The sequence below is a fragment of the Oreochromis niloticus genome, unplaced genomic scaffold (genome assembly GCF_001858045.2).
Source record: "Oreochromis niloticus isolate F11D_XX unplaced genomic scaffold, O_niloticus_UMD_NMBU tig00001146_pilon, whole genome shotgun sequence".
NCBI lineage: Eukaryota > Metazoa > Chordata > Actinopteri > Cichliformes > Cichlidae > Oreochromis > Oreochromis niloticus.
This window is the reverse complement of record NW_020327324.1, coordinates 7,626-61,585: the sequence shown is the minus strand read 5'-3', so window position 1 is coordinate 61,585 and position 53,960 is coordinate 7,626. Positions and strand designations below refer to the sequence as shown.

The 53,960-nt window shown below is 40.8% G+C and overlaps 1 protein-coding gene, 2 long non-coding RNA genes and 1 other non-coding gene across 4 annotated transcripts; 2 read left to right on the top strand and 2 right to left on the bottom strand.

The window, feature by feature from the left end:
* Positions 1–9,064: 9,064 nt before the first annotated feature.
* LOC109201598 (endochitinase A) lies at positions 9,065–11,610 on the top strand. Its single transcript, XM_019357359.2, has 3 exons — positions 9,065–9,421; positions 10,102–10,415; positions 11,227–11,610. Exons 1-3 carry the CDS (start codon positions 9,340–9,342, stop codon positions 11,263–11,265), a joined length of 435 nt encoding a protein of 144 aa, XP_019212904.1. The 5' UTR covers positions 9,065–9,339; the 3' UTR covers positions 11,266–11,610.
* Positions 11,611–19,787: 8,177 nt separating this feature from the next.
* Positions 19,788–20,087, bottom strand: LOC102079547 (uncharacterized). The gene is made up of 2 exons (XR_003217495.1): positions 20,027–20,087; positions 19,788–19,892 (listed from the first exon to the last, which is right to left on the bottom strand). It is a non-coding gene; the product is annotated as an uncharacterized LOC102079547 (transcript).
* Positions 20,088–24,776: 4,689 nt separating this feature from the next.
* Positions 24,777–26,165, bottom strand: LOC109201644 (uncharacterized). Its single transcript, XR_002061707.2, has 3 exons — positions 25,888–26,165; positions 25,479–25,511; positions 24,777–24,835 (listed from the first exon to the last, which is right to left on the bottom strand). It is a non-coding gene; the product is annotated as an uncharacterized LOC109201644 (long non-coding RNA).
* A 12,693-nt stretch (positions 26,166–38,858) lies between these two features.
* Positions 38,859–42,789, top strand: LOC102080749 (uncharacterized). The gene is made up of 6 exons (XR_003217490.1): positions 38,859–38,878; positions 39,021–39,281; positions 41,772–41,834; positions 41,933–41,992; positions 42,322–42,384; positions 42,589–42,789. It is a non-coding gene; the product is annotated as an uncharacterized LOC102080749 (long non-coding RNA).
* Positions 42,790–53,960: the final 11,171 nt, after the last annotated feature.

Here is a 53,960-nt window from a genome sequence, read left to right as displayed (position 1 = left end):
TGCTGGCCGGGCTGACCAGAGCCGCCAGCGGAGACGAGGAGCGGCTGGAGAGGTTCTCCTGAACCCCCAGCGGAGACGAGGAGGTGCTGGCCGGGCTGACCAGAGCCGCCAGCGGAGACTAGGAGGTGCTGGCCGGGCTGACCAGAGCCACCAGCGGAGACTAGGGACGGCTGGAGAGGTTCTCCTGAACCTCCAGCAGAGACGAGGAGGTGCTGGCCGGGCTGATCAGAGCCGCCAGCGGAGACGAGGAGCGGCTGGAGAGGTTCTCCTGAACCCCCAGCGGAGACGAGGAGGTGCTGGCCGGGCTGACCAGAGCCGCCAGCGGAGACTAGGGACGGCTGGAGAGGTTCTCCTGAACCTCCAGCAGAGACGAGGAGGTGCCGGCCGGGCTGATCAGAGCCGCCAGCGGAGACGAGGGACGGCTGGAGAGGTTCTCCTGAACCCCCAGCGGAGACGAGGAGGTGCTGGCCGGGCTGACCAGAGCCGCCAGCGGAGACGAGGGACGGCTGGAGAGGTTCTCCTGAACCCCCAGCGGAGACGAGGAGGTGCTGGCCGGGCTGACCAGAGCCGCCAGCGGAGACGAGAAGCGGCTGGAGCGGTTCTCCTGAACCCCCAGCAGAGACCAGGGATGGCTGGAGCGGTTCTCCTGAACCGCCAGCGAGAAGAGATGCAGAGCCAGCAGGTGCGGAGACCTCTGGCTCAGTGGACGCTAACTGTAGCTGCACAGGGCACGCAGTCGGCTTAGGATGCAGCGGCTGGGGCTGTGCAGTGCAAACAGTCTGTCCAAGCTTTGTCAGCACCACGCAGTCCTCAGCTGGCTGAGTGGGCTCACAAAAGCTTCTAGCAGAGGGTGGCAGTAACTGAACGGGTTGCAGAGCCACTAACTGAGCTGGTGACAAAACAGGAAACTGTGCTAATAACTGAGCTAACGACTGCGCTATGGACAAAAGTGCCAGTTGTAGTGGTGGTTGTAACAATGGCTGTAATGTTGGTGGATCAGCAGGTAGTTGAACTGGTGACTGAGCAGGTGTCTGACTCCTGGCTGCTCTCCTCCGGGGAACAGGAATGGGTACAGGGCCTGGCCGAACACCAGCCATCCCCACCCGAGGAACAGATACGGGTGCAGGGACGAACTGGGCTCTTGCAGCCTTAACCCTGGGAGCCGGCGTAGGTGCAGGACCTAGCTGGACCTCTGCTGCTCCCACCCGAGGAACTGAGACGGGTGCAGGAGTCGGCAGGGTCACAGCTGACCTCACCCGGGGAGCCGGAACAGGTGCTGGCAATGGCTGGGTGTCCATCAACCCCACCCGAGGAGCAAGTACGGGTGCCGGGATGAATGGAGCCTCTGCCAGGCTGGAGACAGAAGCAGGGACCAGCTGGACCTCAGCCACCCTCACCCGAGGAACTGATACGGGTGCAAGGGGAAGCTGGGCCCGAGCTGCCCTGGGTATAGGAACTGGAGGTGGAGAGCGAAGCACAGAAACAGTAACAGTCACTGGGTAAACTAGGTTAATGGTGCCAAACACAGTTTCAGCAAACCACGACTTATGGTGGGCTGGTTCAAGCAACTCTGCTGTACTTAAGTTGTCCATGTCATAATTAGCAGTCTTAGGAAGAGTGAGTTTAGGAGCAGTCACAGGTACTGGGGAATTCACACAAGTAGTGTCTGGATAACCTGGGTGTGAAGCAACACTACACACAGTTGTACAGGATGTAGCTCGAGACGTAGTACACACAGAGTCCATGAAACTTGGCCGAAAAGCATGGTGCACAGAGTTAAACTGACATGACCGGGGAACAGAAAAGTTAACCTGTGCAACCAGCTCTGCAGTGCTCAAACTAAATTCTTTTGCCAGTCTATGTATAGCAGATGACACCTTGCGGCTCTTAACCTTAGCGGGCATTGAATACACAGTTGCAAGGAGTCCACGAGGAAAAACAGAAATAGTCTCCTGCTTAGCAGGCACGGGAGAAGGTGAGGTATCACATGTAGGGTCCGAGTTAGCCCTTTCAAGTTGTGGCACAGAAAAACTCACAGCCTGAGAAACTGACGGAGCAACACTGGGAGTCACAGATACAAGAGCTGGTTTAAAGATTAAACTGTTCATAGCAGAGGAATGGCTAATAGTCTCTGTGTCACCTGGCCCAGGCAGAACGCTAGGAGTACACGGTAAATTGGCTTGCTCAGCAACACAGGCCTCATTCACAGTAACTCTTTGGGGAGCTGAGAGAGCAGTGACTGGTTGAGAAGTTGGCTGAGAAATATCAGAAATGTCTAAAGACAAAACGGGCTGGAACATGAAACAGTCATTTGAAGGAGCATCAGCTATAGAACACTCAGTCTCGGATGGTTTGTGCTCCACAGCATGCACTGTTACATCTAGAGCTGATGGTGGTGGTGGTGGTGGTGGTGTGTGGCTGCGCTCAGACTGGGAAACCTCAGAACATACAGGCTGATTAAAACAGTTCTGCGGGGCTACAATGCTAGTAGCAGTATGTAGGTGAGTCTGGTGTAGGACAACAGTCTTTGGTTCAGTTAACTCCACAGGTGAAACATTCATACTGGCTAACTCAGAGGAAACACGACGAGCATTGCAAGAATCTGATGGCTCAAAAACACAAAGATTACTAGCGCAAGCACCTGGTGAATAATCTGACACTGAGGTGCCTCGCTGTATAGTGTCTCTAGAGTTCAAACACAAAGTGGCGGAGTTATCCGATTCAGGTAACACAATGGCGGGCAAACAGAGTTACTCACAGTAGTGCATAAGTCATGAAGTCCGGGATCAGAAAACTTGGGCTGAGTGTGCGACGCACAGTCACTCTCACCCACGGGTGAAGCCTGCTCAGCAGTACTGGAGCGACGGCGGCGCGAACGCCGTTTTCGCCGAGAAGGGGGAGGAGACGAGCCGGGCCGTGAGTCCTCCAGTGGACCGGGCTGAACATCCTCCGACTCTTCATATTGGAGCGGCAGCTCCGGGCGGATGCGTACGGTGGAGATAAGGAAGTCCTGGATGTGGGGGTGTAGCGCGCCGAATAGCCATGGGAGTCCGGACACCATCCTCTGTAAACGGATGTCTACGGTCTCCCGATATTCTTCTCCTGGCAGCGCTGCCCACTCCTGACAGTGATACTCCACTGTGTAAATTAAATCCTCGCGGAGTTCAGCGGAGGGATTGTGAGCTGCTGGGTCCATGTCGTGGTCGCGTTCTTCTGTCATGAACACCGGCTGTGTGGCAGGCAGGAAGTGGACCCAAACGCAAGCTCACGGAAGCAGGAATAAACTCAAAACACAGCTTTATTGCTGGACAGAAAAACGGTGAAGCAAACTGATAAGGAACTACACTGGGAAATAATACACTAATGCACAGAGAAACACACGGCCATGAATGAGGGAGAACGCGACAACGAACTGAAAGAGACGCAGACATAAATACACAGAGGGTTAACGAGGGAAGTGGGAGCACACGAGGAACACAGGTGACACTGATAATCATAACAAGACAAGGCAGGAGAAAACGCAACACTGACGGGAGACAGGAAGTACAGAGGTTCAGACAGGAGGAGAGAGCACAGACATAACGGGCTGGGGAAAACATGGAATAAAACACAAGGAGGGGAGACGAGGGCTCACAGATACACAGAGGAGCACACAGAGGGTAACCAAAATAAGGGACATCTTAACAGAACCTAGGAATCATGGCATAATGAAAGAACAAAGTACAAAAACACAGAATACTGGGCCAACGTGGCCCAGGACCATGACATCACCCCCCCTCAAGGGCTGGCCCCCGACAGCCCAAACCCAAGAACCAAAAGACAAGAAAAAACAGAAAACAACCCACCCAGGGCGGGAGGCGGGGGACCAGGACGGCGGGACCGAAACCAAACGAAACACAAGGAGCAAGATACCAAAAACCAAGTCCACAAATACACAAAACAGGTCAAAACAAGGAAGCAAAGTCCAAAAAGGGCAGAAGGTCAACTCAGGGGGGCGACAGCAGAAAAGTTCAGCGTGGCTGTTCCGGGGGCCGGCCACATGAAAAGTGGCAGTGGCGGCAGAACAGATCCGGAGGCCGACCGCGTGGAAGACGGCGGCGGCTACAGAGCGGGTCCGGAGGCCGACCGCGTGGAAGACGGCGGCGGCTACAGAGCGGGTCCGGAGGCCGACCGCGTGGAAGACGGCGGCTCTCAAGCGTCGGGCGTACCGGTCGAGGCTTGGTGGGCACAGGACCAGACGAGGTGGGACCAGACAACAGAGTCGGACCAGGCGACGGCGTAGGCGGAGCAGAAGCAGAAGCCGGAGCCGGACTAGGCGTGGGCGGAGCAGAAGCCGGAGCCGGACCAGGCGCGGGCGGAGCCGATGCAGGGGCCGGACCAGGCGCGGGCGGAGCCGATGCAGAGGCAGATGCAGAGGCTGATGCAGAGGCTGATGCAGAGGCTGGACCAGGCGACGGCGAATTGGACCTTCCAGCGGAAACGAGGAGCGGCTGGAGAGGTTCGCCTGAACCCCCAGCGGAGACGAGGAGGTGCTGGCCGGGCTGACCAGAGCCGCCAGCGGAGACGAGGAGCGGCTGGAGAGGTTCTCCTGAACCCCCAGCGGAGACGAGGAGGTGCTGGCCGGGCTGACCAGAGCCGCCAGCGGAGACGAGGAGGTGCTGGCCGGGCTGATCAGAGCCGCCAGCGGAGACGAGGAGCGGCTGGAGAGGTTCTCCTGAACCCCCAGCGGAGACGAGGAGGTGCTGGCCGGGCTGACCAGAGCCGCCAGCGGAGACTAGGGACGGCTGGAGAGGTTCTCCTGAACCTCCAGCAGAGACGAGGAGGTGCCGGCCGGGCTGATCAGAGCCGCCAGCGGAGACGAGGGACGGCTGGAGAGGTTCTCCTGAACCCCCAGCGGAGACGAGGAGGTGCTGGCCGGGCTGACCAGAGCCGCCAGCGGAGACGAGGACGGCTGGAGAGGTTCTCCTGAACCCCAGCGGAGACGAGGAGTGCTGGCGGGCTGACCAGAGCCGCCAGCGGAGACGAGAAGCGGCTGGAGCGGTTCTCCTGAACCCCCAGCAGAGACCAGGGATGGCTGGAGCGGTTCTCCTGAACCGCCAGCGAGAAGAGATGCAGAGCCAGCAGGTGCGGAGACCTCTGGCTCAGTGGACGCTAACTGTAGCTGCACAGGGCACGCAGTCGGCTTAGGATGCAGCGGCTGGGGCTGTGCAGTGCAAACAGTCTGTCCAAGCTTTGTCAGCACCACGCAGTCCTCAGCTGGCTGAGTGGGCTCACAAAAGCTTCTAGCAGAGGGTGGCAGTAACTGAACGGGTTGCAGAGCCACTAACTGAGCTGGTGACAAAACAGGAAACTGTGCTAATAACTGAGCTAACGACTGCGCTATGGACAAAAGTGCCAGTTGTAGTGGTGGTTGTAACAATGGCTGTAATGTTGGTGGATCAGCAGGTAGTTGAACTGGTGACTGAGCAGGTGTCTGACTCCTGGCTGCTCTCCTCCGGGGAACAGGAATGGGTACAGGGCCTGGCCGAACACCAGCCATCCCCACCCGAGGAACAGATACGGGTGCAGGGACGAACTGGGCTCTTGCAGCCTTAACCCTGGGAGCCGGCGTAGGTGCAGGACCTAGCTGGACCTCTGCTGCTCCCACCCGAGGAACTGAGACGGGTGCAGGAGTCGGCAGGGTCACAGCTGACCTCACCCGGGGAGCCGGAACAGGTGCTGGCAATGGCTGGGTGTCCATCAACCCCACCCGAGGAGCAAGTACGGGTGCCGGGATGAATGGAGCCTCTGCCAGGCTGGAGACAGAAGCAGGGACCAGCTGGACCTCAGCCACCCTCACCCGAGGAACTGATACGGGTGCAAGGGGAAGCTGGGCCCGAGCTGCCCTGGGTATAGGAACTGGAGGTGGAGAGCGAAGCACAGAAACAGTAACAGTCACTGGGTAAACTAGGTTAATGGTGCCAAACACAGTTTCAGCAAACCACGACTTATGGTGGGCTGGTTCAAGCAACTCTGCTGTACTTAAGTTGTCCATGTCATAATTAGCAGTCTTAGGAAGAGTGAGTTTAGGAGCAGTCACAGGTACTGGGGAATTCACACAAGTAGTGTCTGGATAACCTGGGTGTGAAGCAACACTACACACAGTTGTACAGGATGTAGCTCGAGACGTAGTACACACAGAGTCCATGAAACTTGGCCGAAAAGCATGGCGCACAGAGTTAAACTGACATGACCGGGGAACAGAAAAGTTAACCTGTGCAACCAGCTCTGCAGTGCTCAAACTAAATTCTTTTGCCAGTCTATGTATAGCAGATGACACCTTGCGGCTCTTAACCTTAGCGGGCATTGAATACACAGTTGCAAGGAGTCCACGAGGAAAAACAGAAATAGTCTCCTGCTTAGCAGGCACGGGAGAAGGTGAGGTATCACATGTAGGGTCCGAGTTAGCCCTTTCAAGTTGTGGCACAGAAAAACTCACAGCCTGAGAAACTGACGGAGCAACACTGGGAGTCACAGATACAAGAGCTGGTTTAAAGATTAAACTGTTCATAGCAGAGGAATGGCTAATAGTCTCTGTGTCACCTGGCCCAGGCAGAACGCTAGGAGTACACGGTAAATTGGCTTGCTCAGCAACACAGGCCTCATTCACAGTAACTCTTTGGGGAGCTGAGAGAGCAGTGACTGGTTGAGAAGTTGGCTGAGAAATATCAGAAATGTCTAAAGACAAAACGGGCTGGAACATGAAACAGTCATTTGAAGGAGCATCAGCTATAGAACACTCAGTCTCGGATGGTTTGTGCTCCACAGCATGCACTGTTACATCTAGAGCTGATGGTGGTGGTGGTGGTGGTGGTGTGTGGCTGCGCTCAGACTGGGAAACCTCAGAACATACAGGCTGATTAAAACAGTTCTGCGGGGCTACAATGCTAGTAGCAGTATGTAGGTGAGTCTGGTGTAGGACAACAGTCTTTGGTTCAGTTAACTCCACAGGTGAAACATTCATACTGGCTAACTCAGAGGAAACACGACGAGCATTGCAAGAATCTGATGGCTCAAAAACACAAAGATTACTAGCGCAAGCACCTGGTGAATAATCTGACACTGAGGTGCCTCGCTGTATAGTGTCTCTAGAGTTCAAACACAAAGTGGCGGAGTTATCCGATTCAGGTAACACAATGGCGGGCAAAACAGAGTTACTCACAGTAGTGCATAAGTCATGAAGTCCGGGATCAGAAAACTTGGGCTGAGTGTGCGACGCACAGTCACTCTCACCCACGGGTGAAGCCTGCTCAGCAGTACTGGAGCGACGGCGGCGCGAACGCCGTTTTCGCCGAGAAGGGGGAGGAGACGAGCCGGGCCGTGAGTCCTCCAGTGGACCGGGCTGAACATCCTCCGACTCTTCATATTGGAGCGGCAGCTCCGGGGCGGGTGGAGATAAGGAAGTCCTGGATGTGGGGGTGTAGCGCGCCGAATAGCCATGGGAGTCCGGACACCATCCTCTGTAAACGGATGGCTACGGTCTCCCGATATTCTTCTCCTGGCAGCGCTGCCCACTCCTGACAGTGATACTCCACTGTGTAAATTAAATCCTCGCGGAGTTCAGCGGAGGGATTGTGAGCTGCTGGGTCCATGTCGTGGTCGCGTTCTTCTGTCATGAACACCGGCTGTGTGGCAGGCAGGAAGTGGACCCAAACGCAAGCTCACGGAAGCAGGAATAAACTCAAAACACAGCTTTATTGCTGGACAGAAAAACGGTGAAGCAAACTGATAAGGAACTACACTGGGAAATAATACACTAATGCACAGAGAAACACACGGCCATGAATGAGGGAGAACGCGACAACGAACTGAAAGAGACGCAGACATAAATACACAGAGGGTTAACGAGGGAAGTGGGAGCACACGAGGAACACAGGTGACACTGATAATCATAACAAGACAAGGCAGGAGAAAACGCAACACTGACGGGAGACAGGAAGTACAGAGGTTCAGACAGGAGGAGAGAGCACAGACATAACGGGCTGGGGAAAACATGGAATAAAACACAAGGAGGGGAGACGAGGGCTCACAGATACACAGAGGAGCACACAGAGGAGCACACAGAGGGTAACCAAAATAAGGGACATCTTAACAGAACCTAGGAATCATGGCATAATGAAAGAACAAAAGTACAAAAACACAGAATACTGGGCCAACGTGGCCCAGGACCATGACAACATGCACAAAAGATCAGAAACAAACAGGATTTTACAACCTGATTGTTTCTTTAACTCGACTGAAAGAATCCACAAATGTTATTGTTTCATATCAGAACAACACAAACAGTAACACCATGATGGGTTCATGCTCTGAAAATATCTGATAGTCCTGGATTTGACTTAAACACAACTAATAAAAATCTTTCTTTGACTGATGACATTAAAATCAAACTCTGACTCTGGTTTCTTTTCATGAAGGTGATGCTAACCTCTATGAATCCATCACACAAGAGGAAGACACTGGAACTGGTACAGTTTATATTTAGAAAAGCTCAGAGCAGCTAGAGATGCAAGAAGCTTCTGATTTAAGGAGACTAACTGCAAGTGATGTGTTTACAAACATTTTTATATTTCAGGTGCAGATGAACCCCGAGACGTCACATACTCTGTTATTACACTTCAAAACTTTGGAAAGAAGAGTGAGTACACACAACACTCAGTGTAGAAAAAAGCCTGGGAAGTTTTTACAATATTTAAAATGTTCTAATTATTTTCATTTATCTGATCATCTTCACAGGGAAGCATCATAAACCAGAGCAGAGTGCTGTTTACTCTGGGGTGAAGACGGGAGCTGCAGGTACAGTCACAACAGTCTCATTCAGTGTTTGTACTTGAATGTGTCATCACATCATTATATTGCAGGTAATTATAGGTCAACATGGAGTTTAGTTATTCACTTACCAAGCTTAGCTACTACATACGACCACTGCACATCAGCAGAGTTGAATCTTATACACATCGAGGGCCGTTCAGAGTTTAGTGTAAGTTTGTCTGCTTCATATACAGAATGATATTGTTATCAGGGCCGGCCCGTGGCATAGGCCGTATAGGCAAATGCTAAGGGCGCCGTCCATCAGGGGGCGCCACGCCAGTGCCACAAATGTTGAAAAAAAAAAAAAAAAGTTGGTACTATTATTTCTAAATACAAAAAATAATCCCACGTTAATTAAAATGCAAAGTAAAGCTTATTTAATAGAAATATTATTTGTTACAACATTACGCCCCCCCCGCACGGTGCGCCCCCTCCCTTCCCGTATCATGGTTCCTTTTGGACGTCACCACATCAAAAAATCAACACAAGATGTCAAAACGGCCAAAACTGTCAGGTGCCCAGGGAAGAAAAAAGAGAAAAGAAGAGGAGGAGAAACGAGAAAAAGACAGAGGTAGGTAACGTTAGCCTACATGAAATTATTTGTCTGAATGTGATAGTAACCTAAATTTTTAGCATTAAGCTAATGTTACATGATTCGCTAATTGCTAATCAATAAATAGCTAGTTAACTGTTTTAACGTCAGTTAATATTGTGGAGGGGGCTAAATTGTTATGGAAAATAATAATGTAACGTTAGGTAATTACAGTACTCCCACCTTTCCCACCATTCCTCATTTGTATTCATCTTTTAAGCAGGTGTTTTTTGTTTACATTGTTATTGCCTTCTGGTTAGCTAACGTTTACCCTGCAGGTAATAGTCACTTTTCCACCCCTGTATATATTATAGTTGTAAGCCTAGTTGTTAAAGTGCACATCATTAATGTTAATTAAGCAATATCACATGAGAGGGAATGCTGTTTTTTAATATGAGCACTGCTGTGATTCAGTCAAAGATAATCATAACATAACATTCTCATATGATATTATACTGTTACTTTGCATTCTGCTATTCAGCATTTCACTGTAATGATGACAATAAATTGAATCTAATCTAATTTGCATATCAGTTAACATCATACATATATCTCTTTGGTTTTTCATTTATATTATATCATTTCATTTTATTCCTGGAATCATATGTTTTTATTATTAGACTTTAATACTCAGTGGTGTCACATACTCCTCTCTTCAGATGCACTGTTGAAGTTTCTAAATCCCACCCCTGGGCCATCTACCACATCTACCGCTGCTGCCTCCACTTCAGCAGCACAACCCACCAGTGATGCAGCATCAGCAGCACAACCCAGCCATGATGCAGCAGCATCAAGCGGTCTTCCTGTTGCCTCCACCTCAGCAGCACAACCCACCAGTTTTGCAGCAGCATCAAGCGATCTTCCTGTTGCCTCCACCTCAGCAGCACAACCCAGCAGTGATGCAGCAGCATCAAGCGGTCTTCCTGCTGCACCAATAGACCCTGCTGACTGGCCTTCTGCTTTAACTGAAAAGGTACGAACAGAGTTAGTTCACAGAGGTCCATTTGTAATTGATAGTGACTTCACATTCCCGAAACAGAAAGACGGGCGAAGGTGTCAGCATGATTATTTTAACAGACTCTTAATCAATGGGGAAAAGGTGAGAAGAACCTGGCTTATGTATTCGAAAAAAGAGGATAGCTTGCACTGCTTCTGCTGCAAAATGTTTTCCAAGAGAGATTACAAACTGAGTAGGGAAGGTCTGAAGGACTGGAAAAATGCAAGCCACTTGCTCAAGGTCCATGAGGATAGCCAGGAGCATAATGCTCACATGGCAACATGGAAGGACTTGGAGGTCCGTTTTGCGAAAGGACTCACAATAGATAAACAAGAGATGGCACTTGCTGAGGCTGAGAGAAAAAGGTGGCGTGAAGTTCTACATCGTTTGGTGGCAATAATTCAGTCCTTAGCTGAAAGAAACATGGCTTTCAGGGGGTCCACAGACACATTAAATAAACCAGACAATGGCAATTTTCTGAAAGAAGTGGAGCTTATGGCCAAATTTGATCCAGTGATGAAGCAGCATGTCAGTAGAGTAGAAAGTGGAGCTGGCAGTCACATACATTATCTGGGAAAAACAATCCAAAATGAACTGATTGACACCATCAGTTCAAGAATAATAAAACGCATTGTGGAAGATATCAAAACATCAAAGTATTTCTCCATCATTTTAGATTGCACACCTGATCTGAGTCATAAGGAACAGCTCTCTGTCATAGTCAGGATAGTGTCACAAGAAGACATACCACAAGTTAAAGAGCATTTCCTGGGCTTTCTTGTTGCAGAGGAATCAACAGGAGATCATTTGTCAACTCTCATCCTAAAACGGATAGAGGAGCTTAACATTCCTTTTGAAGACTGCAGAGGACAGTCCTATGACAATGGGGCCAACATGAAGGGAAAAAATAAAGGTGTTCAGGCAAGGTTGCTTCAGCTAAACTCAAGAGCTTTTTTGGTCCCATGTGATGCCCACACTTTAAATCTGGTAGTAGCTGATGCTGCAAAAAGCTCACCAGATGCCCTTGGCTACTTTGGGCATTTAGCAAAATTATTCAAGCTCTTCTCAGCCTCCACCCATAGGTGGGGTGTTCTCCTGAAACATGTGAAAACCACCTTGAAATCATGGGCTGAGACCAGATGGGAAAGCAGGATAAAAAGCATTGAGGCAGTCAGATATCCGGCTCGGCAAGTCAGAGAGGCTCTTCTGGAGGTGAGGGAAACAGCTACAGACCCTGTGGTCAGAGTTGAAGCCCAGTCTTTGGCTGAGGAGATTGGATCCTATCGTTTTTGCATTTGTACAGCCATCTGGTATGACATTCTCAGCAAGATCCAGTATGTGAGTAAACTCATGCAGTCGCCCTCCATGCAGCTAGATGTGGCTGTCGACTTGCTGAAGAAAACCAAAGATTCCCTCACCAGCTACAGAAACACTGGATTTTCTGATGCACAGACAACGGCAAAGGAGATGTGTGAAGAAATGAATGTGGAGGCTGAACTCAAACAAAAGCGATTGAGAACCACCAAAAGGCACTTCGGTTATGAGTCTCCAGATGAGCCCATACAAGATGCACTTAAAAAAATGGAAACCACATTTTTTAATGTGGTAGTGGATACAGCCATCTCTTCACTTGATGAGAGATTTCAGAACCTTGGAGAGGTGAATGACAAGTTTGGAGTACTCCTCAATTTCCACAACTTACAAAAAGAAGAGCTGCTACAGCAGTGCCAAACACTGAGTACTACTCTGACCCATGACAGCCAGCCGGACATTAATGGCACAGAACTTGCAATGGAAATGCAGAATTTCCCACCATTGCCATCAAAGAACATGACAAACATGGAACTCTTGACCTTCCTGCATGAGAAGAAGCTGGCAGAAATTTACCCCAACATGTGGGTTGCTCTGAGAATCTTTGCCACTCTTCCTGTTACAGTGGCTGCTGCTGAAAGAAGCTTCTCTAAGCTCAAACTCATTAAAACCTACCTGAGATCTACTATGATGCAAGAACGTCTCAGTGGACTTTCCATCATAAGCATAAATCATGTGGTCTCAAATCAGTTGTCATATGATGATGTTGTAGATGACTTTGCTGCAAGAAAGACTAGGAGAGTAAGGCTGTAGCAGGTGATGTGAGGTTGATGAGGGGGTGGTGTACAGTAATTTGTAAGTCATTCTAGTTAATGCAGTATTAAAAAGCACAACTAGAGAACTCTGTAGGATCCCCTTTTTTGTAATATAGTTGTTAAAGTCATACTGGTTTATTTAATATCTTGTTTTGTGCAGTGCCTTATTTATATTGTATTTTTAATTTATTTTATCCAACTTGTTGACACGTTTTATTGTGTTTATGTATGTAAAATTTATTGTATTTCATATATTCATTTTTTATTTTTTGTATTCATTTATTTATTCATATATTTTTTTATCTTGTTAATTATTCTGATTGTGAATTTGCTTTCTTTAAGTAAAAAAAAAAGGTCAAAGACAAAGCTATTCGGTTTCTTGTGAGTACATACACTACACTGCCGATGTAGGGGGGCACCACCTAAAATCTTGCCTAGGGCACCAGATTGGTTAGGGCCGGGCCTGCTGCGAACAATGCGAGAACAGAATCTTACTAACAACAAAGGTTAAGTCTGATCTACAAAGATGGAACTACTTACCGCTGTCCCGAGCTGGTAGGATGCAAAGTATAAAAAGTGAACGTATTACCAAGATATCTAAATGTTTTTCAGTGTTTGCCCATTTATCTTCCTAAATCATTTTTTACAGCTATAAATGAAGCTATTTCATTTTTCATTTGAGTCGGCAAACGTCCAAGGGCTAGTCGCTCGCTTCTCTATAGGGATAGAGCAGGATTAGTGCTGCCCAATCTAATTAGTTATTATTGGGCATCCAACATGCATAAAATATTATCGTGGTGGACGTCCTCTCAAACCAATTGGTGCCAGAGCGAAGTGGCCTCCTGATCCTCGTTGTTACGTGCTTTAGCGCGCGATGCCTTACAGTCACCCTCATTAAGCTTATCTTCCAACCCAGTTGTTGCTGGAACTTTAAAAATTTGGTCACAAATAACAAGTTTTGATCAATTTGTTTCTCGCTTTAATCTGATTCTCTTCGCTATTTCCAGCTGCGACATTTTGCAAAAAAAACACTCAACTTCATTCCCACATATTCCAACTCCCACCAGAATAGACTTGGTTCTTAAAGCTAATACCCTGTTAAAGGTCCACATCGCTTACCTTTACAAACTAGTTTCTCCACCCAGTGAATCTTTTTCCATAGTGCTGAGATGAAATGGGAATCAGAACTCCACATGAGCTTCTCTGAGTCGTTCTCCTAAAAGTGGAGAAGATAAAATTTTCCCTCAGAGGCTCGTCTGATAGAGTCTTTGTTCACTGGAAACCATTGCTTAAATACTTAGAAAAACTACCAGCTAGAGAAATCTCTTTGTAGTCTATTATACGACTGTGCACAAACTCTTCTGTTTCTACCGGCAGTTGCTGTCACATCTCAAAAGATTACTTCATTTAAGATACTCTAGTATTTACTCGGAATGAGGAGCAAGTAGCCATTAATATTAATATTAATTTACAAGGATTAGCACTAGCACCTTGCTGGTTTTTAATTAATTTTTTTTTTTTTTTTAAGTGTGTGGGTTAACACATCGTTCTGTAGTATATTTACTTTCCAATTACCAGGAGATGGGGAGAGTTGGGGGGAGATCATCCTTTCTGTATGTACCTTTGTATTTTATAACTGTCTGGTATTTGATAAATAAAAGTTACAACATATCGCTCCCATTGTTGCATTCATAATTGATTAAATACATCATAAAACATGCTGTTACTTTTGCATTTACCACTTAATTAAATCAACAGGAACACAGGACTGCATTCAGACCATATAACATCAGAACATGATTAAAAATGAGATTTTATTGGAAACTAAAATAACTGAAAGTCAACAAATTAGTTACAAATGGTGACAGGACAAAATAAAAAGTCACCAGTGTGCTTGTTGCTCTCCCACTTTATAAGACAAGGTCATGATTGATAGTGAAGAGGGAAACCCATCTACAGCACATACAGTTGAGTTATTAGAGCACATGATCAGCAGTGTTTATGGTGATTTTGCAGAGGAAAATGCCAAGCTAGCTCGACCCAGCTGGTTAAGTGTACACCTGAGTGAGCAGGACCCTGACCTGTGCCCTCCTCCTGACAGGATCCCACCTTACTGTGACTAAAGAATGAGACTCTGCAGGGTCAAAGAGATGTTTTGTTTCTGTATTGTTCTCTGTTGAACCTGTCTGGATTTTTAGCTCTGATATTTGTGTCATATTAATAAATTCTTGTGTGAACAGTTAATGCTCAAAAGTGAGTGTTATGGAAAATTATAATACTGCGACTTCTCTGAGTCGTGCTGATTTACCACATGTACAAGTTCTCTTTTCCTTTAACTGCATCCTGTGACAGCAGCACACAGAGAGCTTCTCTCTGTAAATGTTCTACTTCACAGTCCTCTGTGTCAGATACATGCAGACTGCTGTCATCTCTGTACTGTTAGTGACCACTGTGCAAATCATACTCACATCTGTTTATTTCAGGTTTCCATGACAACGCTGATGCAAACTGTTTACATGTTTGTGTTGTTAGTTTGTGGATAATCTCATACAGGAAAAAAAAATCAAACATAAACATTAAAAGTTTAACTTTAAAAAGATTTTACTTTTTCCCTTCTAATAGATGAATAAAAAGATCAGAGACAAAATAGATACATAAAACACATGTATTCATATATTCAAATGTATTCACTGCCTATCATATATTTCTTATTTATATAACGTACGAGATCTTTAGACAAACACAGTTAAAGTATTTGTTGGTCCCAGATCAGTATTTACTTGTGAAACACTGCAAACACTGACTTTAAGTTGTGCTGTCAGATACTAAAGATCACATATTTCACACTTTGTTCTCACTGCTGTTGGAACATGTTAGATACATTCAAGGTTTATTACAAAGTCTTTATGAAATATAACTGAATGTACAGAGCATGAATATTAAATATGAATACACCTCCATTTGTTTTATGCTATAAGAGAGTAATATGTCTGATATTATGATGTAATATTGTAACTGTACATAAAGCTGAGCATGTCTGATATTTGGGGAGCAGAGGAGCAAGAGTGGCTTCATAAAAAGCTTCTTCTTGGCTTTGCTGCTACAGCTCTCCTCACTGACCTGTAAGACAAGCACAAAAAGACAAAGTGATTTCCAACATGTAAAGATATTATGAGCTGAAGACATTTAATAATGTGAAGAATAAATCAGCCTGCATGGCAGCAGAATTACTGAGAGAGCTTCCTGATGTGACTTCAGAATAAACTGCTGCATCAGCTGCAGGACTTGATTTTCCTGTGAATGAAGAGAAGATCATTGAAAACAATAATATCATTAACCAGGAGGATACTGGATGTCTCCACTAATGCAAAGATAAAAGAGTATGATAGATTTTATTAACCAACTAATGAATACATAAATATAAATATTAATATAAACAGATTTACATTTTAAGAGCAGATAAACATGTTGAACAATATTCAGTGGAGATGATGGCAGACTTTGCTCACCTTTGTTTTTCTTGGCTTTTCTTTTTGGGCTGTTTGACCTCAGCATACATCAGACTGTCCTCTAAAAGAGACGTCAGAGCTCAGGACACATTTGTTCAGCACAGATATGATGACAAGAACATTACTACAGAGTAAAAACATGAGAGAAACTATTTAGTTTGGGGACATATAGATGGACAATACCATACTGTACAATAACAATATCATTCTGTATATGAAGCAGACAAACTTACACTAAACTCTGAACGGCCCTCGATGTGTATAAGATTCAACTCTGCTGATGTGTAGTGGTCGTATGTAGTAGCTAAGCTTGGTAAGTGAATAACTAAACTCCATGTTGACCTATAATTACCTGCAATATAATGATGTGATGACACATTCAAGTACAAACACTGAATGAGACTGTTGTGACTGTACCTGCAGCTCCCGTCTTCACCTCAGAGTAAACAGCACTCTGCTCTGGTTTATGATGCTTCCCTGTTAAGATGATCAGATACATGAAAATAATTAAAACATCTTAAGCACTTTAAAAACTTTCCAGATTTTTTTTCCACACTGAGTGTTTTGTGTACTCACTCTTCTTTCCAAAGTTTTGAAGTGTAATAACAGAGTATGTGACGTCTCGGGGTTCATCTGCACCTGAAACATAAACATGTTTGTAAACACATCAAATGCAGTTAGTCTCCTCAAATCAAAAGCTTCTTGCATCTCTAGCTGCTCTGAGCTTTTCCAAATATGAACTGTACCAGTTCCAGTGTCTTCCTCTTGTGTGATGGATTCATAGAGGTTAGCATCACCTTTATGAAAAGAAACCAGAGTCAGAGTTTGATTTTAATGTCATCAGTCAAAGAAACAGTTTTATTAGTTGTGTTTAAGTCAAATCCAGGAATATCAGATATTTTCAGAGCATGAACCCATCATGGTGTTACTGTTTGTGTTGTTCTGATATGAAACAATAACATTTGTGGATTCTTTCAGTCGAGTTAAAGAAACAATCAGGTTGTAAAATCCTGTTTGTTTCTGATCTTTTGTGCATGTAGTCAGTTGGTTATTTAGATGTTTGTCCAACTGGATTTTGATAAATGTTCTTTGAAAAACTGCTGAGCACAAACTGAACCTAAGAAATGTTCCTGTTAATGGAGACTGAATGAAAAGTCAATATTAATAATGATAATAAAGATCGGTTTAAGTGCTGACCAGGATGAAGAGAGTTGAATTCATGAGTTTCATTCTGGTTGACTCCATGATTTGTGGAGGAGCCCGGACTGTGACTCTCAGACTGGATCGACCTGAAACATGAAATAAACACAATAAACTCAAAAGTAACTGATGTTTGTTTAAAATAATAATAAAAAGTATTTTACCAACCTGGTGAAGCAGGAATCTGTGAAAGAGACAAATGTTATTACACATGTTTGTGATGTGAATTGTTATTGTTTGTCATGAGATCAGAATACATGTATATGTGTGAATAATTAAAGTGTGTGTAGTAAATAAACTCTAATACAGCATGAAAAGAAGAGGCTCTTACACTTGGACTGTCTGCAGCGATACAACAAGAGCAGGAGAATAATAATGAGAGAGACTCCACAAACCAGTCCAACCATCAACCACACAGGAGATGAAAATCCTGCCATAACAGCAACAACAATAAATAAATAAATAAACAATAAACCTTAATTATATTTTAAATTTCATAACATCATTTTATAAAAATTCTCTTGAAAAAGATCCAGTTCATCTTTTTCCCTCGACTAGAAATCACTTTGAATCAACTCCTGCTGTGTTTAGATGACTTGACTCCCCACAATGAACACAAAATGTTGACTTCAGTAAATCTGCTTTATAAACTTTTACTATATAAACATGTCAAATCTTAATATAAAAAACACAAAAACTGATGTTTACATTGAGATTTTCTGTTTCCTGTCAGAAACTGTCAGCATGACTCTGCTCTGTGGTTTGATGTTGTGACTCCTGTTCTATACTACTTGCAGTGTTACTTGTAGAATTGCTACAGAACTAATTGTGAATTTATTTATTTGATTTGGAGATTTGCTGAAAATGATTGTTTCACATTCATAATCCCACCTAGTCTCCCCTCCTTGGATCACATTCCTGACACTGATTCTCTAGACTCCACATTTTACATGACTATTCATGTTCAACCATTTCCAATAAGAGCATTATTACAATGCCAAAGAGGTTACCATGAAATGTAATGCTGTTTGGCCTTCATGGTAATCCGCAATCCTCAATCTATTCAACATTGTTGCTGAATCCAAACTCACCAGTTGTGTTAATCTGAATTTCTTGGCTGTCCTCTGTGTAGTAAACTGGATCTCCTCTCCCTCCTCTGCAGTGGTACAGACCTCCTTGTGAGACACTAATAACTCTGTTTGCTTCATTTCCTCTCATGAGCTGAGCTTTAGAAGAGACTGAATCACGTCTGAACCAGTCAAACTTCCAGCCAGCAGAGCCCTCCACAGAGCAGCTCAGTGTCACACTGCCCCCTGCTGGTATGACTGAACTTTGTGCTGTCAGTGTGGCTCTGGGTTTACTTGCTGTTGAAGAAACAAAATAAGAAAACATTCAAACATAATAAAGAATGAACTTGTTACAGTACTGATCACACTTTAAACACTGATTAATTTATCTACAAACACTGTTGGGTTTATATTTTATTATTGTCATTTGTATTAAGAAACATGTAATCATTTGTGTTTAGAAGTATATAGTTGATGGCATATTGAAAGAATGTCTCATCCCAGGAGGTCTGTAACAACGCTGTGTAGCATGAAGAGGGGAGTGTGTTCACTCCTCTTCAGAGTGTTCTGGCATAGATCACACACCTCCTAGGAGAGGTCGTTATCTTCTCTTGCTGATATATGGTATAGCAAACATACGTATATCTGTTTGAGTGTAAGAGCCTTTTGTTCAGATGTACCGCTAGACTCCTGGCACCAGCTTTGGGGAGTCTTCACGGGGTCACATTTTGACCCCACACATATACACACACACACACACACACACACACACACACACACACACACACAAGGTATTCTTTGTTCACATGTATACCTATGTAAGCCGTTATATGTTAATGAACCTATGCATATTCATGTAACCGCAATAAAAGGAGTGCTATGGGGAACCTAGCTGAGAGTCTGGCGGAGGTCAAGTGGGTGGAACGACACTTGGCTCCAGGCAGGCCTCCCTCATGCATGAGTACTACAAAGAACTTTGCCTACTTGTGTCTTGTTTCTGCTGTGTAGCAAATTGTCCTGAACGTTCCAGCGAATAGGTTTATGCTACAAACCTATCAAACACAAACAGTAATTAGTAATCCTGCATGTAGGGATGGGAGTAGAGAACTGGTTCCCAGTAGTCAAAGTCCTGGGAATCATTAGTCTCTGCCTGCTTATCGATCCCACTTATCGGTTCTTGAACTCTCGCTTTCAGTTTGCAGTAACAGTTTTCCTGTTAAGACAGATGTAAACATGAAAACATTAAATGTCAGCATGAATCATGGTCCAACTTACATGAAACTGTCAGTGTGAAGGCATCACTCCATCCTGTTAAGAGATAGTCACTGCTACCCCGACATCTGTAGTCTCCACTGTGGGACACTGAAACTCTGCTGATCCTGTATTCACTGGATGTTGGAGGGCTGTTTGTGTTGGGGGTGTTTCTGCGAGGTAACTTCCATTCATATTTCATCTCCCTGTTTTCACCTTCCTTTATTTCACATTTTAAGGTTATTGTCTCACCAGTGAACATTTGAGACCAACTCTGCTGCACTTTCACAACAGCCTGAACTGTTCCCCAACAAACAAACAAACAAAAAAAGATAATAAAAGAATATCAGGAAACAAAACTTTCATTTTTATCAGGTACTACTTTTACATTAATCATGAATTTGTTTCATTTCAGAACAAAACTTAACATTCACCAATCATAACTGGAGCACTGTCCTCTGTGTAGTAAACTGGATCTCCTCTCCCTCCTCTGCAGTGGTACAGACCTCCTTGTGAGACACTAATAACTCTGTTTGCTTCATTTCCTCTCATGAGCTGAGCTTTAGAAGAGACTGAATCACGTCTGAACCAGTCAAACTTCCAGCCAGCAGAGCCCTCCACAGAGCAGCTCAGTGTCACACTGCCCCCTGCTGGTAGGACTGAACTTTGTGCTGTCAGTGTGGCTCTGGGTTTACTTGCTGTGGAGTTTACAGGAAAAAGTTGATCAGATTGTCACTTTCTTAAGGAAGAACTTTGTGATAGAAATGATCACACTTTACACATTCACTCAGTCATTTAGCTTCTAGCACCAAACACAAAATATTTACCTGCATGTGACACATTAGACTGTCTTCATACAAACTACACTACAGATTCTCTTTGATTTATTCTTCATCTATTCAAAGACAAATGTTGGACATACAAATTACTTTTAGATGTTTTTTTTCCTCTCTACATTTCCCTTTAATACTCTAAAGTGACACTACACTGAATGGTGTCTGTTATTCCTGTGGGAATTCAAGGGAGTTGCATCATATTTACACCGAGCCTATTCACCCACATCAGTGTTCATTAAATGTCAATCTTTATCTTTGGGATTTGGCTACAACATTAAAATAAGATAAATGAAATGAGGCCATGTTGGAGGATTTGGTTTAGCTTATATGAGGTGAAAAAGCTGAATAAAGCTGAATAAAGGTGCAGCATATGATGCTCATGAGCTGCAAATTCTGCTGGGTTTCCCAGAATGCAACACTGGTCTACTTTTATAAAGAGATGTTTAATTCATGCAGGGAAACACAAAGCCTTAATGCAAGAAACATGATGAAAATCTAAACATGAGTGATAAAAGCTTTTCTTTAGTAAAAACATTTGTCAGCAGAGTTTTTAAAAACGAATCTGCATCCACAGTAAAATTAAACGGCTTCTTTCTTTGGCTCCACCAAATTTCATAAACTGTGTCTTGGTATTTGTATCCTCACTGAAAGACAGACTGAAGAACTGCTGGTATCACTGCTGTGTTTGTCCTCTCTGCTCTCACTGTGGCTCTGTGACACAGGTGATCTGTCTTACTTGAAAACTACACTACAGATGCACCTGATTTATTATTTATTCATTAAAACTGTCATCTCGTTTCATTCCCCTTTAAATGAGTTATTTCAGAGTCACAGTGCACTCAGCTGTTTGTCTGTTTGCACAGTGAGTTTCTTGGAGGGTCTGAATTGTTTCTTGATGTTGAGTTTAAACAGACGTAGAAATGAAAACAGAAAACTTCAGTTTGAATTGTAGAGCAGCTTACATGAAACTGTCAGTGTGACACTCCATCCTGTTAAGAGATAGTCACTGCTACCCCGACATCTGTAGTCTCCACTGTGGGACACTGAAACTCTGCTGATCCTGTATTCACTGGATGTTGGAGGGCTGTTTGTGTTGGGTGCTGTCCATTCATATTTCCACACCTTTCCTTCACCTCCCTGAATCTCACATCTGAGAGTGATTGTCTCACCAGTGAATATCTGAGACCAGCTGTGCTGCAGTGTCACATCGATCCTGTTGGAAACTTTCCACAGCAAAATTTCTCAGTTAGGACACAAAGGGAATGAACATTTTGATCATCCCTGTAGCTGAATCTGAAATGAATGTTTTATGTTCACCTTTCTGTTCAGATCAATAACTTTAAAACAGCTGAACTCATTTCAAGCATTTATCCACTGATTCAAATATATAAAAGAGGATGAAGTGGTTTCCAGTAACAAGGAAAGGTGAGCAAACACTGCATTAATGAAAACATTCACTATTATTTCCATATTTATTTTCAGAATGGAGCTCAAGGTGATGATCATTTATATGAAAAAGTCATTTATGGCCCCACCTGTCAGGTCATTTATGGGGGATAATAAAAGTAACATAATTTTATACCAAATCACAATCATGCAGTGGTGAAGGCTGGGAGCCTGATACCCAGAACGGAGATGTCGGAGTGGGAAACTGGATGTTTTCACCTGACTGACTCTAAATCTACTGACAGGAAAGGCCAAGCCCTGACCTGGTGCCCCTCCCCTGAAACATAGCTGTGTTTATCACCTTATGATGACATTGTTCAGGTGGAGGGATGCGGTAAATAAATATGAATTATTTTCAGAAAGAAAGTTAAAGTAAAACTTTCATTACCTTGGCTAAGATTGGTGATTTATACATGTGAATTTCACACATTATTTGCACCATTATTGTATCAATGAAATGTTTAAAGAATTCATTGCTTCACAGGTTGTGACCATGTCTTAGCTTATCAGGAGCTTTGCCATGTCCGAGTGTCTGTGTGCAGTCAGTGAAACCTGTGACCAGTTTTCTACCAGGACTGAGTCACTAACACCAGTACAGAGGTCTGATCACCCAGTAACTGCAAAATATACAGAAAACACACGTGCTGCTCACATCTGTAGTACATACCTGAAAATAGCAAACCACACACCTGTCAGTCATTATTATTACTATTATTATTATTATTATTATTATCATTATTATTACTATTATTATTATTATTATTATTATTATTATTATTATTATTATTATTATTGTCATTATTATTATTATTATTCGGCCGTCACAGATAAAAATGTCTGCCTTCAGGATATGAAAGTCTTTACACACCTGGCTGTATTTAGTTACTAATCCCTGGTTGGGCCCGTTAATAATTACGTGATCATCATGGGCCCCGGGGCCTCTTTGTGGTCCTTCTGTGAGTTTTGTCCTTTTCTGCTGATACAGTTTGCTGGACCCCTCCTGCTCTGTCGGCTCAGGTTGACTGACAGTGTGGGTCATAACATCTGACACTTAACTCTTCATGGTCGTCTTCAGGTGTGGTCATGCTACCCTAATCCCTCTTTTTGCAAAGTGGGCAACAAATCTGAATAACTTTAAGAAAACTGGTACTAACCCACAACCGTAGATTGCCGGTACCCCCATAAATAGTGTTTGTGCCTCGTCATGAGGAATAAATATTGTAATAGCTAATATCCTGTTTGCTTGTTGGCTCTATAATTAAAAGCAGATCCCTAGAAACCTCCTGATTGTTGGGCCAGCTGCTCCTCCAGGGGATGGGAGGTGTTTGGACGCTGCATTAATGCATCACCCGTTTCTTTGGTCCTGCCTCAGCTTGTAATGTGTGTCTGGCTGATCAGTGTTGGCTGATTAACCACAGTAATGTTTGTTTTTAACATATTTTCTCAGATATTTTTCTTTCTTATAGAATCTCATATATATTTATTGTATCCCTCTGCCTGAACAATGTCATTATTAGCTGATTAATCCAGCTGTTTCCCATTGGTCAGCTACAGCTCATGCCATCAGTTTATCACAGGATTTTTGATGAATCTAAAGAGGATATAAGTCTGGAGTGTGTCGTGATCCTGGTTCTGACTTTGTGTTTCTGAGTTTTTTGAGGTTGAATTCTTTGTTTGTTCATGTTTGCAGTTTTTTTTAAAGATCTCTATTTATTTTTGAGCATTTTTAGAGCCTTTAGTTCTTCTTGTAATTTAGTCTCAGAGTTTCATTTGTTCCATCAGTGTTTCCTGTCTCATCCTCCTGTGTCAGTTCCCATTTGTTAACTTTATTACTGTGTCTGTTTCCCTGTTTAGTTATTAATCTACACTTCCTGTTTTATTGTGGTAATTTTAATGTAACATTTTATTTAGGTGGTCATTTGTTTCTTGTGTCTTATGTTGAGTTTTACTTCCCTCTCGCTGGTGTTTTAACATATTCAGGACTATTCATGGTGCCATAGATTCGCCTCATCCTAAGAGCATCATTCTGACTTGTGGTAGTTTAAACATCCTCCTTTAATTTTATTTCACCACAGATCTTCTCCATCGTTATGAATCTGTTGTATTCAGAGTAACTTTGTTGAAATTCTTCCTCCACACCTTTAGCTGAAATATTATCACACAGTTCTACAGTGAAAATGTTTTTGATGGCATATCAAAGAAAAACACTAACACTCGTCTGAAGACAGGTTTATAATCTCACTCAATATTTAAAACAAACAGATTACAGACGAAGCTGAAACACAAATCACAAATAAAGCAGAACACTAGATGCTACAGTGTGTGTGTGTGTGTGTGTGTGTGTGTTTCTGTCTCAGAGTGCATTTAGTTCCTCATCTTTCATCACATTACAGGATGAAGAAGTTTGATGTTTTCTTTTCTGCACAGTTCAGATCAATAACTTTAATCAGCTGTATTAGGTTCAATGATTTATCCACTAATTAAATACAAAACGAACAAAATTTTCTGAGACAATTTAAAGGTCACAAACGCTGCATTAAGAGATTTCACATATTTAAAAATAATTATTCGTTGTAGAGAAAAGATGAGGTCACATCATTCATGTTTTACATTACCAGTTTTTTAGAGTGAGTTTTCTCAAACTTTGAAGAACCCAAACTGGTTTAATCCAGATTAAAATTTTAAACTCACCAGTTTCCTGAATGATGACATCATCACTTTCTTCTGTGATTGCATTTGTCCGTTTTATACGTCCTCTGCAGGTGTAGATGCCGCTGTCAGAGGTCACGAGTTCTCTGTTTGATTCATCAGCTACTGTGGTCTTCTCAGAGTTTAAAGGGTTTTTTTTGAACCAGTCATATTCAAAGTCAGCAGAGTGTTTTACATCACAGGTCAGTGTCACACTGCCCCCTGCTGGTATGGTTAATCTGTCTGCTGTCAGAGTGGCCTTCACCCAAAGTTCTGTCATTTAGAAAAAGATCAAAAGTATAAAATTGATGCTCTGAATGTTTGATGCAAATTTTAAATAATCTGAATCATCTGTTGGAGTTTTTGCAGCCACACAATTCAACACACTGAACATCTACACAGACCTTTGGAGTGACGTGTTAGACAGCTTCTAATCAAAACACCAAATGAGGGATGAAGGTAACAAACTCTATGCTGAGCTCAGAGCAGCATTTGGTTACCATGTTTGATATTGGATTTTCCTTTAATTTGTCATCAGTGTTTTATAACTCCAAGAGCTAATCAAAAAAAAATCCCACTATATAATCCAGCAAACAGTCCAACAACATAACTCAGTGAGATAATCTGCACTACACACACTGTTGATATTTTCAGATCAGATAAACATGAAAAGAAAATCCACATGTATGAAGCCACAGCTCTTCAGTAAATATACAGTTTGTATCGTGGGTGTGTGCTTGAGTGCTCACACACTTAACATGGTTATATTAACATTTTAACCAATAATCTCAATGAAATGTTTGGTTTATGATACAAAATATAACACAGAGGACGTCATTTAGAGAAACACAGGAGAAGCTAAATACTAGTTAAGATCAACACGTATGATATAAATGGAAGAAAAAACATTTCTCACCTTCAGTGTTTCCATGGATGACTGTACTGAGCACTAAAATAATGAATGAAGCATCATCAGACATTATACAACTGACAAAATCACAATAAATATATAAACTGAGGCTTTTTTTAAGGTAAATCTTCAGATTGCACAGTTATTACTCATCACCTAATTTATGTGTTTTTATTAGCTGTCAAACAGGCTGGAAACATGAAGAAATCTTTAAAAAAACATTAAAAGTCAAACAATGTTTAAATAGTGTGAACAGTAAATGTAATGTATGCAACAGTTTAAACAGTCACTAGTCTGCTGTGCTGAAGCTGTCAGGTAAACAGGTTAAAGCAGTGATACACTGTAATTGTCACCAGTGAGAAACATTCTCCTTCATCGCTGCCATTCAAACAGTAAAGGTGTGTATTGTACTCACAGAATAACCCCAGCAAACAGAGCAAAGAGTGCCCCATCCTCACGTCCAGCCCTGCACGCTGATCTGCATCTAATCTCAAAGTGTTCGACTTTGCATTGATAATAAATGCAGAACAAAGAGAAGCTGCACTTAATGTAGATAAGACCAGAGTTTATATTCAGCTCCTCCTTCTATCACCTCTCTGTGCTTCCTTCCTTTTACACCAACCTCAAACAGCTCCTGTAGCTTTGACCACAGCAGTTGTGTGACGTGTTCACATTTCCTGTCCACTGCAAACATTTAAGCTTCTTCCTGTTTTGTTTTCCCACCTTTCTCTGTGATATACAAAGGTGCTCTGTTGCTTAGTGACTGAAACATTGCAGGTCATAGTTTTGTCTTTGTTGTTGTGTCCTGTGGATCTTGATCCTGCTGGAGTTTTCTTCTTCTGCAGACTGAGAGTCATCTTCTCAGTCAGCATTTTGATATATTCATGGTGTCATAGATTCGCCTCATCTTAAGAGCACCGTTCTGACTTGTGGTTGTAAAAGTTGTTCTGTACCTCCAGATATAATTGTTACAAAAAGGAGCTTTAAGTTTGGAAAACACACACGCACGCACACACACACACACACACACACACACACACACACACACACACACACACACACACACACACACACAGCTGGTACAGGCAGCTCAGAGTGACACACTTGTTCTCCATCCTCATTTACCTGCACATAAAAGGACCGACTCGTCGTCCTTTTTCATTTCTTTTTCACATTAATAACTATAAACAGTAAATTAGCAATCAAAGCACAATTTACACACCAAGGTGTTGTTTATAGTGAAATGAAGGGCTTCAATGAAAAAATTGGTCAGTAAATATTTTCTCATGTTTTAAGAAGCGTTGAGAACAACAAACCAGAACGCTGATCTTTTAAAACTCTGAGCTCTGTATTCTGCCTGTTTAACGTCTCACAGTCTCCTCATCATCTGCCTGTGCTGTCAGCTATCAGGGCTAAAGCATGTGATCTGGAAGGCAGCTCATATCTAGCTTTAATTGTTCTTCCTCAGTTTAGTTCTGCAGGCAGATGGAAAAAATGAAGTCACTGTTTTTTCTAAGTGCAGAGATGGTAGAGAAAAGCCTGCAGCTATGTCATCACTAACAGTTATACCACACACAAATATTAACACAGTATTTCCCACAGTGTGTGGAACATAAAACCTTTCTTAAACACTGAGCAAAAATATGAAGAAATGTAATTTTGTTTTCAGTTATTAGCTTTGAATAAATTAACATTGGTGCAAATAATGGTTTCATTTACAGATTTTTTGCCAGTGAAGAACGATGATGTTGAATTTACTAAATAATCTCTTTCTTTAGCGAGAGACTATTTTATATAGATAAATGAATATTTACAGCATGTTCATGCAGAGACTCTTTTCTGCTTTTCAGCATGAGAACAACTTTTCACAGCTTCTCTTGATGCCCACATACTCTGTCATCACCACAGTGATGCTACTTTTGTCTGTTTTCACACAGTGTTGAGATACTTAATGTAGCATTGATAATTATCACTGTTATTCCAGTACAGGCATATCATATAAACATGTGTCATGCAGACAGGTCAAATTTCCACTGTGCTCCATTGTGTGTGTGTGTGTGTGTGTGTGTGTGTGTGTATTTTTACATGTGCTTGCATGCACATGTCTATATTTATAGATACTTATAGATATCTATCACTTATATAGTAATAGTAGCAGCAGAATAGTTGAAATGTATTACTTGCATATTTCCACAACCCTCTATCCATAACACATACTGTGCATGTGTGTATATAAAACCTCAGCTACCGTTGTATATAGTGTATCATCTTAGTTATTTTGTATTTCCTGACTTTATATGTTTTATAATCTTTATATTCTTATATTCTATCCTTTGTATTCTTCTGCTATCTGTACCTGAGCTTTGGTAGCACACAAATTTCTCTGCCGTGGGATCAATAAAGTCTTATCTTAACTCTCTACTGTGAGCTGATAACATGAAACACGACATCTGCTACACTGAAGACTTCAGGCTGAAACCACAGGCTGCATTTCCTCTGTTCATGGTGGCTCAACCAGAAACCATGAGGCCTGTCAGTGGATAAAAATAAGCCTGCATGTGGGAGAATAGATGGTGACCACCAACAGTCTTTCACACACATGTAGGCCAGTCAGAAGAGTAAAGACATTATTGTTTGCAGTTTAATTTTGTAATACTCTCTGATATTGCCTCTTGAATAAAACATAATGAATGCATTTCTTTGCAGATCTGAATTTATTAGATTTTCCTTTCAGTGCTTTTCAGTCTCGGTCGTTGTGTCCTTGGGCAAGACACTTCACCTACCGCCTACTGGTGTTGGCCAGAAGGGCCAATGGCGCAATATGGCAGCCTCGTTTCTGTCAGTCTGCCCCAGGGCAGCTGTGGCTACAACTGTAGCTTGCCTCCACCAGTGTGTGAATGTGTGGATGACTGGGTGTGTAAAGCGCTTTGGTGTCCCTAGGCGGGACTAGTAAAAGCGCTATACAAATACAGGCCATTTACCATTAAAAGTTTTACATCACAAATAAATGACATTTTCCATTTGCAAAGAATTTCAAGAGTTTTATTCAAAAATGCAAACAGGTCAAAAACAGCCTGCCCTGCTGATCAACGACATTAAATGTTATCAGATCTTTCACTGAGGTTATTACATGTGACTGTGCACAGTGTATTCAGACACATGATGGCAGTGCTGAGAAGTAAAACAGAAATGGGGCTGTAACAGCAGCACAATAATCACACTCAGGGTCAACAAACAAAACCTTTCAACTGTGATTCAGTCATTCAGCTAATTTCAAACACTTTAATGAACTGAATTATTGCTGATCAAATAACACAAATACACTAATGTAGTGATCAAAAACACACAGACACTAAGGCCGTGATCCTATAGGTTCATATTTTAACTGGCAGGATGTTTGTATGAGTGTAGTCATACAAACTTTCAGTTAGTTATAAGTCCAGGATAATCGAGACAGCAGGTCTGTATCAGCAAATCTTTGTACAGTTTTATTATTAAAAGCATTTGCAATAAAATCACAGTGGAAGGCCACCAATGACCCCTCAGTACCTTTAATGGTGCAACATGCCAGCAATGTCACCTGATAACTCACCAGCAGGAAGCTCACAGGTTCTTTTTTTAACTATAGTGTTTCCCAAAGGGAATAATTGGGAACACTGCAAACAAATTAGAACAAAATACTAGACACAGCAAATCAGTGCATCATCAACACTTACGCAAGGCCGATTCCTATGATCTGTTAGTCCCCACTCAGGGATTGCATATTACTTGGCTAATATTGCACCTGGCCCAGGTGACATAAAGACAAACCGAATAAAGAAAGAATCGGTTTTAAAATAAAATACGACCCTTACTCTAAAACAAACTAGAGAGTGAGACAACAAAACAGTGATACAATCACATGTGCAGCCTAGCATACCTGACAGTGTGAAACACTACAGCCAAATACCTTCAGCTAACTGCTTGCTTGCTGTGCAACATCATTCATGTCCTCTTAATCATTACTGAAAAACAACAACAACAACAACAACAGAATGCAATAAACATCAAATACATTTCAAAGCTAATTAAATATATAACTTAAAAAACATTCAGTGTAGACCTTGAATCTCTGCTGAAGGACAGTATGATCACTTAAATGCAACCAGAGCTTCTCAGCATAATATGTTCACACTCCAAATATTTGTAAATCCAAATCTTCAAAACCACAACCAGAGTCCACATTCTCACATCAGAACAAAGGAGAGAAGAAGAAGAGCACCTGCCTCTACTTCCTTTTTGATCCCTTGTCTTTCAGCCTCAGAGTCGCTGCAGAATTTCTGTTTCCTTTAAAAACTCTAAAGTCCTCTCACGCCACCATTATTGACCCCCTGCAAAAAAACGTTTAACTGTCCATTTTTCTAATGTTTTTTTCTTCTTTCAGTTCATTTAATACCCACATGTGCTGGTATGGAGATGAATCTAATGTCCTTTTTCTCCAGCAGGTGACGATGCAGCAAGAGTGCTTCATAGAGTAAATCTGTTTGAAGTGTAACTATTGTTAAGGGTTCAGATATTGAGGAGGAAGACCAAAAATAATAACCACTGATCCGGCCTGGTGCAATTAGACGAAGATTTTAATGCACACATGTGGAGTCCAACACTTGTGCAGATTTCCGTGTTGAACTGTCTTACAATAGTCAGAACAAAGACTTTATAGGGTTGGGGGTGATACTGCTCCCCCCCCTTCTGTTGCCAGGCAGACTCAATACAGCATACGTCAATCCAAAACCACAAATGTTCTGTTGACAACTTTTAACATAGTTTAAAAAAGAACATTGTCTTCGGCTCGAACCCAGGTGCTTCCCCTCAGCTCGTCTTCGCTGTCGCTTATCTCTGGGACATCTGGTGTACTTCCTGGAACAGACTAACACGTACGCACCCCAACTTTGCAGTTATAGCAAAACATGATTAAACTCTTACCTATATAAATGAGTCTACCTAATATGTGTGTGTATGTGTATATGTCTGTACATGTGTGATCCTCACGCTGCACCTTAATTGACCTCAGCTTAATCAACCAGGCTAAGACTATCCTGTGTGTGCCGATCTTGACTTACATGTAAAATGTATAAAACAAATGTTTCAATCTAATACAACTACTTAAAGCTTAATCAAAGCTTAATCAAAAATATAAATGCATAATAAAATGACAAACCAACTCAGACTGCTTTCAGTTTCACTTCAGCAAGCCTTGCAGAAGTGTTTCCTGTCTCATTTTAGCACAGAGTATATTTCCTGTCCCTGCAGCTCAGTTTCTCACCCACTGAAGACTTCAGTGTAAGAATATAAAAACATTCAAAAGCCTTTAAAATTATAGATTCAACTCAACAGTTTAAAGTGGTTCTTGCTGGACTTGTAATAAAAGCTTAATTGGGTGCCAATATGTTTAAACATCTAAATGCAATATCAATATTAATAATTAATGGAATAGTAATAATAATCATAAAAATATCCACAAAAATATCTTTCTCCTCCCAATACTATATAAGCTAGGAGCACTTAAACTGCATCTGAATAAATCAAAACAAACTGTTCTTCAGGCCATTATGTAAATGGCGTCATGACAAGCATGCATATCCTGACCTTTGACCTCTACCCCGAGGGTGTAGTTGGGCTGTGGGACTTTGATGCCATATTAGGGTCCATTTATATCAGGGAAAAGTCACTGTGAGTCAGTAAAAGTGGCTTTTTTCTAAAGTAATGATGTTCATCCCTAGATCAGAATTTCAGATACTTTTACGATCAATGCAAAGAAACACTGAAGCTGTTCTGGAGGCACATGATGCACACACACCTCACTGACACACTTTTCCTTTAATTTGTCATCTGTTTATGATGGCACTTTCAGAATAAAGGTGTTGTGTCAGCAGCCTAAGATTTTATGTCTGACACAATGATGAAATGATGAAATCAACCATGTGAGACAATGTTTTGCTTTTTTATACATTACATTTATTAACACTCATCACTTGTATATTTGTGAAGGTCCTTTGGAGTATTGGGAGTCAGATTTAAGTAAAAATCTGTAAGTAATCTGGAACTCCACATATGTGTTCCTGTATATTGTTAAAACATATCACTCCCATTGAACCCATTGGGACCCATTGAACTGCACATCCTATTGACCAATATCACTCCTCCCAGTGGATGTAAAAATTCTCGCAAACATATTAGCTGGGCGACTAGAATCGATCATGCCTTCAATTATTTCAGAGGATCAGACGGGATTTATACGGTGAAGACGCTCACATTCCAACATAAGAAGACTTCTCGGTGTCATCCTCTCTTCAACATCTTCTAACATTCCAGAAGCCATAATATCTCTTGACTCCGAGAAGGCCTTCGATAGGCCCACTCTACCCTATCTCCTCTTTTCCCTAAGACAGTTTGGTTTTAATAATAATTTTGTCTCATGGGTCAAACTCCTCTGCTCCTCTCCGTGTGCCTCTGTCTGCACAAATAATCAAAGCTTCACTCCATTCTCACTCTTTCAGGGAACAACACAGGGGTGCCCATTATCCCCGTTACTATTTGCATCAGCGATTGAACCACTCTCAGCAGCTTTAAAGATGGTGGAAGGATTCGAGGGATTGATAGTTGGGGTATAAAACATTAGGTGTCCCTTTATGTAGATGATTTGCTTCTCTATGTTAATGATCCTTTATCAAATATCCCTCGCATTTGGCAGTATTAGACTCCTTTGGACGCCTATCTGGATACAAGCTTAACAAACTCCACGTCTCTCTGGACATCCTCCATAATTGTTTATCTAAGTATCAAAAGTCTGTTAAAGCTGCCAAATCTGCCTTTTTGTCTAGTATTATTATGACTAATAGCCACAACCCCCGAGCCCTTTTTAATACTTTTAACTCTGTGATAAACCCTTGCACTGTCACTTTTAGGGATGCCTCCCCTGCTCTTTGTGATAAATTCTTAAAGTATTTCTCTGATAAAATCTCAGCTCTAAGGGCTTCTCATCCATCTCATTTTTCATCAGTATTAGACCCAGTTCCAGCCGCTGAATGCTTGACTGTCTTTCAACAGTTTCAGCCAGTGTCTTATTCTGCTTTAAAAGATATAATTGATCATCTCAAAATCTCTGGTTCCCCGCACGATATTCTTCCTTCTCGTTTCTTTAAGGAAGCTTTATATATTATTGGTCCTTGTATCTTATCTCTGCTGAATGCATCATTGTCATCAGGTTGTGTACCGTCTGTCTTTAAGCATGCTGTTGTGCAACCTATTATGAAAAAGAAAAATCTTGACCCTAATTGTCTGGCTAACTACAGGCCGATCTCCAAACTCCCTTTTATTTCCAAAATATTGGAAAAGGTCGTTCTAAAACAACTTCAGGCATTTTTAGATGCAAATGGTATAAATGAAAAGTTTCAGTCTGGTTTTAAACCTCGCCACAGCACAGAGACAGCCTTACTTAGAGTTTTTAATGATCTTCTCTTAACTGTTGACTCTGGTTATTCCGTGGTTTTAGTTTTACTTGACTTGACTGCTGCTTTTGATATGGTTAACCACAACATTCTTCTATCAAGATTGGAACATGTTGTTGGTCTCAAAGGTACGGTTTTATCTTGGTTTAAATCCTACCTCTCAGAGAGGTCATTCTCTGTTGCTATGGGGCAACACTCCTCGGCTTCTGCCCCTATTCATTGTGGTGTGCCTCAAGGGTCCGTGCTCGGTCCTGCTCTTTTTTCTTTGTACATGTTGCCGTTGGGATTAATTTTTAGAAAATACAACATCTCCTTTCACTGTTATGCCGATGATATCCAGATTTATTCACCTTTGAAATCCGATGTGTCTGCTTCTTTGCAACCTCTGTTCAACTGTTTGCATGAAGTAAAAATTTGGTTATCACATAATTTTCTTACATTAAACGAGAATAAGACCGAAATCATAGTCTTTGGTAGTCACACCCCGCTAGACCAGTTGACTGATGCCCTAGGCCCTCTCGCTAGCCATCTCTCGCCCACTGTAAGAAACCTCGGAGTATTCCTGGATGGCTCTTTTAAACTTGAGAAACAGGTGTCCACTGTGGTGAAAAACAGCTTTTACCAGTTGCGTCAGATTTCCAAAGCAAAGTCGTTCCTTCCTTTAAAGGAACTTGAAAAGCTTGTTCACGCATTTATCACATCCAGATTGGACTACTGTAACTCCCTCTACTCGGGCCTCCAACACTCTTCTCTTTATCGGCTTCAGTTAATTCAAAATGCAGCTGCGCGTCTTTTAACAGGTACAAGAATCCATGAACACATAACTCCTATTTTAGCCAAACTACATTGGCTCCCTGTTAAATATCGCATAGATTTTAAAATTCTTTTGTTCACTTTTCAAATTCTGAATAATTTAGCGCCCACCTATCTCTCTGACCTACTTCACCTATATAATCCCAACAGAGCGCTTAGATCATCCAATCACTTGCTCCTTGCACAACCTAGGTCTCGAATGAAGTCGAGAGGAGACCGGGCCTTTGCGATCATGGCACCTAGACTGTGGAATAACCTCCCTGTACATATTCGTATGGCCGAGTCTATCCAGTCTTTTAGATCTCGTCTTAAAACTTATCTGTTTACTTTGGCCTTTGATTCTAACTAGTTGGCTGATTTTAGCTTATTGTGTTGTTACCTATTGTTTGTTGTCCTATTTTATTGTTTGTTTTAATTGTCTTGTGTTTTGACTGACTGTGAAGCACTATGGTCAACACTGTTGTTTTAATATGTGCTATATAAATAAACTTTGATTTGATTTGATTTGATTTGAACATTTCCAAAAGTGAATACTTCCTTATTAACCAAATGGCTGCAGACATACCTACATCAACTACACCCTTTAAAATAGCCAACTCAGAGTTCAAATGTCTCGGCATTGCAATTACACCATCTCTGCGAACAATGCGAGAACAGAACCTTACTAACAACAAAGGTTAAGTCTGATCTACAAAGATGGAACTACTTACCGCTGTCCCGAGCTGGTAGGATTCAAATTATAAAAATGAACGTATTACCAAGATATCTAAATGTTTTTCAGTGTTTGCCCATTTATCTTCCTAAATCATTTTTTACAGCTGTAAATGAAGCTATTTCATTTTTCATTTGAGCCGGCAAACGTCCAAGGGCTAGTCGCTCGCTCCTCTATAGGGATAGAGCAGGATTAGTGCTGCCCAATCTAATTAGTTATTATTGGGCATCCAACATGCATAAAATATTATCGTGGTGCATGTTCTCTCAAACCAATATGTGCCAGAGCGAAGTGGCCTCCTGATCCTCGTTGTTACGTGCTTTAGCATGCGATGCCTTACAGTCACACTCATTAAGTTTATCTTCCAACCCAGTTGTTGCTGGAACATTAGAAATTTGGTCACAAATAAGACGCCACTTCGGATGGCTCACACTCCCTCTAGCAACCACGATTTTGCAACAATTATTTATTCGTTCCAGCGAAGATGGACTCAAGATTCTCTGTTTTAGAAGATAAAGGACTTTGTAGTCTGTGTGACTTATACATAAATGGTATTTTTGCAAGTTTTGATCAATTTGTTTCTCGCTTTGATCTGATTTTCTTCGCTATTTCCAGCTGCGACATTTTGCAAAAAACCACTCAGCTTCATTCCCACATATCTCAACTCCCAGCGGAATAGACTTGGTTCTTAAAGCTAATACCCTGTTAAAGGTCCACATCGCTTACCTTTACAAACTAGTTTCTCCACCCAGTGAATCTTTTTCCATAGTGCTGAGATGAAATGGGAATCAGAACTCCACATGAGCTTCTCTGAGTAAGTAAGTAAGTAAGTAAAATTTTATTTATATAGCACCTTTCAAGATAAAAATCACAAAGTGCTTTACAGAGTCAGAGAACAGACATTAAAATCCAAAACAAAACAAAATTAACCAAAAGCGAGTTTAAACAGATAGGTTTTTAACTGCTTTTTAAAAGACATAACTGAGTCCACAGATCTCAAACTCAAAGGGAGCGAGTTCCAGAGTCTGGGAGCCACTGATACAAACGCTCTGTCACCTTTTGTTTTTAACCTTGAATGCGGGTCAACCAGCAACCCCTGGTCACAGGACCTCAGGGACCTGCTGGGGTGATAAGAAAGAAGAAGATCACTTAAGTAAGTTGGAGCTACACTGTGCAGGGCCCTATAAGTCATGATTATGAGAGCACACTATCAGTATTTCAGAAGGAGGCATCTATTACTGCAGAGGAGGGAGAGGAGATCCAGTTTTCTCCACAGAGGACAGTGCTCCAGTTACAATTCAGAAACAAGGTGAGGGTGAAATTTGGTTGTGAAATAAAATGAAAAATCATGATTAAATTAAAGTAACAATTTATAAATATGATTTATGATTTTTTCAGTTTAATATTTGTGTTTATTTGTTTGTTGAACAGTTTTGGCTGCTGTGAAACTGCAGCACAGCTGGTCTCAGATATTCACTGGTGAGACAATCATTCTCAGATGTGAGATTCAGGGAGGTGAAGGAAAGGTGTGGAAATATGAATGGACAGCACCCAACACAAACAGCCCTCCAACATCCAGTGAATACAGGATCAGCAGAGTTTCAGTGTCCCACAGTGGAGACTACAGATGTCGGGGTAGCAGTGACTATCTCTTAACAGGATGGAGTGATGCCTTCAGACTGACAGGTTCATGTAAGTTGAACCATGATTCATGCTGACATTTAATGTTTTCATGTTTACATCTGTCTTAACAGGAAAACTGTTACTGCAAACTGAAAGCGAGAGTTCAAGAACCGATAAGTGGGATCGATAAGCAGGCAGAGACTAATGATTCCTAGGACTTTGACTACTGGGAACCAGTTCTCTACTCCCATCCCTGCATGCAGGATTACTGATTACTGTTTGTGTTTGTAGATAAATTAATCAGTGTTTAAAGTGTGATCAGTACTGTCACAAGTTTATTCTTGATTATGTTTTACTGTTGTACTTATTTTGTTTCTTCAGCAGCAAGTAAACCCAGAGCCACACTGACAGCACAAAGTTCAGTCATACCAGCAGGGGGCAGTGTGACACTGAGCTGCTCTGTGGAGGGCTCTGCTGGCTGGAAGTTTGACTGGTTCAGACGTGATTCAGTCTCTTCTAAAGCTCAGCTCATGAGAGGAAATGAAGCAAACAGAGTTATTAGTGTCTCACAAGGAGGTCTGTACCACTGCAGAGGAGGGAGAGGAGATCCAGTTTACTACACAGAGGACAGCAGTGACGTCACAGTTGTGGAGACTTGTGAGTTTACTTTTTTTTTTATTTCTGCCAAGCTGAGAGATCATTATGTGTTCTGTGCTAACAATTTTATTCAGCAACTGTGAGTTAATTAAACCTGAGTTGAGAGACAACTCTTGAGAAATAGAAGAATTTATTCCGTCTTATTTTTTTTATCTTCATGTTTCTATTTGTCTCTAACTGGATATTTTCTGTGAACAGTTCCCAGTAAGCCCACTGTGACCCTGCAGCCATCCTGGACTCAGATATACAGCGGTGAGACAGTCACTGTCAGATGTGAGATTCAGGGAGGTGAAGGAGCTCAGTGGACGTATGAATGGAGAGCAGCCAAGTTAAACACACCTCCAACATCCAATGAACACAGAATCATCAGAGCTACTGAGTCTGACAGTGGAGGATACAGCTGCCGGGGCAGAAGGGACTATTTCTTCTCAGAGTGGAGTGATATCATCACACTGACTGTGTCATGTAAGATCTTTCATCCAGAGTATCTAAATAAGGAAAAAGCACTTCTTCTTTCTTACAGCTTTATAACTGTCTTTCATGTTGGTCAGTAAAATGTTTAGTTTTTATTCCAACAACAAAAACCTGAACAGCAGCTTTTTATTCACAGTGAAGAGAACAAAACATATGAGAGTAACTTCTCTGCTGTGCAGCTCTAATACATGAAAGATGAAATGCAGAACAAATGCTGAATCTGTCTCAGCTGCTCCACCACATCCACTAAGAAACATTAAATCCACTGATTGTTCCTCATGTGTGTTTTTAACTTAGAAATGCAGCAAATTAAATCTGAAAGATTAGTGTTGTATTTGTGTGATAGTTGTACAGTTTGTTGTAGCTTCACCATTAAAGTTATGTGATATTTATTATTTCCGTATTTCCACTAAGTTATTTCAACTGGTTTGATTCAGTCATTGACTTTTGTTCTTTTTCTAAACTGAACTGCAGATAAACCAAAGGCCAAACTGAGAGCTGATAACACAGCTGTTCCAGTAGGGGGCAGTGTGACCCTGACCTGCTCTGTGAACCCATCATCATCATCTGGATGGAAATACTACTGGTACAGAGATGAGAAATCCTCTGAAGCCCTGACCACACAAGATGCAGTTTTCCACTCAAATGGACAAATCAGTGTCTCACAGGAAGGACTCTACAGGTGCAGAGGAGGAAGAGGAAACCCAGTTTACTACACAGAGGACAGCCAGTCAGTCAGGATTGGGAAAACTGGTCAGTTTGACATGAAGTTAGATAAATTCCTGATTAAGGAGGAAGATGAAGAACAAAAGGCATTAACATTTTTGACATGTTTTTATTGTACTTTCTTGAACAGTAACAGCCTCAAACAGGCCTGTTGTGACTCTGTATCCAAACTGGTCTGAGATATACAGAGGAGAGACGATCACTGTCAGATGTGAGATCCATGGAGGAGACACTGAGTGGGATTATGAGTGGGAAACAAACAGCAGGATAAAAGCTCCAAATCAAAATGAATACAGGATTAGATCTGCTTCATCATCCAACAGTGGAAACTATCGCTGTAAGGGCAGAATGAAAAGTTCACAGCATAAAACAACAGAGTGGAGTGATTCAGTCACACTGACAGTTTCTGACAGTAAGTAGAGTCATAGTTCATTTAAGCTGGAAATAGAAACAGTTTGTAAAAATGTGTTTTTATTAGTACATGTTGAGATATTTGACATGTTTAGATAGTCTCACTCTTAAAGTTCATCATAAATATTTGTGAGTCAACATTTTAGTGACATTGAATTCAGAGTTAAGAGACAAAACATTGAGAGAAAATCTTTGTTGAACAGATAAACCCCGTCCTGTCCTCACTGTGTCTCCATCATGGCTGAGTCCTGGAGCCTCAGTAACTCTGAACTGTGAGGTTGAACATCCGTCTGCAGGATGGAGCTTCTACTGGTATAAAGCTGTTCCTGATCTATCAGAGAAATCCTCCAGTTATGAGCTGCTACCTGATGGCAGTGGGACTGCACAGGACTCCTACATCATTCATGGACAGACACACACAGCAGGATATGTGTGCAGAGCTGGAAGAGGAGACCCAGAGTATCACACTGATCACAGTCAACCAAAGTTTGTCTGGTCTGCAGGTCAGTTTGATTCTCTTTAATAAGTTGTGTCATCACTGTAAACCACCAAGATTCAGCTCATTATTTTTTTTTCTAATAGTAATTTGACATTTTGAATCCCAACATCTGTGATCTTTGTCTCTTCACTGCATGTTGTTTCCAGATGTTCATTCAGCAGCGTCTCTCACAGTGAGTCCTGACAGAGTGCAACACTTCACCTCTGACTCTGTCTCACTGACCTGTGAGGGAAACTTCACTGAGTGGAGAGTGAGGAAGTTCTCTGAGGACGGCCGACTGTACTCTGACTGTAGGAGAATGACTGGATCCACATGTAACATCAACACATCAAAGTCAGATACTGCAGTGTACTGGTGTGAGTCTGGATCAGGAGAGTTCAGCAGTGCAGTCAACATCACTGTACAGAGTATGTTATTATACATTTACTTCTTGGATTTGAATGATTTAGACGTCACATGAACATTTGTCCCAGCTTTGCTGTATGTGAAGTGATTTACGTGATAAAAATAAAACACATACAGCAGTTTTTAAATACACAAGATCAGATCTTCATGATAAAACATTTGTACAATCTGTTCTTATTATTGTTTGTCAGCTTTTTCTAAAAGTGTGCACCAGCTGATGTGACTGAAACAATTGTGTGTGATTGTGTCACAGATGATGGTAATGGTCCTATCCTGGTGAGTCCTGCTCATCCTGTGACTGAGGGAGCTTCTGTTAGTCTGAGCTGCAGTTTGAGAACACAAAAATACTTTCCAATGTGTTTTTCTATCACAATGACAAACTTATTCAAAATGATACCCGAGGGGAGCTGAAGATCTCTGCAGTGTCAAAGTCTGATGAAGGTTTCTACAAGTGTCAGTACTCAGGAAGAGAGTCAGCACAGAGCTGGATGTCAGTTAAAGGTGAGCAGGATCAAAACATTTGATGGATTTTTGTGAATTAGTTTTGTTTTAAGGCTTGAAGTTAACTTTATTGTTTGTTGTCACAGTAACTGTGTCAGGAGCTGACAGCTCTTCATCTCCTGTGTGGTTGATTGTTGGACTGGTTTGTGGAGTCTCTCTCATTATTATTCTCCTGCTCTTGTTGTATCGCTGCAGACAGTCCAAGTGTAAGAGCCTCTTTTGTGTTATTGTTATTATTATTAGTAGTATTATTGACATTTCATTGAGTATCTGACACAGTTAGTAAACGAAAACAACTTTATCACACGACTTAGAAAGTATTCCAAATTTTTTTAAAAAAATTAAGAAATCAAATTTATACAAATCATATTTAAACAAACTATGATGAAGGATGTGACAGTAAAGGAAGATTGAGGCAGTCTATAAAACACAGGATAATGAGATGATGGGAAACAGGTGGGAACACAGTGATAACTAATGCCCCTTTTCCATTAGTACCTACTTGGATCAAATCACAACTATTCGAATCGGATTGACTGGATTTCTATTACAATCAAGTACCACCTAATGTGCGTGGTCGTCCTCATAGCAACGTGGTTGAGCATCCTTTGACGTAATTAGTATGCGTCACACACACTACAATGAAGGTGGACTTTGAGGCGATGATATACCTGCTGCTCCGTCTGTGAATTTTCGTCAGACTCTGGGACCATGGTGTTGCTTTTGTAGCTGTTTTCCTCATTGCTGGGTTTCAAAAATGGTTTTTATTTTCATCAACGAAATACTCTCATAAGTCATCAAGTGATGCCACTGAGCAGCCAATCAGTGTGATGCAGGCTGATGACGTCACATTTTGGGATCGCCTCGTATCGCTTGGAACTCCAGGTGAGTAAATACTGAAAAAGTAACAGGAACTATGACCTGATGGAAAACCCTGAAAACCGTGGCGAGCCGACCTGAGTAGTTACTAATGGAAAAGAGTTTAACAGAATGACACAAGATACAGACGAGAACAGAGACCAAAATAAAACAGGAAATGACTGACACTGACACCTGGACTAAGACACACGAGCTTGATGCAGACAGTAGACAAAACATGGAGACCAGAGAGAAAGAACAGAGTGAGAACACAAGGGGATAAACAACCTCTCATTAACCAAATAGACAGATAACCAGAATGTAAACATAACATGAGAAAATAAGAATGTCAACAATACAAAATACAGAACTATGAAAACCAAGAATGATGAAAAATAGAAAACCAGAGAAACCAAAACATCAAAACCCGGGTCAACCATTCAGGGACCTTAAAGGAAGCACAGGCAGGAAGTTATCTGCTAGACATGTCACACCTCCAACGGTGACATCATGGTAGCTGAAGGGTCATCAGCTGAGAGCCACCCTTCATTGATGTTTTGCTCCATTAATCGTGGAACATCATGTGGTGGTGGAGCAATGGGGGGAGGTCTCCCTACCGCCCCCTGCAGCTGACCCTAGGACGCTTGTCTTCCCCACATCTGGTCTTTCCAGATCTCCATTAACCTTTACATGACGTAGGTTCAGTTTGTGCTCAGCAATTTTCCAAAGAACATTTATCAAACTCCAGTTGGACAAACATCCAAATAACCAACTGACTACATGCACAAAGGATCAGACTGAAAGAAACTCGACTGAAAGAATCCACAAATGTTATTGTTTCATATCAGAACACAAACAGTAACATCATGATGGGTTCATGGTCTGAAAATATCTGATAGTCCTGGTGTTGACTTAAACACAACTAATGAAACTCTGTAAAAGATTTTTCTGTTTTTTCATTTATCTTTGAAAAATGTGTCATGTTGGTTTTCATATGTGAGCCACTGAAACACTGGTGCAGTATATCATGTGAGAAGCACAGAGCAGCTAGAGATGAAACTGTCTTTGAATTTAAGGAAACTGGCACCATGTCATTGGTTTACAATTGTGTAACTAAAATGTGAACATTTCAGGTGCAGATAAACCCCCAGATGTCATTTACTCTAATATTGAACTTGAAAACTTTGGAAATAAGTGTGAGTACACAAAACATATGGAATGTAAAAAAAATGTTTTTGAAATGTTTAAAAATGTATTAATTATTTTTCTTTTGTGGATTCGATCATCTTAACAGGGAAGCATCATAAACCAGAGCAGAGTGCTGTTTACACTAATGTGAAGACAGGAGCTGCAGGTACAGTCACAACAGTCTCATTCAGTGTTTGTACTTGAATGTGTCATCACATCATTATATTGCAGGTAATTATAGGTCAACATGGAGTTTAGTTATTCACTTACTAATCAGTGTTTCAGCTTTACTGAATCACAGCATCCACAGATTCTGACCCAGACCTCAATCACAAAACACACACATGCAAAGCTGAAGTGTCACAGACAACAAATGATTTTTACTTTAAATTATTTCACTGTAGTTGTAAAAAGTTTAAATTGCATATGTGTCCAACATGTTTGTATCATATCTGTGCTGAACAAATGTGTCCTGAGCTCTGACGTCTCTTTTAGAGGACAGTCTGATGTATGCTGAGGTCAAACAGCCCAAAAAAGAAAAAGCCAAGAAAAACAAAGGTGAGCAAAGTCTGCCATCATCTCCACTGAATATTGTTCAACATGTTTATCTGCTCTTAAAATGTAAATCTGTTTATACTTAGGTATTCACAAGTATTCATTACATGGTTAATAAAATCCATCTTACTTTGCATTAGTGGAGACATCAAGTTTCCTCCTGGTTAATGATATTATTGTTTTCAATGATCTTCTCTTCATTCACAGGAAAATCAAGTCCTGCAGCTGATGCAGCAGTTTATTCTGAAGTCACATCAGGAAGCTCTCTCAGTAATTCTGCTGCCATGCAGGCTGATTTATTCTTCACATTATTAAATGTCTTCAGCTCATAATATCTTTACATGTTGGAAATCACTTTGTCTTTTTGTGCTTGTCTTACAGGTCAGTGAGGAGAGCTGTAGCAGCAAAGCCAAGAAGAAGCTTTTTATGAAGCCACTCTTGCTCCTCTGCTGCCCAAATATCAGACATGCTCAGCTTTATGTACAGTTACAATATTAAATCATAATATCTTATAGATTCAGTACTCTGTTATAGCATAAAGCATATTCCTATTTGAGACCTATGCTCTATATAGTCAGCTGTTTTTCATTCTTAAAGCTTTTTTTTTATATAAAACTTAACTGAATATTTCCTGTTCAAACATCAGTGAGATCAAAGTGTGAAATATGTGATCTTTAGTAGCTGATAGTACGACTTAAAGTCAGCAGTGTTACATTAGGAAGTACTGGTATGAGCACCAACACATACTTTCACTGTATTTGTTTAAAGATCTACATTATATAAAACTGATCTGATCAGTACTGTATGAATTTGAATGTAATGAATGTATTTCTTGTTTTCTTCTTTGTTTTGTTTTAAACATTTTTAACCTTTTCATGCATTTATAGTTAGAAGTTTGTCCCTGCCAAATGAACTAAATGAATAAATAACATCAGAAATGGTGGTGTGTCATTTACCTGTAACTTTTCCATGGTGTTTAACATAAAATAAAGGGGGAAAATGTGTTTTTTGTTAGTTTTTCCACATGGTGCAAAACTTAATTCAGACAGAGAAGTGAGCTACAGAATCCAGAACTGGAAGATCAGATTTATGTTCATAAATCAAATTAATCCATAAAGAGACACGTTGCCTTTGTTCAGCTGTTTTTAGGCAATTCTAGTCATTAATACCTTTAGAACACACATGTCAGTACTTACGATCAACTGATGAAGTAAACCAAACCGCCAGTGTCTTCTGCAGAGATGAGCTGCTGTGATAGCCACTGTTACTGTGGGACAGTATGTTTGAAGTCAGTTAAATTACACACCTTCCTGCTATGAACCCTCTGAAAGATGGTAAACCACATTTAAAATGTGATGTTTCACCACCTCACTGTGCCTCGTCCTCACATCCAGCTCTGTGATGCCAAAACAGCAGCAAATGATCAGAAACAGAAGTGCCCTATATATGAGGCACTGGGTGGTTTATTAACAACTGCAGGATAGTGAGCAATGAACAGACACAAGTGAACATTTACTGTGTCAAAGCTGACTCATCACTCAGTGGAGATTTGATTTAATAACACAAACCAATCAGAGTTGTTAAATTAGAGTTGTAAAAAGAGTGAAAGTCTTCTTCATGTTACTTACTTTTCATCAATTCTTTTTTACTTTAGTAAAATCAGATTTCTTAAAAAAAAAAAAAAGTTTCTTACTTTTTTAAGTAGCAAACTTGGGGAAATGTTGATGGCAGCACACAGGATATGGAAAACTAAGCAGCCAAATCTGTGAAGCTGTGGTTTGTTAACTGTTGAGCTGCAGCTGCACATGCGCAGAGCCTGCTGCAGGCTGTCTGTTGGAGCCACAGCAGCACTATGGTGCCCTCTACTGACTCAATAAGACATTACCTCAGTACTGCCATTTTTTTTAGCCAAGGGACGTCAAACTCATTTTACGTCTACAGTGTTCACATTTTTTCAGAAGTACAGGAAAAATATCTGTCATTTTAAAAAGACTTAATTTGCTTTGGCAGTTGAAATTACAAGTTTAGCCCTGGACCTTGATGTGAACACAGCGTTCTGCCTCACACCAAGGATAACCCTGAATCAGACTGTACTGTTTTTATACTGCGACAATAATAAATGATTATTACCTCTGTCTTCTTCCGGATCCCATCCTGATGTCTCTATTTAACCTCCTCTTCGTCCACGTCCGCTCCTCATCAATCTCCTATCTGCTCCTTTTCCTGGAATCACAAAGACAGACACAAAAACACCTCTGTTCTGTCCTTATTGTGCGTCCCTTTGCCCAACTTGACAGACAGCTAACGGTTTCAATGAACATAGGAGGCGGAAGTAAGTTTGAGGCTTTTTACTTCGTCAGTAGTTCAATGATTGACATCCTTTTCTTCCTGTAAAACTAAAAACAAACACAAAGTAAATGTTACAAGATGTATTTTCCTTTTAACTCACACTTCTAGGATATGAACTACACTGTTATATAGAATGCGTAATCAACAGCGACTCAGTAGTGATCACAATACAACTTAGCGAGTTTAGCTTCCTCAAAGATAAACATAACAGATGAAATAACTGGTTTCTAAACAAATCTATGTAATAGAAATGCACCAAATAAACTTGTAAACATGTTGTACATTAATACTCACAAGCAATAACTCTCCAAGGCAGAAATGTTTTAAAGAGCATCTAAGGCGACAAACAGCATATTCTGCAGGCTAACAAGCGACCAGCTTCCTGTTTCCTCTACCCACAGGAACACAGAAAAACCCCACCAAAATATAAGCTTGTGAGTATTCCCACTATGACCAGCAGAGGGTGCTGAAGAGAAAGAACCTATGCATGTCATAACACTCCCCGTCTGGTATTGTAAAATACCACTATGAACCAACTGAAACATCATAAACTGCAAGATTTTACAGATTATATCTGAATACATTGGCTGTGTCCGAATTCAGGGGAAGGATGCTCATAAGGACACTACCTACCTACGTCACAAGGTAGTGTCCTTAGACGGACGGGTAGTCAGGAAGTGAGCGGCTTGGACAGCCCCCTTTTTTTCTCCATAGAAACTTTATTTAACAAACAATGAGTATCCAACATAACAGATGGGCTGTGGACAGCCTCCTAGCCTTCAACTCCGCCCTTACTTGCGTGTTTTTCCGGACGCTAGCGCCACAGCGCAAAAACTTTAAAATGGACCCAGAAATGTCGCTCCGTTGTTTGGACAATTTTATTTCTCAAGGAGCTAGAAAAACCTTATCGTCGCCGCCCGCACGTTTTGTACCTTAGGCTCATCAGAGACAATCATATCCAGGTAAAATCATTTCCTTTAATCTACACGCATTTAGGAATTACTTAGCTAACTAGAAAGTGCATTTTCTGAAGAAACTGCAGTGTGAATGCTTGAATCTGAATGTATGCACTGAAATGAATTAATTGCTGAATTTTGAGTTAAAAATAAAAATGTTGAATGAGCTGGAAAATGCAGAGTTTTTAACCTGAAAACAAAAGTGCAGAACTTTTGAAAGCTGATGTTCACACAGAAGAAGTTGGAAAATAGCTGAAAAGTTTTTAAATTAAAATTTGGAAAACCTAAGAAATGAGAACAGAAAATTTAGAGTCAGAAAACACCTGAATGAATATTAAAAGTTCATATTCTTTGAATCACTGAATGACTGAAATGTGATCCCTCCACTTGGATCCACACAGTTTAAAAAGTTTATATTTCTGAGCTTTGAAAGACATGCTGTTGGAAAGAGAACATCGATGGCGACGCTTTGAGGGTAAAATGATGGCTGTAGGGCAAACACTGTGGACACAGCAGCAGTTGAAAGAGAAGTAGTTAAGATGAATCTTGGCAGAGTGAGGGACAGAGCTCGTTAGGCAGGCAGGTGTGAGCCTGGTTGCTATAGTGACTGCACCCAATGGCCCCATACACACGCAGACATGCACCTCACTTTTGCTGCTTAAAATGAACAGAAAAGTCAGGCCAAAACAAATCGCTCCCAAATGAAAAGTATAAGTCGTATTGACAAAATTCTTTCACCGTGAGCGGCAGCAATGTCTAGTCTACCTAATTCTCAGTTTTCATGCCTGTGGAGTTTATTATATGGACGTGGTGACAGTGTAAAGACAGCCTGCTCTTCTGATTTTCAAAGGAACTTTCTGAGCCATTTTAACATTGGAGTCTATGGAGGAGTTGGAGGGAGGAGGCTGTGATTTGGTGACATTTATGAAAGAACCATAACACCTAGCACAATAGTAAACACATTGGATGAAAGAGGACAGCGATGGCTACGTTTTGAGGGTAAAATCATACCTGTAGAGGAAACGCTGCGGACACAGCAGCAGTTTTAAAAAAGATTTTAAGATTAATTTTTTCGCTCCTCTCACTCTAGCAGTTGAGCTGTCTCACTCTAGCCCCAACATTCCGTCCCATACACACCCATTATAAACGCTGAAATGGCTGAAAAAACATCATGAAACTTAAACTGGAACTGAAGAAAAAGTATAACAGATATTGAAAAGATAAATACAAGTTGAATAGTTGAATGTCTTGTCTTCGTTTTAAAGTTTGAATGATCGCTCTATGTCAACGTATATGGAAGTAATACGAGTTTAAAAATGAGTAAGTTGAAGGAGAATTTGAAGGGTCTCCCCATTGAAATACATGGGAAATTTTTGTTGAAAAAAGTTAAATAATTTTAAAAATATAAATGTTATGAATGAGAAAAATACAAGCAGTCATGTCCAAAAGAAGAGGAATCTAAAGGTGTTTGAATGGTTTTTCTAAGTTGAGCGGTTTTGAAGGAATTAGATGCCAAAAAACGTACGGAATATATAATAATAACTAGAAAGTGCATTTTCTGAAGAAACTGCAGTGTGAATGCTTGAATCTGAATGTATGCACTGAAATGAATTAATTGCTGAATTTAAGTTAGGAATTTTGAATGAGATGAAAAATACAGAAATTTTTACCTGAAAACAAAAGTGCTGAACTGCTAAAAGCTGAAATCCACACAGAAGAAGTTGGAAAAGAGCTGAAAATGTTTTAAATGTAAATTAGAAAAACCTAAGTAATGAGAAAAGAAAATTTAGAGTCAGAAAACATCTGAATGAATATTAAAAGTTCATATTCTTTGAATCACTGAATGACTGAAATGTGTGATCCCTCCACTTGGATCCACACAGTTTAAAAAGTTTATATTTCTGAGCTTTGAAAGACATGCTGTTGGAAAGAGAACATCGATGGTGACGTTTTGAGGGTAAAATGATGGCTGTAGGGCAAACACTGTGGACACAGCAGCAGTTGAAAGAGAAGTGTTTAAAATGAATCTTGGCACAGTGAGAGAGAGAGAGCTCATTAGGCAGGCAGGTGTGAGCCTGGTTGCTATAGTGACTGCACCCAATGGCCCCATACACACGCAGACATGCACCTCACTTTTGCTGCTTAAAATGAACAGAAAAGTCAGGCCAAAACAAATCGCTCCCAAATGAAAAGTATAAGTCGTATTGACAAAATTCTTTCACCGTGAGCGGCAGCAATGTCTAGTCTACCTAATTCTCAGTTTTCATGCCTGTGGAGTTTATTATATGGACGTGGTGACAGTGTAAAGACAGCCTGCTCTTCTGATTTTCAAAGGAACTTTCTGAGCCATTTTAACATTGGAGTCTATGGAGGAGTTGGAGGGAGGAGGCTGTGCTTTGGTGACATTTATGAAAGAACCATAACACCTAGCACAATAGTAAACACATTGGATGAAAGAGGACAGCGATGGCTACGTTTTGAGGGTAAAATCATACCTGTAGAGCAAACGCTGCGGACACACCAGCAGTTTTAAAAAAGATTTTAAGATTAATTTTTTCGCTCCTCTCACTCTAGCAGTTGAGCTGTCTCACTCTAGCCCCAACATTCCGTCCCATACACACCCATTATAAACGCTGAAACGGCTGAAAAAACATCATGAAACTTAAACTGGAACTGAAGAAAAAGTATAACAGATATTGAAAAGATAAATACAAGTTGAATAGTTGAATGTCTTGTCTTCGTTTTAAAGTTTGAATGGTGGCTCTATGTCAACGTATGTTGAAGTAGATACAGTTTGAAAATGAGTAAGTTGAATGAGGATTTGAAGGGTCTCCCCATTGAAATACATGGGAAATTTTTGTTGAAAAAAGTTGAATAATTTTAAAAATATAAATGTTATAAATGAAAAAAATACAAGCAGTCATGTCCAAAAGAAGAGGAATCTAACGGTGTTTGAATGGTTTTTCTACGTTGAGCGGTTTTGAAGGAATTAGATGCCAAAAAACGTACGGAATATATAATAATAACTAGAAAAATTTGCATTTCCTGCGAAAATGCAGTGTGGATGCTTTAAAGCTGAAGCTGTCTGCTGAACCTAGCTGAAAAAGCTGAAAAGTTGCAGAAATTGTAAAAACTTTGCAGAAGCAAAGGAACTTTGTTAAATGTAGTGACTTAGCAGAACTGCAATATCTTAGAGGAAACATAATACTTGGCAGAAATACAATAGCATAGCAGAACTTAGCAGAAATATTGTAACTTACCAGAAACACGATAACTTGTCAAAAATACAAGAATTTAGGAGAAATTGTATAAGATAACAGAAAGAATATATTTAGCCAAACATTCTTAAACATTACAGAAATACTATGATTTAGAAAAACAGTACAACATAGCAGAAATGCTGTGATTTACCAGAGACACTGTAATATACTATGAATATTGTAATTTTATATAAATACTATGTTTTAGCAAAAATACTCCAGTTTTGCACAAATATTATAATATAGCAGAAACACTATTCTATAGCAGAAATGCTATATTTAGAAAGAAAAATATAATATAGTAGAAATACTATGATTTAGCTGAAATCCTACAATATAGATTAATAACAATGATTTAGCACAAATCTTATAAAATAGCAGAAATAGTATGATTTAGCAGAAATGCTGTATTTAGCACAAATACTGAAAAGCAGCACAAATGCTATGACTTAGCACAATAGTAATAACTTAAATAGAAAAATTGGAAAAGCAAAATGGACAGCTGCAAAAAGTCCCACAAGCACAGAGAGATACACACAGGATCAAATTCAGTCAACCAGTCTAAATATATTGAATTTAAATCATACAATAAGATGCTCCCATAAAAACTCTCTCTCGCCCTCTCTATCTCTCTCTCTCTGTTTCACACACACACACACACACACACACACACACACACACACACACACACAGGGAGAGAAAATCAAGTTTCTAGGTCAGTCAAGCAGCCTGGGAGCTTCTCAATTTGAATCCACCAATCAGAGAGGCTGTGTACTTTTTCCCGCCAAAACTGGTGCACTAAGTGCAGGCTTTTACACACGCAGCACAGAGAGAGACAGGATTTTTGCAGTCTATTTCTCATAGTGAGAATTCCTCTCAAACAAATGGCCATAAATTTCTAACCGTAGGGGCTAAAACAGTCATTCTTAGACCATTTTATTCAGAAGACATAGGGGAATCTTGAAAAGCTGACCATTTAAAATAAAAATATGAAATATTAGAGATATATGACATAGATGATTGGTGGGCTTAGAAGCCACGAAGGTCCCAATATGCAAATTTAAATGTGCCAGGACTCAGATATGATTGGCTGGCTGGGAAGCCATGAAGGTCCCAATATGCAAATTTGAATGTGCCAGGACTCAGATATGATTGGCTGGCTGAGAAGCCATGAAGGTCCCAATATGCAAATTTGAATGTGCCAGGACTCAGATATGATTGGCTGGCTGAGAAGCCATGAAGGTCCCAATATGCAAATTTGAATGTGCCAGGACTCAGATATGATTGGCTGGGTGGGAAGCCATGAATGCCCCAATATGCAAATTTAAATGTGCCAGGACTCAGATATGATTGGCTGGCTGAGAAGCCATGAAGGTCCCAATATGCAAATTTGAATGTGCCAGGACTCAGATATGATTGGCTGGCTGGGAAGCCGTCCAGCTCCTGATATGTAAATTTGAATATTAGGACTGACTCCCTGGGGACCTGGCAGAAATATATAGAAATACAATGATTACCCAGAAATACTGCATTTAGTAGAAATACTATGTTTTAGCACAAATACTATAAAATGGCAGAAATACTATAATTAAGCAGAAATATTATATTAAGTACAAATCCTATAAAATAGCAGAAATAGTATGATTTAGCAGAAATGCTGTATTTAGCACAAATACTGAAAAGCAGCACAAATGCTATGACTTAACACAATAGTAATAACTTAAATAGAAAAATTGGAAAAGCAAAATGGACAGCTGCAAAAAGTCCCACAAGCACAGAGAGACACACACAGGATCAAATTCAGTCAACCAGTCTAAATATATTGAATTTAAATCATACAATAAGATGCTCCCATAAAAACTCTCTCTCGCCCTCTCTGTCTCTCTCACACACACACACACACACACACACACACACACACACACACACACACAGGGAGAGAAAATCAAGTTTCTAGGTCAGTCAAGCAGCCTGGGAGCTGCTAAATTTGAATCCACCAATCAGAGAGGCTGTGTACTTTTCCCGCCAAAACAGGTGCAGCCGTTTTTACACACACAGAGCACAGAGACAGAATTTCTGCAGTGAATTTCTCATAGTGAGGATTCCTGTCAAACAAATGGCCATAATTTCCTAACCGTAGGGGCTAGAACAGTCATTCTTACACCGTTTTGTTCAGAAGAGATGGGGGAATCTTAAAGTGTTGACAATTTATCATTAAAATATGAATTATTGAAGATATTTGACTTCTAATGCACCATAACTGAGTAGAGCAAAGCAAAAACTGCCTTGACTTGCCCTCAAACAACGCTTTCTAACTCTAAATCTATTTGGAGTATCAATATCATTCTTTCACCGTAAGAGACAGCAGGCTTTGGTGAACAATCATGGAAATTTTCAGGTCTCTGTGGAAATCCATTAAAAAGATATGACGAGAGAAAAAAGTGGTTCATTTCCAGAGTTTGAAATCTGAAGAAATCTGAGCGAAGGACGAATTTCCTACCCTCAAACAAGTCTAACTCATTTCAGAACGGTAATAGGTGAGAAAGAAATTCTTGAATTGTGAGCGTCAGGAGTGTCTGAAGATATACGGGGACAAGCCTCATGTTTTAACTTCGCTTCGTTAAGGAGATATGACGATTCGAATATGCCTCTCATTAGAGAAATCAAGCGGTGATTTTGAACAAGCTCTCCATTGACTTTCTATGGGGATTTTTGAGACTTTGTGTTTGTTTGAGGAGATTTGCCAAAATTCTATAAATCTCACAACAATGATGGTGACATTTTCTGAAAGCCAGCAAAAATACCTACGTTTTGATGTATAATTTGTGGAAGTTGAGTGAAAATTGAGCAAGTAGCAAGAAGTTGTTCGGACATGAAGAGAAGACTGCGAAACCTACAGTGGCTCACTTAGAACCAACTGCATAGCAACCATAACAACGCATGTATTTTGTGAAAAATCACAAAGATGAAACTCAAAACTTAAAGAGGGATAAGATGAAAACGGTAACAGATATGAAAAAGCTGAATCATTAATGAATAGCCCAATAATTTGTGAACATTTTAAAGTTTGAATGGTTGTTCTACGTGAAAGTAGGAAAAAGTAGTTAAGTTTCAAAAACAGGCAAGTTTTAGCAGAATTTTGGAAGTTTCCCATTCATTTCAATGGGACAAATTAAAGGAAAAAAGCTTAATATTTTAAAAAGTATAACAGCAAAAAATACCAAAAGTCATAGCCGGCATTAGCAGAAATAGCAGAATAGTTTAAAATTTGAACGGTGAAAATCGGCTGAAAATTGTGGAAGTAGATCCACGGCGAAAAACGTACGGAAGCAACTAGAAGAATAAAGTATAAAGAATAAAGAGAAACAGGAACTCAATAGTGTGGATGCTTAAAGCATCCACACAATAATAAAGAATAAAGAGAAACAGGAACTCAATAGTGTGGATGCTGAAAGCATCCACACAACTAGAAAAATTTGCATTTCCTGCGAAAATGCAGTGTGGATGCTGTAATGCTGAAGCTGTCTGCTGAAACTAGCAGAAAAAGCTGAAAAGTTGCAGAATTTGTAAAAACTTTGCAGAAGAAAAGGAACTTTGCTAAAATGTAGTAACTTAGCAGAACTGCAATATCTTAGAGGAAACATAATACTTGGCAGAAATACAATAGCATAGCAGAACTTAGCAGAAATATTGTAACTTACCAGAAACACGATAACTTCTCAAAAATACAAGAATTTCGGAGAAATAGTATAAGATAACAGAAAGAATATATTTAGCCAAACATTCTTAAACATTACAGAAATACTATGATTTAGAAAAACAGTACAACATAGCAGAAATGCTGCGATTTACCAGAGACACTGTAATTTACTATTAATATTGAAATTTTTTTAAAAAATACTATGTTTTAGCAAAAATACTGTAATTTGACAGAAATACTATCATTCGGCAGAAATACTATGTTTCAGCAGAAATACTCTGGTTTAGCACAAATATTATAACATAGCAGTAATACAATTATATAGCAGAAATGCTATATTTAGAAAGAAAAATATAATATAGTAGAAATACTATGATTTAGCAGAAATACTGTAATCAGCACATATACTGTAACATGACAGAAATTCCTCCACTTAGTAGTAATACTATAACATAAAACAAATGTTATGATTTGGCACAAAAACCATAATTTGGCAAAATACTATGATTTAGCAGAAATACTATGATTGAGCAGAAGTACTAAGATGTAGTAAAAGTACTTTGATTTAACAGAAATACAATTATGGAGGAGTAATACTTTAAAATGGGAGAAATATTGATACACACACACATACACAGAGCCTAAAGGGAAGAGTATTTGTGCCATGGAGTGTTAACAAGAATCTGAGGTCCATATTAGAAAAGCTGCTAAAATCATAAAAGGTTGCAGAATTGTAATAAATGATGAATATGAATTAGTGGTCTGTGATAGTGTATTAATTTGTAGGGAAAAAACACATGTTGCCCAAGGTGTAATTGAACCCACGACCTTTGGGTTGCAGACCTGTGTCATTACAAACTGTGCCACTGGGAAAGAGAGCGAGCGCCTGGAAAACAGGGTGATGAGCAGTCAGAATTAGATTGCGGTGAGAGGCGAAAAACACAGTTTTTTGGAGTTACAAAACGTCGTGTAACTCAAAAACTAGGTGCACTAGAAGCATAATTCTTGTACTGGGTGAATCAGCGTACTTTCGTGTACTTTGACTGTGATTTGCATTGCTCTTTGTACATCTGTCGCTGAGATATGACGAGAGAAGAAAGGGCAGACCTCACATATGATTGGCTGGCTGGGAAGCCGTGCAGGCCCTGATATGTAAATTTTATATGTATCAGTCCTCACAGAGGATTAGCTGCCTGGGGACCTGGCAGAAATATATAGAAATAGTATGATTAAGCATAAATACTACATTTTTTAGAAAAACTATATTAAGCACAAATCCTATAAAAAGCAGAAATACTATATTAAGCAATATAA

Coding starts and splice junctions, on each gene's coding strand:
- LOC109201598 (XM_019357359.2), top strand. CDS start 9,340: ATGTCAAAACGGCCAAAACTGTCAGGTGCCCAGGGAAGAAAAAAGAGA. Junction 9,422..10,101: donor GAAACGAGAAAAAGACAGAG/GTAGGTAACGTT, acceptor TCCTCTCTTCAG/ATGCACTGTTGAAGTTTCTA. Junction 10,416..11,226: donor CTTCTGCTTTAACTGAAAAG/GTACGAACAGAG, acceptor TTCTTGTTGCAG/AGGAATCAACAGGAGATCAT.